This window comes from Oncorhynchus mykiss, chromosome 8, assembly GCF_057628025.1.
Source record: "Oncorhynchus mykiss isolate SJ-2025 chromosome 8, ASM5762802v1, whole genome shotgun sequence".
Taxonomy (NCBI): Eukaryota; Metazoa; Chordata; class Actinopteri; order Salmoniformes; family Salmonidae; genus Oncorhynchus; species Oncorhynchus mykiss.
Window position 1 is genome coordinate 20,627,208 of NC_143029.1, and position 72,089 is coordinate 20,699,296.

General features: G+C 43.1%; 3 protein-coding genes and 1 long non-coding RNA gene across 9 annotated transcripts in view; 1 reads left to right on the forward strand and 3 right to left on the reverse strand.

The window, feature by feature from the left end:
* The first annotated feature begins 8,328 nt into the window (after positions 1-8,328).
* Positions 8,329-11,884, forward strand: LOC110529562 (uncharacterized). The gene is made up of 2 exons (XR_005052831.2): positions 8,329-8,476; positions 8,570-11,884. It is a non-coding gene; the product is annotated as an uncharacterized LOC110529562 (long non-coding RNA).
* Positions 9,940-32,997, reverse strand: LOC110529561 (tumor protein D53 homolog). Of its 6 annotated transcripts, none has more exons than XM_021611845.3 (8): positions 32,438-32,997; positions 21,918-22,033; positions 21,144-21,292; positions 14,359-14,460; positions 13,002-13,016; positions 12,078-12,116; positions 11,524-11,584; positions 9,940-10,845 (listed from the first exon to the last, which is right to left on the reverse strand). In XM_021611845.3, the coding sequence occupies exons 1-8, from the start codon at positions 32,454-32,456 to the stop codon at positions 10,717-10,719; spliced, it is 630 nt and encodes a 209-aa protein (XP_021467520.3). In that variant the 5' UTR covers positions 32,457-32,997; the 3' UTR covers positions 9,940-10,716. The 6 variants fall into 6 exon arrangements, with proteins under 6 accessions (XP_021467520.3, XP_021467519.3, XP_036840872.2 ...); XM_021611844.3 differs by having other exon boundaries at positions 9,940-10,848; XM_036984977.2 differs by lacking the exon at positions 12,078-12,116.
* Positions 32,998-43,820: 10,823 nt separating this feature from the next.
* On the reverse strand, positions 43,821-51,706 carry LOC110529563 (E3 ubiquitin-protein ligase RNF217; the record flags this gene model as incomplete). The annotated part of the gene is made up of 5 exons (XM_090183039.1): positions 43,821-48,203; positions 48,757-48,828; positions 49,967-50,168; positions 51,000-51,164; positions 51,428-51,706. Coding segments are annotated over 5 exons (795 nt in total), but the record flags the coding sequence as incomplete, so codon positions are not given.
* An 18,798-nt stretch (positions 51,707-70,504) lies between these two features.
* LOC110529564 (sodium/potassium-transporting ATPase subunit beta-1-interacting protein 2) overlaps positions 70,505-72,089 on the reverse strand; it is a 155,778-nt gene continuing 154,193 nt past the window's right edge. Inside the window, exon 7 of the mRNA XM_021611850.3 lies at positions 70,505-72,089. This exon is cut by the window's right edge and continues 1,307 nt beyond it. The gene's annotated coding sequence lies outside the window, so the exon portion shown is untranslated.

Below are 72,089 nucleotides of genomic sequence, written 5' to 3' on the forward strand. Positions count from 1 at the left end.
GAGGAAACAGTGTAGGCAGGAAGTGTGGTGGCACAGGTGGATGAGGCTGACATCCTCCAACGAGACTGTCCCTGTCTCCCTGACAGGACACAGACCCTGGGTATAGCATTACAACCCAAGAGGGAGGAAGAGACCCATATCCTTTGCCATCATCATGACGAAATATGGGCTCATAGCTGCTTGGTTGTAAAGACACCGAGAGACAAAGACGACACAACTCAGTTGGGGATAGGCCTATTTCTAGAAATAAACATGTTGGAGGGTATTCTATGTCCAAGTATCATGGGTGGACGATTTAGCAACAATTTAGAACACAAAAGTCCAGTAGCGGTGTGTGGGTAAAATCCCCGGGGAAGCCAATTCAAGAAAAATAAATGCCATATTACAACCTATGTGTTATGATAATTGCATTATTTGCTCTATAACCTGTTTGTTCATATGCCTTGTGACCGTGATATATAGGTATAAGGCTGAGACAATAAGCCGACACAGTGGCAGAATAAATTCAACCACACCTTTGTTTCATCACAAGACTGACGTCCACAAAACATATTGCATGTAACAAACAGTTACATGGCCTCAGCATGGTCAAGCAAGATATTGTTTTCGATATTTACAGAATACTAAACAACTATTGATTTAGAACCACAGAGAGTTACTGCAAGTCGCAAAGAATACAGGAGTTGCCTCCAACTATTCCAGCACCATTTCAACTTCAATATTTCAACATCATCAAATCACCTAAAACTATTTAGTGCAATCAACATAAGCTAAATGTGTGTGTGTGTGTGTGTGTGTGTGTGTGTGTGTGTGTGTGTGTGTGTGTAAAGTAGAAAAAAACAAAACATGTTGAAACGCCAATGCCATCCTGTTTTCTTTCATGACTCTATCATATAGTACACGCGTTTCGTTTTTTAGCGTCTTAGTCTACCTGGCTAAAATGATTGCTCGCTATCCTTTCCTTTCATTGGAAACAATGCAGCAGGCCGGGCTAGTTAACATTAGCCTACTACATCTAGCTTCATATTGAACTTCCATCCTCTCAGGCCAGGGGCACAATGTATGAATTTATGGTTAGATCAGAATCGTCTTTATAATCATTGGCCAGTGCGGAGAATTAAGTAAAACCACAAGGCCAAGTCCCTAGCTCCATCCATGGCTAGCTTAGGAACGAAAACATTTCAGCTAGTTAGCTAGCCACTGGAGGACGACGACACAACGAGATGCAACAAAAACATTTTTTTATGTAAATAACGTTTGGCTTGTGATTGGTGTGATGCCAAATCCAAACCGTCTTTTTTGGTGTGCCAGGACCATTCACAGTTGAACTCACTCAACACTGATGGGCTATTATTTAATTTAAAAAATGATCAAGGGAAGCCAAATGCTCAATGGCTTCCCTTGCATTCAATGCTTTTTTTTTACCAGACAGCATCAGATAGATGGCCTGCACATACTGAGACAGATGGGTGCTGTTTCGCTCGCTCTGATGCTTTCTCCGGTGAGATACATTCAGCCTCTAGGGAATTGAAGGAAAATGATGAAACACAGAGAGACGAAAGTGTCAGGTGCGTGAATGAGGACCCAAAAGCGAATTAACAAACAGAGTTTCTTTAATGATGAACACACGTGGGCTCAGATGGACAGGTAGATTCCGACAGGACAGGACAAGGTTGCAGCAAACACGATGATAGTCTGGTTCAGGCATGAGACACACAAACAAGAATCCGACAAAGACAGGAGCAGAAACAGAGAGAGATATAGGGACCTAATCAGAGGGAAAAAGGGAACAGGTGGGAAAAGGGGTGAATGAGGTAGTCAGAGAAGACAAGGAACAGCTGGGGGAAAGAGGGACAGAAACGGTAACCTAGTACGACCAGCAGAGGGAGACAGGGTGAAAGGAAAGGACAGAAACAAGACACAACATGACAGTACATGACAGTACCCCCCCACTCACCGAGCGCCTCCTGGCGCACTCGAGGAGGAAGCCTGGCGGCAACGGAGGAAATCATCGATCAGCGCACGGTCCAGCACGTCCCGAGAGGGAACCCAACTCCTCTCCTCAGGACCGTACCCCTCCCAATCTACGAGGTACTGGTGACCACGGCCCCGAGGACGCATGTCCAAAATCCTACGGACCCTGTAGATGGGTGCGCCCTCGACAAGGATGGGGGGGGGGGGGGGAAGACGAGCGGGGGCGCGAAGAACGGGCTTGATACAGGAGACATGGAAGACCGGGTGGACGCGACGAAGGTATCGCGGAAGAAGAAGTCGAACTGCGACAGGATTAATGACCCGAGAAATACGGAACGGACCAATGAACCGCGGGGTCAACTTGCGAGAAGCCGTCTTAAGGGGAAGGTTCTGAGTGGAGAGCCAAACTCTCTGACCGCGACAATATCTAGGACTCTTAGTTCTACGCTTATTAGCAGCCCTCACAGTCTGCGTCCTATAACGGCAAAGTGCAGACCTGACCCTCTTCCAGGTGCGCTCGCAACGTTGGACAAAAGCCTGAGCGGAGGGGACGCTGGACTCGGCGAACTGAGATGAGAACAGCGGAGGCTGGTACCCGAGGCTACTCTGAAAAGGAGATAGCCCGGTCGCAGACGAAGGAAGCGAGTTGTGGGCGTATTCTGCCCAGGGGAGCTGTTCTGACCAAGACGCAGGGTTGCGAAAAGAAAGACTGCGTAAGATGCGACCAATAGTCTGATTGGCCCGTTCTGCTTGACCGTTAGACTGGGGGTGAAAGCCGGAAGAGAGACTGACGGAAGCCCCAATCAGACGGCAAAACTCCCTCCAAAATTGAGACGTGAATTGCGGACCTCTGTCCGAAACGACGTCTGACGGAAGGCCATGAATTCTGAAAACATTCTCGATGATGATTTGTGCCGTCTCTTTAGCAGAAGGAAGCTTAGCAAGGGGAATGAAATGAGCCGCCTTAGAGAACCTATCGACAACCGTAAGAATAACAGTCTTCCCCGCTGACGAAGGCAGTCCGGTGACAAAATCTAAGGCGATGTGAGACCACGGTCGAGAGGGAATGGGAAGCGGCCTGAGATGGCCGGCAGGAGGAGAGTTACCGGACTTAGTCTGCGCGCAGACCGAACAAGCAGCCACGAAACGACGCGTGTCATGCTCCCGGGTGGGCCACCAAAAACGCTGGCGAATGGAAGCAAGCGTACCCCGAACGCCAGGGTGGCCGGCTAACTTGGCAGAGTGAGCCCACTGAAGAACGGCCAGACGAGTAGGAACGGGAACGAAAAGAAGGTTCCTAGGACAAGCGCGCGGCGACGGAGTGTGAGTGAGCGCTTGCTTTACCTGCCTCTCAATTCCCCAGACAGTCAACCCGACAACACGCCCCTCAGGGAGAATCCCCTCGGGGTCAGTGGAGGCTACTGAAGAACTGAAGAGACGAGATAAAGCATCAGGCTTGGTGTTCTTAGAGCCCGGGCGATAAGAAATCACGAACTCGAAACGAGCGAAAAACAGCGCCCAACGCGCCTGACGCGCATTAAGTCGTTTGGCAGAACGGATGTACTCAAGGTTCCTATGGTCAGTCCAAACGACAAAAGGAACGGTCGCCCCCTCCAACCACTGTCGCCATTCGCCTAGGGCTAACCGGATGGCGAGCAGTTCGCGGTTTCCCACATCATAGTTACGTTCCGACGGCGACAGGCGATGAGAAAAATACGCGCATGGGTGGACCTTGTCGTCAGAGAGGGAGCGCTGAGAAAGAATGGCTCCCACGCCCACCTCTGACGCGTCAACCTCGACAACGAACTGTCTAGTGACGTCAGGTGTAACAAGGATAGGTGCGGATGTAAAACGATTCTTGAGGAGATCAAAAGCTCCCTGGGCGGAAACGGACCACTTAAAGCACGTCTTGACAGAAGTAAGGGCTGTGAGAGGAGCTGCCACCTGACCGAAATTGCGGATGAAACGACGATAGAAGTTCGCGAAGCCGAGAAAGCGCTGCAGCTCGACGCGTGACTTAGGGGCGGGCCAATCAATGACAGCTTGGACCTTAGCGGGATCCATCTTAATGCCTTCAGCGGAAATAACAGAACCGAGAAATGTGACGGAGGAGGCATGAAAAGAGCACTTCTCAGCCTTCACAAAAAGACAATGGTACCGGCGGCAAGAGCTACAGACAAATAATCTTCGAGAGCCTTACGTTCGGGAGCCGACAGAGAGTATAGTCTACCCCGGGGGGGAGTGGTTCCCGGAAGGAGATCAATACTACAATCATACGACCGGTGTGGAGGAAGAGAGGTGGCCCTGGACCGACTGAACACCGTGCGCAGATCGTGATATTCCTCCGGCACCCCTGTCAAATCACCAGGCTCCTCCTGTGAAGAAGAGACAGAGGAAACAGGAGGGATAGCAGACATTAAACATTTCACATGACAAGAGACGTTCCAGGAGAGGATAGAATTACTAGACCAATTAATGGAAGGATTATGACAAACTAGCCAGGGATGGCCCAAAACAACAGGTGTAAAAGGTGAACGAAAAATTAAAAAAGAAATGGTTTCGCTATGATTACCAGAAACAGTGAGGGTTAAAGGTAGCGTCTCACGCTGAATCCTGGGGAGAGGACTACCATCCAGGGCGAACAAGGCCGTGGACTCCCTTAACTGTCTGAGAGGAATGTCATGTTCCCGAGCCCAGGTCTCGTCCATAAAACAGCCCTCCGCCCCAGAGTCTATTAAGGCACTGCAGGAAGCTGACGAACCGGTCCAGCGTAGATGGACCGACAAGGTAGTGCAGGATCTTGAAGGAGAGACAGGAGTAGTAGCGCTCACCAGTAGCCCTCCGCTTACTGATGAGCTCTGGCTTTTACTGGACATGAAGTGACAAAATGACCAGCAGAACCGCAATAGAGACAGAGGCGGTTGGTGATTCTCCGTTCCCTCTCCTTAGTCGAGATGCGGATACCTCCCAGCTGCATAGGCTCAGCACCCGAGCCGGCAGAGGAAGATGGTAGTGATGCGGAGAGGGGGGCAACGGAGAACGCGAGCTCCTTTCCACGAGCTCGGTGACGAAGATCAACCCGTCGCTCAATGCGAATAGCGAGTTCAATCAAGGAATCCACGCTGGAAGGAACCTCCCGGGAGAGAATCTCATCCTTTACCTCTGCGCGGAGACCCTCCAGAAAACGAGCGAGCAAAGCCGGCTCGTTCCAGCCACTGGAGGCAGCAAGAGTGCGAAACTCAATAGAGTAGTCTGTTATGGATCGATTACCTTGACATAGGGAAGACAGGGCCCTGGAAGCCTCCTCCCCAAAAACAGATCGATCAAAAACCCGTATCATCTCCTCCTTAAAGTCCTGATACTGGTTAGTACACTCAGCCCTTGCCTCCCAGATTGCCGTGCCCCACTCACGAGCCCGTCCAGTAAGGAGAGATATGACGTAGGCGACACGAGCAGTGCTCCTGGCGTAAGTGTTGGGCTGGAGAGAAAACACAATATCACACTGGGTGAGGAACGAGCGGCATTCAGTGGGCTCCCCAGAGTAACACGGCGGGTTATTGATTCTGGGCTCCGGAGATTCGAAAGCCCTGGAAGTGGCCGGTGGATCGAGGCGGAGATGGTGAACCTGTTCTGTGAGGTTGGAGACTTGGGTGGCCAGGGTCTCAACGGCATGTCGAGCAGCAGACAATTCCTGCTTGTTTCTGCCTAGCATCGCTCCCTGGATCTCGACGGCTGAGTGGAGAGGATCCGAAGTCGCTGGGTCCATTCTTGGTCGGATTCTTCTGTCAGGTGCGTGAATGAGGACCCAAAAGCGAATTAACAAACAGAGTTTCTTTAATGATGAACACACGTGGGCTCAGATGGACAGGTAGATTCCGACAGGACAGGACAAGGTTGCAGCAAACACGATGATAGTCTGGTTCAGGCATGAGACACACAAACAAGAATCCGACAAAGACAGGAGCAGAAACAGAGAGAGATATAGGGACCTAATCAGAGGGAAAAAGGGAACAGGTGGGAAAAGGGGTGAATGAGGTAGTCAGAGAAGACAAGGAACAGCTGGGGGAAAGAGGGACAGAAACGGTAACCTAGTACGACCAGCAGAGGGAGACAGGGTGAAAGGAAAGGACAGAAACAAGACACAACATGACAGTACATGACAGAAAGATCAATTATTAGATTTTTTCTTGGTACATTGTTTTGGGAAGCATCAATCAATACACTCCACAGCTAAAGTCACAATATTTCACCAGATATCTCAGCTACCTCACCCCCTATCTCTCTTAACCCTCCTGCTGTGTTCTTGTCGAATTGGACCGATTTACAAGTTTTATCTCTGAAAAATGTAGTTCATTTAATCTGATTGTCATATGGTTCCATGACTTTGTCCACACAGGGGATCTGAACACACAAAATAAATGTTGATGATTTTCATAAAATGTTAGGTGTTTTATTTAACTCTTGTACACCTGTGGTGTTCCCGGTCATTAGAAATAAATGGGTGAGACTACAATTAGTGTATAAAATGTAGTTCAGGTACATGCCCATTCATCAGATGGACACACTTCCTCTCCCAGACCCCCACATGCATGTGTGTTGGCTTGGCTTCCATGGCAACCCCCACAGGAACATTTCCCCAATAGAATATTTCCCCCACCACGGGAACCACACCTGTTGGCATTCTCACAAACAATCGCAACATTGTTTCAATAATAAATAGAACTTTTCTCGCAGCTCTGGTATGTAAAGCTTTTTCGAGGCCTTGCTCACAATTCGTTCTGTGGGAGCAGGATGACCAAACGATATACTGTATGTGAGGCTCTTGATCATATCTTTGATCATGACACTGGTGAGGAGGATAGAGGCCAGGAAACTGACAGTGAAGATGCATTAGAGGAGAAAGTACTCTGTGATAAATAGCACAATATGTTTCATCTGAGTATTTGTTATAGTCAAAATAATCCATACATTATGCTTTTTGTTACTCAAAAACGAGTTGTATGAATTCAGGTCAATGAGGCCCACAGGCCATAAATAGCAAATAGATGTTCAAAATGTGTAATGTTCACAAGAACACAAGTTGATTAAAAGACCTAACACAACATTAGGTGATAATATATGTATTATTATGGATTTATAATCAGTTATAATGGGGCGGTCATTTTGGACCAGGAAGATAATTAATTAACATGAAACTAATAAAACAGGAGGGTTTATAAGCTCTTTGACATGTAATGTGTTGATGTTTGGTTTAGAGTCATCTCTCGTGGACAGACTACGTAAACATAAATCTGAACAATTACGCCAGACTTTAGTTGGGTTAACTGAGATTAGGTTTGGAGTAAGATGCCAGTGATGGAATGTGAGTGGAATCCTAATGTTCCTGTAACAGACACATTGTATGCCTTGTCAGACGTGCCAAGGCCACTACTTCTAAAGACACAGGGGAAACATATTTAACAGCAACAGAAGGAGAAAGGCGTCTAAATACTCACTTTGTAAATACTTGGAGATTATGAACACACAATCAGTCATTTCCACAACATGTATCTGACTATCAAACAGATTCCTTTAGAAACTTTGTTTCTCATGCACTTTGTTTTCACACACTTTGGGAAACTACGTGAATAGGTCGGACGTCATAATGCCAAGTTAAAGGCATTTTTCGAATATAAGAGAGATTCCTGGTATAATGATTAGGAGACTAATTTCCTGGGCATTAGGCCAAACTTAATTTACCAGACAGCTTCAAAGGGAGTCCAATTGTAATGTGTATCATTTTGGGCGGCATTCTATTGCTCATAAAAATTCTATTGCTCATAAAAAACAAACATGTTATTATATATTTTATGTGTTAGAATTGAAATACAATTTCAAAGAAACAATCTGTACATACATTGTCAACTAGTTGGCTGCATTTAGACAGGCACGCGCAATTCTTTCTTCCACTAATTGGTATTTTCGGGCAATAACATCAGATCTTTTCCAGAGCTGATCTGATTATTCAAAATACCAATTTGTGAAGAAAAAAACACAGAATTGAGCTGGTTGTCTAAACACAGCCGTAGAGTAGTAGGCCTGAAACAACTGTTCTGACAGTGCTGAGCTTATGGTTTGTGCATTGCCTTGTTTATGATGCCATCTATTGGCTCTATTTGAGCGTTACACACATTTCTGGCCAGGCTTTTATTTACTACCAGTTCGCCTAAACACCAATGTCTGCCCACATAAACTCAGAGGACTTTAAAAACATGTTGAAATGTATTAAACTCATTGGGCAACTGAAAGTTTATTTTGTATTTTTTTTAAATAAGCTCCAGCTTAATTGAATCACTGCTCACACTCCTCCCACACTGTGTCCCCAGGAGTACGAGAGCCAGTCGAGCGCTGAGGCTAAACTTGTGAGAGTTTGACCCGCTAGAGAGGATTCTGCCGGCCCATGAGTACAAGGATCTGGAGGAGAAACCAGGCAGGCTACAATAATTATTTGATTTCACACAAGGTAGGTACTATCTCTCCTTTAACTTGGTAATGAGGGCTGATAATCGGTTCTATGGACTATGTTAAGGTGGTGTAAAATGTTTGTTTCTTTCAGTCTCTCCCTCCACGGGCCGATTCCACCACCCGGAGGTTGTCCGGTTTATGAAGAGTCTGAACGAAGAGAGCTGGCCACATGGAAGCTGGAGGTGATGGGTTGTCTAGATCAGAGACCAAGAAACCAAGAACAGGCTCCTCCTTGTGACTTCAACATTTTCACTGAATGATGCTACACTCAGCATGTGTCCATAATGTTGTGGTAGCCACTGTTCCTCACAGGAAAATGCAGGATTTCTGGTTCGGGAGCTGTGGAATAATGAAGCAAATGCTGGGCTATCGTTGAAAACAAAACGTGCGCCCTGTTTTACTCCTAAAGTGCTCATTTTATTCTACATAGAAATTGGGAAAGATTTTGAGTCATTTGTTTTTAATGAACGTTTCTGAATGTGCACATATTTCACCTGTATGATTCACGTGACGTATCAGAAGATGCACGTTTGTATTTCTTTTTAGTTCGTTTTACCTCTTAAACTGTGAGTCTTTAGTAAAACCACTGGTTATGAGTTCGAAAACATTTTTTTGGAATGAATTCGAATAGGCCTACTCGTTCCAATCAAATGCAAACACCTCGTGACATGTTCTCTAGAAAGGCATTAGCGTAAATGCTTGAGGAAATGGGAAGCTGTTTGTCAATTACAGCACATTTTAATACAATGTATGTCTGCTTGAGTGTTTTATTAGAGTAGTACCACATCATTTAACATATAGTATATATTTCAATGTAATACCATGTTTTAAGACACTGGACCTTTAGGTTGGTTTGCAGAAAAATATTTTATAATGATACTGCAGTAAACACAGTATATTCACATAGCAGTTTTTTCGGCAGTGTTTGATGTGGAACTGTGTTAGAACGGTCAAATCCACAGGCGACTCCTGGCATTATAACTACAGTGGACATGCATGGCGTCGCTTTAAGAGAGAACCCATGCAGCCTTGTTTACAAATTCAAACACGGGAATGTGAGATGTTATCTACAGTACATCTCAATTAGGTTGATAAAAGTCCTCTATTTTGTTTGAATGATTTTCAATTTGAGCGACTTTATTTCTATATAGCCTGCACTTTCTAATTCTGAAATTCAAACGCGAGTGGGACAGATTTGTCTTTGTGACACCACCAAAACACCAGTCTATGCGCGTGTCAGCTATCGCAGGTTAACACTTGGATCTGATTGAATCTAGGCCTAAAATCAGTAAATGTCTGAAAACATCTATCACCTGAATGTCTGATAAACGTCACAGTTATGTTAAACAATTTGAACAATAAACACAAGGAGATAATGTGCTAATTATGCAAATAGAAAGAAAAAAAACAGCTGTATGGTTCATTATTGTAGATGAGCAGTAATAACCAGAAATAAACACATTTAAAAATAAACGTTTAATCCCACAGGGTGTCAAAGCATCTACACTGCTTGACAGCTGTGATCGGTTGGAATAAAGGAGATATTAATATGATTCGAAAGGTGTGATTCAGTAGATTCCAGCACAAGGCCTTATCTTGGTCCCCATTAACAGTATTGGCCCACAAACCCAGCACATGCAATTTCAAGTATCAAATACAACTCCCTCCCCCCAATAGTGTTATATGACTGTCCACTCTTGGAAAGTAGGGGCTCTATTCGATGTGTATTGCTGAAGCCGTACAGATTGCACAATAGAAAAGGTACATTTCCGATTGAGCATTTACCGTGAATGCAGGAACATTGCCTTTAAAATGTATCACGCTATAACACTGGACTTCCACAATATGGATTGAATAGAGCCCTAATGATAATAACATTTTTAAAAAGTCAGTCATTTTAGTATTGGGAAGCAATGTGTCACTATTTTTTGTTTTTCAAATACACTTGATATAAACAAGACATTAATTTTAATACAAAAAGCTAATAGTTGTAATCATAGAAATATCAAGGACAGGAGTACTTTACAGTATCACAATCTTTCTTTTTGATGTTGTATGGAAACGCATATAAAGCTAAGTAGCAGGTAGATAATATACATTTGTGTTGGTACTGATGGGTCTTTGGGTAGATAGGCCTATGTCATGCACTCCGCATCAGGTAATGTGGCCTGTGGGCCAGTGAGGGGCAGTAGAGTGCTAATCCTGGTCTGGGGAGGTAGTTGAGTGGTTCAGACTGGTCTAGCAGGTCCTCTCATGATCACTGCTCTCGGACATGTTGTTGCTGGGGGTTTCTTGGGCACTGGCGTGAGCGGCTGAAGACAACACCTCCTCAAAACTCCCTCCGCCCCCTTGGCTTCCCACCTTGGTCTGCTCCAAAAACAAAAATGCAGAGGCACACACACAAAAGCAAACAAAAATGTTAAAACCAATAAGAATCTGTGAAATTTCTTTGGTGTTCTAACAACCCTTCTGATGACAACATTGGGCTCTAAATGCTCACATTCAAAGTGGAGCGATTGTTCTCCAGACAGTAGTGTTAAACTTCAATTAGTTGAGCTGTAAAAATAGACAGGATTTAAAAAAAAAAAAAGTTTATTTAACTAGGCAAGTCAGTTAAGAACAAATTCTTATTTACAATGCTGGTCTACACCGGCCAAACCTGGACCAATTGTGCGCCGCCCTATGGAATACCTAAACTAGAGGAAGTGAAGCTTTGAAAGAAAGGAGTCAACAAGAAAGACCCGAATACTGTTGAGACACATAATGTTTACTCACTTATGTTGACTTTACTTAGGCCGGGATTCAATCCGATTGTGCTTTGTTCGCAATGCACATTTTAAAGGCAACGTTCCCGCATTCGGAAGGGACACATTCTTAAAAAACGCTGCATATCTCAAATTGAAAAATGTCCTTTAAAAATGGGGCACTGTCCAAATCCGCAATCGTACTGAATCCCGGCCTAATTTACTTCAACATTACGTAAATAAATCTCTCATAGCTCTCAGTCATTGCTCTGACAGCAACATGTGTAATGTTTCACATTACCTTTATGTTGGAAACGGTGCATTCAACCTTCTCCTCAAAGGACTTGAAACTGGGCGAGTTCCTAATGGGATGATTAGTCAGATCAGTTTTCCACATTACTATAATTTTACTATACAACATGTATCTGAGTCACCATAAAGCAGAACTGCACAACGGTTGAAGCCAGCCACCATACTGTACCTTTACTGTTGTGTACAGTTTAACTAAAGCTGCCTGCACTTACAGTCCTCTATCAACACAACACTGTGAGAAGACCTGTATGCTCAGTATAATTGAAAGGTTGCTTTTTCTAGTGTTAGGATTTCTATGATTGCTGTATTTTCACACATTTATCTTTTAATAAACAGGTCAGATAAATACATTTCTAGCTATCTTGTCCTGATGACTGCTGCAGTAAATAGACCAAGATTACATTATACCTGTAAATTCTGAAACAATACCAATTCCCCTCATAATAATGCTTACAAACATTCAGCCTTAAGACAACAAGAATGACTGGGTGGCTAAGGATGGGGATCTAACGGAGTACTAACCCTATCACTACACACGATTACCTCATAGCAGGCATGCTCATTGAGTGGTGGATAGAGTAGCTGTCCCCAGAGAGCATGACCCAGATAAGAGAGGAGTTCAATCATTAACATGGATTTACAGAAAGCAGAAATCACAGAGCACACACACACTCTAGTCAGTACGGAAACTTTTCTATAATAGAGATTTACCCATCATCCGATTGCCCAAAAGAAACATACAGTTTTTAGATGTAAGTATTATAGAGGAATATAATAGCTTATAGTGTAATATGATATATGTTCTTAGACAGTGTTGGGAAAGCCAAGTATTGCCTACTTCACCCATATTTTAGCCGAAAAAGTAGTGTAGTTCCAGTAGTTACTTACACCGCTACATGGTAAAAAACATTTACTACTGAAAACACTATTTGAATTCAGTTAAACTACCACAAACCTACTGCAAAACATTTGTAGTTAAATGACTAGTTGAACTACATGTAGTTCCCTACTCAACAGTGTTCTTAGACGACTTAGTCATGCAGTATCATCTAAAGTGATGACTTATACATATTTATATGAGTAACAACTTCTAGAGAACTAGTAATGGTAATTGTACAAAATAAAAATAAAACGCAACTGTAACCATATTGGTCTACCCTCAAATAAAACATACTATGGTCAACAACACTAAGTCATGCATGCCTACTGGTCAGTTTGCTACAGATCTGAGGAGCTGGCGTATTCAGTATTATGTGACTGCACCGGAATTGTCTCAATCAAATCCTGGAAATGATCCCATTCAGTTGATAGTCATCGTCCTAATTACGCTCATATTTAAGTAAGTAAATGGCCACCATCTTAGTTGGTCTTTTGACTAGTTTCAGTGCAGTCATAGCAAAGACATACAGAATATCAGACTCCAAATCAGAAGTAGACTACTGAGATAACACAAACACAATATCTTACCCAAGTGAATTTGATCTTTTGATGCGTAGAAAGAGATGAAAACAAACATATTTCAAGACATTTGAATGACAGTATCAAGTGCCCCACTTATACTGTACATTGTGACTTAATTTCAGAAATACAGCAAAGAGTTGAATGAATCTTCTTTTCAAGAAAAGCCACATAAAGATCCAGTCCACACACACGTCAAACACACAGTTAACCAATCAATCATCCAAGCTATGGCAATGCCATACTGCATGCTGTACTGTAGGCCGACATTATGAAATAGAATGCAAATGTTTGGGTTGCAACTATTTAAATATAAATCTGCAGTCTGTAGTGCCGAGTAAAGCCAGCAGCAAGTATCACCACAGGCAACATACCTTGCTCTGTCTTGTACCTCCTAGCTAAATAATACTTTGAGCATATTTCAAACCCAATGCAAGTGGGCCAGGGCACTTTTTCATTTCACTGGGCAACATAGTGAAAATAATGTGTTGTACTGTATATGCAATTCACACGAAAAATCCACAGGAACTCATTTGCATGCACACACAAACACACACATACACACACACACACACACAAACTAGGGGGCATACCTTCTGAGATACATTAACTCAAGGCCAAACATGCTGGAATACATGAAAGAATGTCCATTCGTCTCTAGATTAATGTTAAACATGATTTCAAACAAAATTGGTTGATAAATACACTATTCCAAGTATTTTGTTACGTGCCATTATCATGCAATAATGACAACGATATTAAAAGAACAAAACAAAGACTGACACCTCGATAACACACACTACATGGACAGGTATGACAGTAAATCACAGTTTTCCTTTGTCATGACTCGTCTGAGTATTGCATTACCAGTGACAGCTGTCTATGATACGATAGCTCCCCAGTGGCAGAGTGTAGAGCCAGAATACTGGCCAGCCATGGAGCTCTATTGTGCCACCATGCCTTGTTAGAGCTCCAGTCCTTCAGGGCTGATCGTGGTCAGTCACTGCGGGCTAGCTCACAGCTCTCCCAGCCCTGATCACAGCTCTCCAAGCTCTGATCCAAACCCACCCCAGCCTGCATCCAATCTGGCCTGCAGAAAGCCGCTTACTCTGGGTTTACGCAATGCAAACATGTCCCCTGTAACAGATTGTCTGGGTCAACCCCAGCAACAGTGAGGATTGGGCACATGACAAGGCAGACTGGGTGCAGAGAAGCAGAGACGAGGGGGGAGCGTGGTCATTCTGACTGGAGGGCCCCTGTATTCTGTTTCAATAGCTGTAGGCTTAAAGATGTAGCATAAGGATTTAGTTGATAGGATACTCAATATTTTGATGTGTGGTTGCCATAGGCACCAGTGACACTGTACCTCATATCCCCAAACTTCCTGCTGATGGCTGTTCCCAGTGTGGTGAACGCTGCTGACGTTTTCTGACCTGCCGTGCTCAACGTCTCCGATGTCTTTTTGTACCTGGCCAAAAGAAAAGACGGTGATGATCAAAACAGAAAAAGAACAGGACAGCCACTCCTGTGCTCTTCCCATCCCTGTCCAGAACACTATTCACTACACACACACAGATTAGTTTCATAGTCAGAGTTGGAGCCAGGGTGTAACTGATTCTCCAGCACAGCATCATATCTATACAAATATGCCCGATGGGAATATCCTTTACCTGTGGACAGCAGATTTGATTCATTTTTATTCATTGCATATAGTATACATACAGTGCCTTTGGAAAGTATTCAGAATCTTGGACTTTTTCCACATTTTGTTACGATACAGCCTTATTCTAAAATGGATTAAATACAACATTTTCCACAGCAATCTACACACAATACGCCATAATGACAAAGTTAAAATAGGTTGTATTACATTTTAGCTAATAAAAAACAGAGACTCAAAATTGAGCTCAGGTGCATCCTGTTTCCATTGATCATCCTTGAGATGTTTCTACAACTTGATTGGAGACCACCTGTAGTAAATTCAATTGATTGGACATGATTTGGGATTCACACACCTATCTATCAGGTCCCACAGTTGACAGTGCATGTCAGCGCAAAAACCAAGCTGTGACGTTGAAGGAATTGTCCATAGAGCTCTGAGACAGGACTGTGTCCAAGCATAGATCTGGGGAAGGGTACCAAAACATTTCTGCAGTATTAAAGGTCCCCAAGAACACAATGGCCTCCATCATTCTTAAATGGAAAAAGTTAGGAACTACCAATTCCAAGCGTCAAGTTGGGAGGAAACCTGGCACCATCCCTACGGTGAAACATGGTGGTGGCAGCATTATGCTGTGGGGATGGGAGACTAGTCAGGATCGAGGCAAAGATTAACAGAGAAAAGTACAGAGAAATCATTGATGAAAACCTGCTCCAGAACACTCAGTACCTCAGACTGGGGGCGAAGGTTCACCTTCCAACGGGACACCGACCCTAAGCACAATGCCAAGACAACACATGAATGGCTTCGAGACATGTCTCTGAATGGCCTAGCCAGAGCCCGGACTTGAACCCCATCAAACATCTCTGGAGAGACCTGAAAATAGCGACATTCCCCATCCAACCTGCCAGAGCTTGAGAGGATCTGCAGAGAAGAATGGGAGAAACTCCAAATACAGGTGTGCCAAGCTTGTAGCTTCATACCCAAGAAGACTCAATGCTGTTATTGCTGCCCAAGGTGCTTCAACAAAGTACTGACTAAAGGGTCTGAATATTTGTATAAATGTGATATTTCAGGTAATAAATTAGCAAGAAAGGAAAAAACAATTGAATCAATTTTAGAATAAGGCTGTAACATAACAAATGTGGAAAAAGTCAAGGGGTCTGAATACTTTCCGAAGGCAATGCACCCTGAGCAAGGCATAGGTGAGAAAGACTTTTCCCTATTGATGCTGCAGAATCGATGGGACACACAGGAGAGCATCACTTTGATCATTTGTACAGCTTAAATACCACTGTTAGGGCTCTGGCCTATAAAGGGAAGCAATTGATTTTCCTCTTTGTTTTCTAGGTCTAACAGCCTGCTAGTCTGAAGCCAAACCTGGTCTCAGAGCATTTCGTATTTTTCTATATGTAAATTCCGAGACACTACATTTAGTTACGTTTCGTATGGTATGTAATCATTTGTGGATGTCCATCACCCAACTTTACATTATACACTACTCAAAAAAATAAAGGGAACACTAAAATAACACATCCTAGATCTGAATGAATGAAATATTCTTATTAAATACTTTTTTCTTTACATAGTTGGATGTGCTGACAACAAAATCACACAAAAATGATCAATGGAAATCAAATTTATCAACCCATGGAGGTCTGGATTTGGAGTCACACTCAAGATTAAAGTGGAAAACCACACTACAGGCTGATCCAACTTTGATGTAATGTCCTTAAAACAAGTCAAAATGAGGCTCAGTAGTGTGTGTGGCCTCCATGTGCCTGTATGACCTCCCTACAACGACTGGGCATGCTCCTGATGAAGTGGCGGATGGTCTCCTGAGGGATCTCCTCCCAGACCTGGACTAAAGCATCCGCCAACTCCTGGACAGTCTGTGGTGCAACGTGGCATTGGTGGATAGAGCGAGACATGATGTCCCAGATGTGCTCAATTTGATTCAGGTCTGGAGAACGGGCGGGCCAGTCCATAGCATCAATGCCTTCCTCTTGCAGGAACTGCTGACACACTCCAGCCACATGAGGTTTAGCATTGTCTTGCATTAGGAGGAACCCAGGGCCAACCACACCAGCATATGGTCTCACAAGGGGTCTGAGGATCTCATCTCGGTACCTAATGGCAGTCAGGCTACCTCTGGCGAGCACATGGAGGGCTGTGCGGCCCCCCAAAGAAATGCCACCCCACACCATGACTGACCCACCGCCAAACTGGTCATGCTGGAGGATGTTGCAGGCAGCAGGACGTTCTCCACGGCGTCTCCAGACTCTGTCACGTCTGTCACATGTGCTCAGTGTGAACTTGCTTTATCTGTGAAGAGCACAGGGCGCCAGTGGCGAATTTGCCAATCTTGGTGTTCTCTGGCAAATGCCAAACGTCCTGCACAGTGTTGGGCTGTAAGCACCTGTGGACGTCGGGCCCTCATACCACCCTCATGGAGTCTGTTTCTGACCGTTTGAGCAGACACATGCACATTTGTGGCCTGCTGGAGGTCATTTTGCAGGGCTCTGGCAGTGCTCCTCCTGCTTCTCCTTGCACAAAGGCAGAGGTAGCGGTCCTGCTGCTGGGTTGTTGCCCTCTTACGGCCTCCTCCACATCTCCTGATGTACTGGCCTGTCTCCTGGTAGCGCCTCCATGCTCTGGACACTACGCTGACAGACACAGCAAACCTTCTTGCCACAGCTCGCATTGATGTGCCATCCTGGATGAGCTGCACTACCTGAGCCACTTGTGTGGGTTGTAGACTCCGTCTCATGCTACCACTAGAGTGAAAGCACCGCCAGCATTCAAAAGTGACCAAAACATCAGCCAGGAAGCATAGGACCTGAGAAGTGGTCTGTGGTCATCACCTGTAGAACCACTCCTTTATTGGGGGTGTCTTGCTAATTGCCTATAATTTCCACCTGTTGTCTATTCCATTTGCACAACAGCATGTGAAATTTATTGTTAATCAGTGTTGCTTCCTAAGTGGACAGTTTGATTTCACAGAAGTGTGATTGACTTGGAGTTAAATTGTGTTGTTTAAGTGTTCCCTTTATTTTTTTGAGCAGTGTATGTTACGAATTTGCAAAACGTACATTATGTTATGAATTTGCAAAATGTACATTATGTTAGTACATTTTGCAAATTTATATGTTACAAATTTGCTAAAATGTATGACATGTTACGAATTCTAGCTAGGTGGCAACTTTAGCTAACTGGCTAACGTTAGCTAGGCTAGGGGTTAGCGGTTAAGTTTAGGTGTTAGGTTAAAGGGTTAGAGTTAGGGAAAGGATTAGCTAAAGGGATTAGGGGAAGGGTTAATGTTAGGGAAGGGTTAGCCAACATGCTAAGTAGTTGCAAATTATCTCAAAAGTAGTAAGTAGTTGAAAAGTTGCTAATTAGCTAAAATTGTCCGTGATGAGATTCAAACTCGCAACCTTTGGGTTGCTAGACAGTCGAGTTATACGCCTACCCATTAACCGACCAACCACCCTTTCCCCAGGCACCGAAGACGTGGATGTCGATTAAGGCAGCCCCCCGCACCTCTCTGATTCAGAGGGGTTGGGTTAAATGTGGAAGATACATTTCAGTTGAATGCATTAGGTATCCCCCCCTTTCCCTTACTTTTATTTTTGCCATAAGTAACCATATGTCTTATATAACCATACCAAAAGTAACATATCATACTAATTTGAGTGTCCCGGATTTACTATGTTACGTCTATTCTATGAGACCAGGATGTGCTGCCTGCCTGGCTTCCAACCTCTCAGAGCCCCAGGCCCTAGAGCCTGATTACCGCTCAGTGCATTAGACACAGACTGCATGGAAATCTGAGGTCCGCATCTGGCCGTCACAGACACACCTATGCCTGCTAACGGTTCCATCTGAAAAGGATCACTACGCCTCCATAAGAATATCATGTTCATGTTGCTGTCCGAATAGTCTCTTGCATTTATCTCAACTCGCACATTACTTGTCCTTGCTTCCAGCCTAAAATTTAGTTTGGTACAGCGGGGGTTAATATATGCCTGGCAGTCTGTCTGTCCGACCTCGGAAACAACAAAGTTTCCCTTTTGAGTTTCGATCTCTGTAGTATCATAGAGTGAATGGTGTCCAGACTTACAGTCCATGGTCTGCATCTGACCCATGGATTGTGCAATGTGCTTTTATAACACAGGAGGTTGGTGGCACCTTAAATGGGGAGGACGGGCTCATAGTAATGGCTGGAATGGAATGAAACCGAACTCAAACACATGGTTTCCATGTAGACGAGACAACTTTTCTGAGCCAGTCGAAATCATGCACCAACCCCATTATCCATTTAAATGCCAATCGAAAAAAGTTTAAAAAACGAAAATGCAGCTAGTGTAGTGCCATTCCAGGTTCAATATTTGATGTGACTGAATTAGCTGAAGTTAGCTAGCAAGTGACAAGAAGTTAGAGGCTGCATAGCAACCATTTTCTTTAGAACAGACAAGCCTTTTGCATAGCAACTACACAAAAATAATTAAATGACTGGAGCAACATGACCAAGATTTTTGTCCGGACAATATCTTCTGGTGGAAGAATTAAATTGTATGAATGAACTCAAAATAACTGTTTAAATGAAAACATGTAATTCATTGTTATTGTAATACGATAGTAAGCGTTTTATAAAGCAATAATGCATGCGAAGCAGTGATATATCATGAATACGGTCACAGGTAAATGGGTTGACCAACAACACCATTCACCTGTGACTGTATTAATGATACAGCACTGCCTCGTGCCTTATTGCTTAATTAAACTGTTGCATTGTTGAATACTAATTTCTGATTGGCTTGAAGAGCATTCTAGAGCGTCCATTATTTCCCTATAGCGCACGGCATATCAGCACGGTAGAATTCAATGGCTCTAGTTAATTCTTACATGTTCTATGTTTTAGCTGCTTTTGAAAGCAAAAGTTAAATTGAAAACATTATTGGCATTGTGGAATTCGATTTTCATAATAGCAAGCTAGGACTGATGGTTTGGTTAGCTAAACTAGCAAGTCTGTTTGGTTACCCGGGTAACTACTGTAGCTATCTAGTAAACAACGGACGCCAACAACAAACCACACTGACAATAGATACAGCTCAGGCGTTGATGGAGTTGTTTACCTCCTTCACACTTGTCCCTGTTTTGCGTTGGTTTTGAGACTGGAGATTAAGGAGATATGTTGTGGCATTTACACAGTGGAGGCCCCCTAATCTCCTTTCCTCTCCCGTCCAGCCAACGATCCCTCAGCACCACCGGATCTGCTTGGCCCTGGTTACTTGCGGTTCCCCCTCACCATGGTAACAGTGATTTGAGAGGGGCACTGCTCATTTGCGCACCTAGTTAAAGTGTGACTCTGGTAACTGAATAACCAGGGAGACAGGAAATGTAGGCCGACTGTATGGCTGTTCACACAAAATGGCTATAAATATAGAACTGACCTACACTGAGTGAACACTTGGTCTTTCCATGATATAGACTAACCAGGTGAAAGCTATGATCCCTTATTGATGTCATCTGTTAAATCGACTTCAATCTGTGTAGATGAAGGGAAGGAGACAGGTTAAATATGGATTTTCAAGCCTTGAGACAGTTGTGACATGTATTGTGTATGTCTGCCATTCAGAGGGTGAATGGGTAAGACAAAATATTTAAGTGTCTTTGAATGGGTTATGTTAGTAGGTGCCAGGCGCACCGGTTTGAGTGTGTCAAGAACTGCAACGCTGCTGGGTTTTCCCCAGAATGGTCCACCACCCAAAGGACATTCAGCCAACTTGACACATCTGTGGGAAGCATTTGAGTCAACATGCGCCAGCATCCCTGTGGAACACTTTCAACACCTTGTAGAGTCTATGCCCCGACGAATGGAGGCTGTTCTGAGGGCAAAAGAGCGTGCAACGCAATATTAGGAAGGTGTTCCTAATGTTTTATTCCGCTCAGTGTATATGAGCTCTACAAAACAAATCAGCGGTCCACTTAACATATCTTTCAGGGTTTGTCCTGCACACATTGTTTTGATGTTGATCAGTGTCTCAGAGAGAGCCTAAAGCTGCTGTTTGTTTTCACTGGCTGCTCCCGTGAGAAGATGTGTCCTGGGCCAGGCAGCACTGTGCTGCTGTAGATGTAACAGCACTAATAGGCTGCTTGCTCCCTGTCAATGTCTGCCTCACTGAGCCTGAACAGACCCAGATCCATACATACATCACTCTGTGATGCCCATAAAGGCAATCTCTGGTGTCAGGAGCAAAACACCTTAAGGGCCCGAGTGCCATTTTCCTATTTTCTTCTCCAAATGCTAAGCTTATGCACTTACTCTGAGACAGTCTTTAAATGGCAACAATAAATGGCAACTGTAGGAGTCTAATTTAGACCCCCCCCCCCTCCCCATCCCTCTGGCTCCATGCACATTGGAATGTATTGTAACAACATATTTGACACATAAAGCATAATACACACACTGAAATATGTTGGGTACTTACGCAGTGGAAGTCTGCATGTCATACCAGCTCCTGTTGAAGTTCTGTTTTAACTCAATGAGTGGTGTTATACCCAGTTTGGCTTTGAGCTCTGAGTGGTGTTTCTCTTTGGAGGCCAACACTTGCCTCAGGGTGGAGATGTCTTCCTCTAACTAGAGGGATAAACAAAGAAAAAACAGAGAAAAAAGAGAATTAGCGAAATGAAGTAAGAGAGGGATACTAATTTCCCCTTGGGCTCAAGTATCCATATGTGACCTTGTTTGCTTTATAGAGCATTCATTTTGAATGCTCAAAAAGTGCAATATTTTTTGGGATGAAGCCTAATACCCTACATAGATGTTGGTTATAGAGCTGTAATAAACTGAGGGAACTGAAGTACAGAACAATGGCTCTCCCTTATAACACAGTACAGTGTATTTGGCCTGAGCCCAGTTGGCCTGAGGTCAACACCAGAGGAAACAACAGTGACTGGCAGTAACAACTGTAACCCAAATACCAATTATGCTGAATCATAATATGAAAAGAGTTCTGCCGATAGAGCTGCCAGGATTTACATAACTCATAATGCCCTCTACTTCCTGTCCTATTTTCCTGATAATATATCTCTCCCATTGTCCAACACTGTCTGCCCATGTGAGATAGGTGTACTAACCTTTTAGCAGACTTTTGCTTATTTGGATGGACAGAATGAAGGTAGAGATTTCTTGAATCCAACTCAACATACCAGGCTAAACATTGAAAAACAGATCAGTGAAAAGTGCTGATGAGAGGGACTACCTTTGTGAGTTCACTCAATATTTCCTCCCTCTCTTCATCAGTCAGAGTGTTGTTGAGGTCCACATCTGACACCATCTCTTCATCTACTTCAGTTACAGGCTCTGGGTCCAACAGACCTGGGGATAGATAAGGATGGAGGCTTAAAAACGAAACCAACTCGCCAAAGGTTAGGAAACTACAAATTTGCATATGGTGGACATTAACAATCACATACAGAAGCATTTCAAGGTCCTGGAGTGGCCTAGCCAGTCTCCAGATCTCAATCTCATAGAAAATATTTGGAGGGAGTTGAAAGTCCGTGTTGCCCAGCAACAGCCCCAAAAGATCACTGCTCTAGAGGAGATCTGCATGGAGGAATGGGCCAAAATACCAGCAACAGTGTGTGAAAACCTTGTGAAGACTTACAGAAAACATTTGACCTCTGTCATTGTTATATACCCTTTGTTGGCAAAGTATTGAGACAAACTTTTGTTATTGACCAAATACTTATTTTCCACCATCATTTGCAAATTCATTTAAAATCCTACAAATGTGATTTTCTGGATTTTTTTCCTTCTCATTTTGTCTGTCATAGTTGAAGTGTACCTATGATGACAATTACAGGCCTCTTTCATCTTTAAGTGGGAGAACTTGCAAAATTGGTGGCTGACTAAATACTTTTCCCCCCACTGTATATAACGAGTGCTGACATGCAATTACACATAGACAAAAAAAACACATACCCACCCTCATCACACCCTGACCTGACCAAAATAATACATAAAACATAGAAAACTAAGGTCAGGGCGTGACATAGACATTATCTCCCATTTATTTTAGACTAGCATTTGGTTTTCAATATTGAAATTTGATCTCCAGCTGTCCCATAGTAATGAACGTGTCGTGAGTCAAGATGAGACAAGACAGGCAGTCAGCTTTTCTCAGCCAGTCGAAATCATGAATCAGCTGGCATCATTTTTATAGATATATACAAAGAAATGTCAATAGAAAACAGGTAAAACGAAATGCAGCTAGTTTGTAGTCTTCTATCTTCAGTTTGAAGTGATTGTGTTACCTGTGGTGTTGCCTAGCTCCTGCTCTGAACAAAAGTGTCTTGATGAAAGAGTACATTTTCTATGCCAGGCAAAATCGCGTATCATTAACTCATTGTTATGGATGCATCCAAAAAGTGATAATGCCATTGAAGCCGGTGTTGAGGATATATTAGCACAGTTTGCCGGCCTTATACGAACAGCAATATATCCTCCCAACACCAGTATCTCTGGCATTATCACTTAATTAACCGTCTTAGATGTTATTTCTTATCTAGTTCCACTAAAACTAAAAAAAAGGTCAATAGGTCTGAGTCTGAACAGTGTCTAATTAAATAGGAGCACAAATCTATTGTTTATTGCAATTGTTTCTGGAATCTAATAGTGATCTAATTACATGAGTAATATAAGTGTGTGTGTGTGTGTGTGTGTGTGCGTGCATGCATGCATCTGTGCGTTTACAGTCACAATATAAGCAAAACCAGACAAACAACTTAACACTTCCTGGTACGTGAAGCACTGAGTGTCTGGTCAATATCTGCAGCCCTGCTCTAAACGACTGACGCACAGACCGATGAAGTAATGGCCAAAGCCCTGACGTGGTGTTCCCTCTGCAGATTAGATCAGTCATTAATTGTCCCGACTACCAATAGTCTCTTATAACTGCATAAGAAGTACAGTAAAGAGACTGTGGCTGTACATTCTATACAAGCCTACAGTAATACACCTGACAATGTAAACTGAATAGAAATCCCAACCTACACTAATCCCAAGGTTGAAAAGCTCTGAGCCAGGACATAACTACGACATCTAAACTTAAGGGATGTTATTGAGCAGCGACAAGCTAGCTAGCGGATGTTTTTGTCCAGACATAGACGACAACTAACAAACATGCATCACGTCTTTGAGGCCTGGCTTCTCATTACATCTGCAGATGAATGGTGGCATGGCACAGAGCTCGTGATGCAGTTTGGCCACATAACCCAATAACAGAAAGGAAGGCTGTGCTGGGGAACGGAGTCCAATACTTTCTCATCAGAAGCCTTTGGAGCCGTTCCCTTTATTTGGAGCCTTTTCATGTAGCCTTCCACATTATGAACTGCAGCTCTCCTTGTGAATCACTCTACAGCTCTGTCATTTTGCCTTGCTTCAGTGCTTGTAATAGTCAATATATTTCAGACCACAATATAACCAAACTCAGCATTGTATGGTCATTCGATTTACCTCATTCGTTTTCTACTGACACTTTGCTCATCACAAATGGGAAAGGATTCAGTTTACTTTGAACAGCGGTTTCTATCTTTTCACTGTGAAAGGGTAGGCCCCGGTAGGGATATGTTGCTTAGCAACTTGCCACGTAGATGTGCAAACCTAATCATATTCATTGAATCATTTTGTTGTCATCAAGACATGTCAATCTGTCAACAATAGGCTCATTCAATTTAAATCTGACAATTTAGAGGTCTTGTGTTTGTGTTGCCAGTGTGAGGTTCTGCGTCCATTAGCATTGTTCCTGAGGCCCTGAATGAGGTCCCTGCTGTAGATACATTAACATTTTCTCATGTTCCTTAAATAATCAATATGGAAATAAATATGAAAGAGCACAAAAACAACAGGAAACCATGCAGCCAGAATGTCATTGGAGTCGATGGACTGACTTTCCTCTTGACTCCCTGGCAGCCTGTCATCTGAAAATCACATTGCTGTTTCACCACACAGCTCTAAACCTCACCCCATCCCTGCCTGTCTGATTTAACAGAGCACCACAGTCACTGCCAAAATTATTGGCACCCTTGATAGCGATGAACAAAGACTATAAAATAAATAATTAAAATACTCAGCTATATTGTATGAAGAAAAATTATAGTCTCTTATTCAAATACAATTACTCAGAGAAAGAGATTTTATCAAGTAATCATTTATTTTTCTACAAAAGAATGGTTGTCAAAATTATTGGCACCCTTGTTTTCAATACTTTGTGCACCCTCCCCTTGCTAGGACAACGGCACTGAGATTGGAAAACACATTTGAGGAATAGACCATTAGACCATTCCTCCATACAGAATCTTTCCAGATCCTTTGTGCTAAGTTGTTTAGAGATGCATCCTGGCAGCTAAATTGTTTAGAGATGCATCCTGGCAGCTAAAATGTTTAGAGATGCGTCCTGGCAGCTAAATTGTTTAGAGATGCATCCTGGCAGCTAAATTGTTTAGAGATGCATCCTGGCAGCTAAATTGTTTAGAGATGCATCCTGGCAGCTAAATTGTTTAGAGATGCGTCCTGGCAGCTAAATTGTTTAGAGATGCATCCTGGCAGCTAAATTGTTTAGAGATGCGTCCTGGCAGCTAAATTGTTTAGAGATGCGTCCTGGCAGCTAAATTGTTTAGAGATGCGTCCTGGCAGCTAAATTGTTTAGAGATGCGTCCTGGCAGCTAAATTGTTTAGAGATGCGTCCTGGCAGCTAAATTGTTTAGAGATGCGTCCTGGCAGCTAAATTGTTTAGAGATGCGTCCTGGCAGCTAAATTGTTTAGAGATGCGTCCTGGCAGCTAAATTGTTTAGAGATGCGTCCTGGCAGCTAAATTGTTTAGAGATGCGTCCTGGCAGCTAAATTGTTTAGAGATGCGTCCTGGCAGCTAAATTGTTTAGAGATGCGTCCTGGCAGCTAAATTGTTTAGAGATGCGTCCTGGCAGCTAAATTGTTTAGAGATGCGTCCTGGCAGCTAAATTGTTTAGAGATGCGTCCTGGCAGCTAAATTGTTTAGAGATGCGTCCTGGCAGCTAAATTGTTTAGAGATGCGTCCTGGCAGCTAAATTGTTTAGAGATGCGTCCTGGCAGCTAAATTGTTTAGAGATGCGTCCTGGCAGCTAAATTGTTTAGAGATGCGTCCTGGCAGCTAAATTGTTTAGAGATGCGTCCTGGCAGCTAAGTTGTTTAGAGATGCGTCCTGGCAGCTAAGTTGTTTAGAGATGGTCCTGGCAGCTAAGTTGTTTAGAGATGGTCCTGGCAGCTAAGTTGTTTAGAGATGGTCCTGGCAGCTAAAAAAAAAGAATAATCCATATAAAAAAGGAAAATGACAAAAAAATACTAGTTTCATAAGCATCCGTGGTCATAAATCATGACGTTACGTTGGACCCATTTGCATTGAACAGATGTTCTTTTATATTCTCAAACTAACAGCAGTGCCTATATGATGTCCTTCCATACAGGTGTGACATGCGTGAGTGATGCTTTTATGCAAATGTTGTTGATCAGTAGGGCAATATAGAAGGCAAACGGACTGTTTGTCATCTGTAGCACCATAGATGCCACAGATCAGCCAAAATCTACTTTTAAATATACTCAAGTATCAAAAGTAAAAGTATAAATAACTTCAAATTCCTTATATTAAGCAAATCAGATGGCACTATTGTCTTGTTTATTTATTTAAGGATAGCAAGGGGCACACGCCAACACAGACAATTTACAAACTAAGCATGTGTGTTTGGTGAGTCTGCCAGCTCAGAGGAAGAAGGGCCAGGGATGTTCTCCTGATAAGTGTGTGAATTGGAACATTTTCCTGTCCTGCTAAGCATTTAAAATGTAACGAGTACTTTTGGGTGTCAGGGAAATTGTATGGAGTAAAGTGTACATTATTTTTGGTAGCACTTTACTTAACCTATCATAATAACACGTTATGACATGGTTATAACCATGTCATATGTCACAACAGCTGACAACTTCTCATAACCTGTCATAATATGGTCATAACACTCATGTACCTGTTGTAACATATATTGCGTTATTTTATGACTGGTTATGACAATGTCAAAACCCACATTTATTCAAACATGTTTTTTCCCTGCAAAGAAGTTTCCTTTCATTTGAAAGTTTGTTTCTTAATTTCTTTATTTTTTGTAATGAATTATTTACAGTCATGTTTTTTTTCTCCGTCACATTTTAAATAACCTGTAGAAAATAAATGTTGGCAGCCATGAAGTGCTTTGAAAGGCTGGTCATGCCATCTTAACCCAATTTATCAAGAGAATTACCATTCAAATCAAATTACAGTGCATTCGGAAAGTATTCAGACCCCTTGACTATTTCCACATTTTGTTACGTTACAGTCTTGTTCTAAAATTTATTAAATCGATTTTTCCCTTTATCAATTTACACACAATACCCCATAATTACAAAAGCAAAAACTTTGTGCAAACTCTAAGCGGGCTGTCATGTGCCTTTTACTGAGGAGTGGTTTCCATCTGGCCACTCTACCATAAAGGCCTGATTGGTAGAGTACTGCAGAGATGGTTGTCCACAGAGGAACTCTGGAGCTCTGTCAGAGTGACCATTGGGTTCTTGGTCACCTCCCTGACCAAGGCCCTTCTTATCCGACTGCTCAGTTTGGTCGGGCGGCCAGCTCTAGGAAGAGTCTTGGTGGTCCAAAACTTCTTCCATTTAAGAATGATGGAGACCAATGTGTTCTTGGGGACCTTCAATGCTGCAGACATTTTTTGGTACCCTTCCCCAGATATGTGCCTCAACACAATCTTTGGAGCATTACAGACAATTCCTTCAACCTCATGGCTTTGTTTCTGCTCTGACATGCACTGTCAAATGTGGAACCTTATCTAGACAGGTGTGTGCCTTTCCAAATCCTGTCCATTCAATTGAATTTAGCACAGGTGGACTCCAATCAAGTCGTAGAAACATCTCAAGGATGATCAATGAAAACAGAATGCACCTGAGCTCAATTTCAAGTCTCATCCATTTTTTAAATGTTTTTATAAATTTGTGCAAATGTATAAAACCTGTTTTCGCATTGTCATTATGGGGTATTGTTTGTAGATTGATTTTTCATCAATGTAAGCAAATGTAGAGTAAGGCTGTATCGTAACAAAATGTGGAAAAAGTCAAGGGGTCTGAATATATTCCGATTTTTTCTATTTAACTTTATTTATTTTTCCTATTTAACTACATATCAACAAAGTCAAATGTATTGTTTTACTTTAAAAAATGTATGCATTAATGCATACATGGCTGTCTAATGATATTGTATATCGGCCTAAAATATTGGTTTCGGCCCTAAAAAAAATCCATATCGGTCGTTCTCTAGTCTGAGTGTGTCAAGAACTGCAACGCTGCTGGGTTTTTCACGTCCAACAGTTTCCCGTGTGTATCAAGAATGGTCCACCACACAAAGGACTTCAAGCCAACTTGACAACTTTGGAAAGCACTGGAGTCATCATGGGCAGCGTCCCTGTGGAACTCAAACAAACACACACACACACACCTTGCAGAGTACATGCCCGAACGAATTGAGGCTGTTCCGAGGGTAAAAGGGAATGCAAGTCAATATTAGGAAGGTCAGGTGTTCCTAATGTTTTGTACTCTGTGTGTAGGCCTAGACTACTTTGACCATTGACTATGGATATAACATGTTAATAACCAGAGTAAAAAATGCTGTATAACAAACATCTGAACATTTTTGACACATACATAGATTACATAGGTGTTTCATTGTTGGCCTGATGAAGTTGACGCTGGTTAGGCAATTCACGTACAGATACTTTTAGGCTGTATACGTACCGAGAGAATATTTAGACATTTTAATTAGCTCAAACATAACATGCTAGAGAACTTTAGTATTCCAAAAGTGAAATCTTGCTATCTACAGTTGAAGTTGGATGTTTACATAGACTTAGGTTGGAGTCATTAAAACTCGTTTTTCAACCACTCCACAAATTTCTTGTTGAACAATAGTTTTGGCAAGTCGGTTAGGACATGACACAAGTCATTTCCCCCATACGTTTCTCTTTACATAGTTGAATGTGCTGACAACAAAATCACACAAAAATGATCAATGGAAATCAAATTTATCAACCCATGGAGGTCTGGATTTGGAGCCACACTCAAAATTAAAGTGGAAAACCACACTACAGGCTGATCCAACTTTGATGTAATGTCCTTAAAACAAGTCAAAATAAGGCTCAGTATTGTGTGTGGCTTCCACGTGCCTGTATGACCTCCCTACAACGCCTGGGCATGCTCCTGATGAGGTGGCAGATAGTCTCCTGAGGGATGTCCTCCCAGACCTTGACTAAAGCATCTGCCAACTCCTGGACAGTCTGTGGTGCAACGTGGCGTTGGTGGATGGAGCGAGACATGATGTCCCAGATGTGCTCAATTGGATTCAGTTCTGGGGAACGGGCGGGCCAGTCCATAGCATCAATGCCTTCCTCTTGCAGGAACTGCTGACACACTCCAGCCACATGAGGTCTAGCATTGTCTTGCATTAGGAGGAACCCAGGGCCAGGCTACCTCTGGTGAGCACATGGAGGGCTGTTGAGAAGGAGATGGTCTCACAAGGGGTCTGAGGATCTCATCTCGGTACCTAATGGCAGTCAGGCTACCTCTGGTGAGCACATGGAGGTGTGCGGGCCCCCAAGGAAATGCCACCCCACACCATGACTGACCCACCGCCAAACCGGTCATGCTGGAGGATGTTGCAGGCAGCAGAACGTTCTCCACGGCGTCTCCAGACTCTGTTACATGTGCTCAGTGTGAACCTGCTTTCATCTGTGAAGAGCACAGGGCGCCAGTGGCGAATTTGCCAAACTTGGTGTTCTCTGGCAAATGCCAAACGTCCTGCACGGTGTTGGGCTGTAAGCACAACCCCCACCTGTGGACGTCGGGCCCTCATACCACCCTCATGGAGTCTGTTTCTGACCGTTTGAGCAGACACATGCACATTTGTGGCCTGCTGGAGGTCATTTTGCAGGGCTCTGGCAGTGCTCCTCCTGCTCCTCCTTGCACAAAGGCGGAGGTAGCGGTCCTGCTGCTGGGTTGTTGCCCTCCTCCACGTCTCTTGATGTACTGGCCTGTCTCCTGGTAGCGCCTCCATGCTCTGGATACTACGCTGACAGACACAGCAAACCTTCTTGCCACAGCTCGCATTGATGTGCCATCCTGGATGAGCTGCACTACCTGAGCCACTTGTGTGGGTTGTAGACTCCGTCTCATGCTACCACTAGAGTGAAAGCACCGCCAGCATTCAAAAGTGACCAAAACATCAGCCAGGAAGCATAGGAACTGAGAAGTGGTCTGTGGTCACCACATGCAGAACCACTCCTTTATTGGGGGTGTCTTGCTAATTGCCTATAATTTCCACCTGTTGTCTATTCCATTTGCACAACAGCATGTGAAATTTATTGTCAATCAGTGTTGCTTCCTAAGTGGACAGTTTTATTTCACAGAAGCGTGATTGACTTGGAGTTACATTGTGTTGTTTAAGTGTTCCCTTTATTTATTTGAGCAGTGTATATTTGGTTAAGGTGTATGTAAACTTCTGACTTCAACTGTATTTACATAATAGGGCAAGCAAGCATATCAAGAACACATAGGCCCATTTTCTGGTTTAATTGTGCAGAATCATCAAGACAGATCAGTGGATCTAAATCCAATTATTTATCACCACATGCTATTACAATTCACAGTAGCCAATACAACATATACAATTGATGTTGCACAGGTTTACTGTTCAACAGTGGGCCCATGATGACACACTCAAATTACTGTAACTACTGTAATACTACCAATAACCGGGAAGGAGGGACTGAACAAAGGCATGTCACCTTCAGGTTGCATCTCAAACCTGCTGGGCATAACCCACTCATCAGACTACAAGGTCTTACCCCATACCCCTGCACCATCACTCAGTACACTCGAGTACAGATCTGATGATGATGCATTTGATGTTCATAGGCCAATGAATGGGGTGCAAGACAAAAGAGTAGGTTACACACACACACACAGGCACACACACACACACACACACCCTATTGGTGTACAATGTAGGTTACAGTGTCCATTAAAGCAGGGGTCTTCAACGTTTTTGGCTCAGGAACCCGCTCCCAGGCAAACTGGCGACCCACGGACCCCCATCATACATTAACCCCCCCCAAAAATGTCACATCTTGTCAAGTAATCAATGCTTTGTACAGCAGTGATGAATGTATAAGGCCGAAAGGTATGCTCTTTGTTAACTTTCTTTGCACCTTGCACTGTCACCCTTTGTATTTTTTTGAGCATTCATTAAATTAAGTATATTATTTTTACATCTCGGCCTCCTTGGGTTATTCCTATTCATGGTTTGAGTGCTAGTCCTTTTAGAACTTACTTTATATATTTTTTTATCTTACGCACAGGCCACCTTTCTTTTTAGCCTGAGTGCAAACCCTCATACTGGCTTACAACATTTTAAAATGAATATGTGGTAAATAGTTTTTCATTATTTTGACCTCCTCACATTATAATTGGAAGAGGAAGTGTAAACTCTAATATAGCTTATTTTCTCTAAGAACAGCTGTTCAGCTGATTAAACAAAGGTTAGCTGTGGGTTGGCAAAATGAGAGTCCAAGTCAGTCAAGAAAGCTTACTAGCAGCCATTGGCACTTGACAAGCCTGGTAATCTATTCATGGGTGCTTTTTCTAAGCTTGTGTCAGATACTCCAGTGAGTGTAATTAGCTCCACTTAGTGTAATTTGCTCAATATTTGGAGTTGAGAATTAACATGGACATCATTAGAAATAAGATATTCTCTTTTCTACTGTACTGTAGGTATGTAGTCAAAAAAATAATATTCTGTTGTTGCTAGTGATTTCAATAAAAACATTGGGGGGGGGGACACTTTTCTTTCTTTATATATGTTTGCACACATCCTGCAGTACCTCCACGGACCGCGGACCTCCGGTTGAAAACCCTTGCATTACAGACTGACTGTAACTTGATAACCAGAGGTTGATAAAAACCAATGCCTGGACCTTGTTTGAACCAGAAAGTTGATTATAATATCCAGTATTCAACTGGTAACCTAATCTAGTGTGAACAAGATATGACAGCCATCTTGCTATTTGGAAGATCGGGCCAACTACAAAGAAACCCTCTCCAAACCAAATACCAATCACAAGGTTTCAATTATTTGGTCAGATGGTCATGTGGGGAGGGAAAATAGTGGCCTTGCCCTTGAGCCAGTCATATGGTTTGCAAAATGAATTTTAACCTAACAGAGGGACAGAGCAATATTACATCCACATGAACTTGATATTTTGTTACCATGTTGCAACATGATGTTGCACACCAGACAGAAATGGAAAAATTAACCACGTGCTCCATTAGGCAGGCTAGATGCGTCATGTGATAACTGGCTACTCTGTTGATAAAATGTGTCTTTTGAGGAAGAATTTGTTAAACGTTATGACGCACCTATCAAGACCATCATCCCATATACAAGGTCAACTGCTTATTACGGTTACTAATATATGCATTAAGGTTAACTAAGTCTATATCAAATATGAATACACTAACAATAGTTTTCGTTCATCTCTGATAATTGTAAGTAACAAACAATTGGCTAAATACTAGTTACCCAGTTGAATAAATGCAACAACAGAAATCCACTATGTGGAACATATTATTCTATAATTTTAGAGAGTTGGAATTCTCACTCACCCTGTTGTCTGGTCTCCATTCGAAACAATCTGAAGCAGTTGGCTACTTCAAGTAAATATAAATAGTTCTAGCAAACAACACTTTGGACGTAGCTATAGTAGCTTACTGCTGCGCTGTCACATGCCAGTCTTTACACGATTTCCTTCATTCTCAGTTATTACGCTACCGCCACCATGGGCGGAGCGTCCAACACGCACCAATGGTTGTGTACCCAATGACTCATAAAAAAAGGTTAGCGCTATCTGGACTCATTGGGACGTCCTTACCCTAAACCCTAACATTAACCCATACCCTTAGTTAACCCTAACCATTTAACCAGTGTAGAGCAGCTGGTAGCCTGGCGGTTAGCAACATTGAGCTAGTAAAAGAAAGGTCACTGGTTCAAATCGCCAAGCCGACTAGAATAAACTTCTGTCGATGTGTCGTTCAACGCACGTAACAATAATTGCTCCTGTAAATTGCTTTTTGATAACACTGTCTGCTAAAATGTAAAAATGTGTTAAACTTCAATTGGGTGACGTTAGAGTTGGGACGACCCAAGGATTGCATCCAACTAGACTGACTGCCCTTTATTCACAAAGGAATCTGAAACAAAGTTGTGATGCGCGTCATGCTTATCAATCCATGATCTAATACAGTCAGAAAATTGAGAAAATGTTATGAAATAACACATATGGAATCATGTAGTAACCAAAAAACTGTTAAACAAATAAATAAAATAAAAAAATATATATTATTTTAGGTGTGATGGTGTAGGGGTGCTCTGCTGGTGACACTCCACAAACACCTGACCTCAACCCAATTGAGATGGTTAAGGATGAGTTGGACAGCAGCGTGAAGGAAAAGAAGCCAACAAGTGTTCAGCATATGTGGGAACCCCTTTAAGACTATTGGAAAAGCATTCCAGATTAAGCTGGTTGAGAGAATGCCAAGAGTGTGCAAAGCTGTCATCAAGGCAAAGGGTAGCTACTTTGAAGAATCTTTGGTTACTACATGATTCCATATGTGTTATTTTATAGTCTTGATTTAGTCTTGATTTCATAGTCTTGATGGCTTCACTATTATTCTACAATGTAGAAAATAGAAAATGTTACGGTGCGTGAATGAGGACCCAAAAGCGAATTAACAAAACAGAGTATCTTTAATTACAAAACAAAACGTAGGCTCAGACGGACAGGCAGATTCCGACAGGACAGGACAAGGTTACAGGAACACGACGATGGTCTGGTTCAGGCATGAATGACACAAACAAACAAACAAGAATCCGACAAGGACAGGAGCAGAAACAGAGAGAGATATAGGGACCTAATCAGAGGGAAAAAGGGAACAGGTGGGGAACGGGGTGAATGGGTAGTTAGAGGAGACAAGGGACAGCTGGGGGAAAGCGGGGGAGAAAAGGTAACCTGACACGACCAGCAGAGGGAGACAGGGTGAAGGGAAAGGACAGAGACAAGACAACATGACAGTACATGACAGTACCCCCCCACTCACCGAGCGCCTCCTGGCGCACTCGAGGAGGAAACCTGGCGGCAACGGAGGAAATCCTCGATCAGCGCACGGTCCAGCACGTCTCGAGAGGGAACCCAACTCCTCTCCTCCGGACCGTACCCCTCCCAATCAACAAGGTACTGGTGACCACGGCCCCGAGGACGCATGTCCAAAATCCTGCGGACCCTGTAGATGGGTGCGCCCTCGACAAGGATGGGGGGGGGGGGGGGAAGACGAGCGGGGGCGCGAAGAACGGGCTTAACACAAGAGACATGGAAGACCGGGTGGACGCGACGAAGGTATCGCGGAAGAAGAAGTCGAACTGCGACAGGATTAATGACCCGAGAAATACGGAACGGACCAATGAACCGCGGGGTCAACTTGCGAGACGCCGTCTTAAGGGGAAGGTTCTGAGTGGAGAGCCAAACTCTCTGACCGCGACAATATCTAGGACTCTTAGTTCTACGCTTATTAGCAGCCCTCACAGTCTGCGTCCTATAACGGCAAAGTGCAGACCTGACCCTCTTCCAGGTGCGCTCGCAACGTTGGACAAAAGCCTGAGCGGAGGGGACGCTGGACTCGGCGAACTGAGATGAGAACAGCGGAGGCTGGTACCCGAGGCTACTCTGAAAAGGAGATAGCCCGGTTGCAGACGAAGGAAGCGAGTTGTGGGCGTATTCTGCCCAGGGGAGCTGTTCTGACCAAGACGCAGGGTTGCGAAAAGAAAGACTGCGTAAGATGCGACCAATAGTCTGATTGGCCCGTTCTGCTTGACCGTTAGACTGGGGGTGAAAGCCGGAAGAGAGACTGACGGAAGCCCCAATCAAACGGCAAAACTCCCTCCAAAATTGAGACGTGAATTGCGGACCTCTGTCCGAAACGACGTCTGACGGAAGGCCATGAATTCTGAAAACATTCTCGATGATGATTTGTGCCGTCTCTTTAGCAGAAGGAAGCTTAGCAAGGGGAATGAAATGAGCCGCCTTAGAGAACCTATCGACAACCGTAAGAATAACAGTCTTCCCCGCTGACGAAGGCAGTCCGGTGACAAAATCTAAGGCGATGTGAGACCACGGTCGAGAGGGAATGGGAAGCGGCCTGAGACGGCCGGCAGGAGGGGAGTTACCGGACTTAGTCTGCGCGCAGACCGAACAAGCAGCCACGAAACGACGCGTGTCATGCTCCCGGGTGGGCCACCAAAAACGCTGGCGAATGGAAGCAAGCGTACCCCGAACGCCAGGGTGGCCGGCTAACTTGGCAGAGTGAGCCCACTGAAGAACGGCCAGACGAGTAGGAACGGGAACGAAAAGAAGGTTCCTAGGACAAGCGCGCGGCGACGGAGTGTGAGTGAGCGCTTGCTTTACCTGCCTCTCAATTCCCCAGACAGTCAACCCGACAACACGCCCCTCAGGGAGAATCCCCTCGGGGTCAGTGGAGGCTACTGAAGAACTGAAGAGACGAGATAAAGCATCAGGCTTGGTGTTCTTAGAGCCCGGACGATAAGAAATCACGAACTCGAAACGAGCGAAAAACAGCGCCCAACGCGCCTGACGCGCATTAAGTCGTTTGGCAGAACGGATGTACTCAAGGTTCCTATGGTCAGTCCAAACGACAAAAGGAACGGTCGCCCCCTCCAACCACTGTCGCCATTCGCCTAGGGCTAACCGGATGGCGAGCAGTTCGCGGTTTCCCACATCATAGTTACGTTCCGACGGGGACAGGCGATGAGAAAAATACGCGCATGGGTGGACCTTGTCGTCAGAGAGGGAGCGCTGAGAAAGAATGGCTCCCACGCCCACCTCTGACGCGTCAACCTCGACAACGAACTGTCTAGAGACGTCAGGTGTAACAAGGATAGGAGCGGATGTAAAACGATTCTTGAGGAGATCAAAAGCTCCCTGGGCGGAAACGGACCACTTAAAGCACGTCTTGACAGAAGTAAGGGCTGTGAGAGGAGCTGCCACCTGACCGAAATTTCGGATGAAACGACGATAGAAGTTCGCGAAGCCGAGAAAGCGCTGCAGCTCGACGCGTGACTTAGGAGCGGGCCAATCAATGACAGCTTGGACCTTAGCGGGATCCATCTTAATGCCTTCAGCGGAAATAACAGAACCGAGAAATGTGACGGAGGAGGCATGAAAAGTGCACTTCTCAGCCTTCACAAAAAGACAATTCTCTAAAAGGCGCTGGAGGACACGTCGAACGTGCTGAAGATGAATCTGGAGTGACGGTGAAAAAATCAGGATATCGTCAAGGTAAACGAAAACAAAGATGTTCAGCATGTCTCTCAGGACATCATTGACTAATGCCTGAAAGACAGCTGGAGCGTTAGCGAGGCCGAAAGGAAGAACCCGGTATTCAAAGTGCCCTAACGGAGTGTTAAACGCCGTCTTCCACTCGTCCCCCTCCCTGATGCGCACGAGATGGTAAGCGTTACGAAGGTCCAACTTAGTGAAAAACCTGGCTCCCTGCAGGATCTCGAAGGCTGAAGACATAAGAGGAAGCGGATAACGATTCTTAACTGTTATGTCATTCAGCCCTCGATAATCTATGCAGGGGCGCAGAGACCCGTCCTTCTTCTTGACAAAAAAAAACCCCGCTCCGGCGGGAGAGGAGGAGGGGACTATGGTACCGGCGTCAAGAGCTACAGACAAATAATCCTCGAGAGCCTTACGTTCGGGAGCCGACAGAGAGTATAGTCTACCCCGGGGGGGAGTGGTTCCCGGAAGGAGATCAATACTACAATCATACGACCGGTGTGGAGGAAGAGAGGTGGCCCTGGACCGACTGAACACCGTGCGCAGATCGTGATATTCCTCCGGCACCCCTGTCAAATCACCAGGCTCCTCCTGTGAAGAAGAAACAGAGGAAACAGGAGGGATAGCAGACATTAAACATTTCACATGACAAGAGACGTTCCAGGAGAGGATAGAATTACTAGACCAATTAATGGAAGGATTATGACAAACTAGCCAGGGATGGCCCAAAACAACAGGTGTAAAAGGTGAACGAAAAATCAAAAAAGAAATGGTTTCGCTATGATTACCAGAAACAGTGAGGGTTAAAGGTAGCGTCTCACGCTGAATCCTGGGGAGAGGACTACCATCCAGGGCGAACAAGGCCGTGGACTCCCTTAACTGTCTGAGAGGAATGTCATGTTCCCGAGCCCAGGTCTCGTCCATAAAACAGCCCTCCGCCCCAGAGTCTATTAAGGCACTGCAGGAAGCTGACGAACCGGTCCAGCGTAGATGGACCGACAAGGTAGTGCAGGATCTTGAAGGAGAGACAGGAGTAGTAGCGCTCACCAGTAGCCCTCCGCTTACTGATGAGCTCTGGCTTTTACTGGACATGAAGTGACAAAATGACCAGCAGAACCGCAATAGAGACAGAGGCGGTTGGTGATTCTCCGTTCCCTCTCCTTAGTCGAGATGCGGATACCTCCCAGCTGCATAGGCTCAGCTCCCGAGCCGGCAGAGGAAGATGGTAGTGATGCGGAGAGGGGGGCAACGGAGAACGCGAGCTCCTTTCCACGAGCTCGGTGACGAAGATCAACCCGTCGCTCAATGCGAATAGCGAGTTCAATCAAGGAATCCACGCTGGAAGGAACCTCCCGGGAGAGAATCTCATCCTTTACCTCTGCGCGGAGACCCTCCAGAAGACGAGCGAGCAAAGCCGGCTCGTTCCAGCCACTGGAGGCAGCAAGAGTGCGAAACTCAATAGAGTAGTCTGTTATGGATCGATTGCCTTGACATAGGGAAGACAGGGCCCTGGAAGCCTCCTCCCCAAAAACAGATCGATCAAAAACCCGTATCATCTCCTCCTTAAAGTCCTGATACTGGTTAGTACACTCAGCCCTTGCCTCCCAGATTGCCGTGCCCCACTCACGAGCCCGTCCAGTAAGGAGAGATATGACGTAGGCGACACGAGCAGTGCTCCTGGCGTAAGTGTTGGGCTGGAGAGAAAACACAATATCACACTGGGTGAGGAACGAGCGGCATTCAGTGGGCTCCCCAGAGTAACACGGCGGGTTATTGATTCTGGGCTCCGGAGATTCGAAAGCCCTGGAAGTGGCCGGTGGATCGAGGCGGAGATGGTGAACCTGTTCTGTGAGGTTGGAGACTTGGGTGGCCAGGGTCTCAACGGCATGTCGAGCAGCAGACAATTCCTGCTCGTGTCTGCCTAGCATCGCTCCCTGGATCTCGACGGCTGAGTGGAGAGGATCCGAAGTCGCTGGGTCCATTCTTGGTCGGATTCTTCTGTTACGGTGCGTGAATGAGGACCCAAAAGCGAATTAACAAAACAGAGTATCTTTAATTACAAAACAAAACGTAGGCTCAGACGGACAGGCAGATTCCGACAGGACAGGACAAGGTTACAGGAACACGACGATGGTCTGGTTCAGGCATGAATGACACAAACAAACAAACAAGAATCCGACAAGGACAGGAGCAGAAACAGAGAGAGATATAGGGACCTAATCAGAGGGAAAAAGGGAACAGGTGGGGAACGGGGTGAATGGGTAGTTAGAGGAGACAAGGGACAGCTGGGGGAAAGCGGGGGAGAAAAGGTAACCTGACACGACCAGCAGAGGGAGACAGGGTGAAGGGAAAGGACAGAGACAAGACAACATGACAGTACATGACAGAAAAACCCTTGAATGAGTAGGTGTGTCCAAACTTTTGACTGGTATATATATACAGTGGGGCAAAAAAGTATTTAGTCAGCCACCAATTGTGCAAGTTCTCCCACTTAAAAAGATGAGAGGCCTGTAATTTTCATCATAGGTACACTTCATCTATGACAGACAAAATGAGAACAAAAAATCCAGAAAATCACATTGTAGGATTTTTTATGAATTTATTTGCAAATTATGGTGGAAAATAAGTATTTGGTCAATAACAAAAGTTTGTCTTGTTAGATACCCTTTGTTGGCAATGACAGAGGTCAAATGTTTTCTGTAAGTCTTCACAAGGTTTTCACACACTGTTGCTGGTATTTTGGCCCATTCCTCCATGCAGATCTCCTCTAGAGCAGTGATGTTTTGGGGCTGTTGCTGGGCAACACGGAGTTTCAACTCCCTCCAAAGATTTTCTATGAGGTTGAGATCTGGTTACTGGCTATGCCACTCCAGGACCTTGAAATGCTTCTTACAAAGCCACTCCTTCGTTGCCCGGGCGGTGTGTTTGGGATCATTGTCATGCTGAAAGACCCAGCCACGTTTCATCTTCAATGCCCTTGCATTGAAGGAGGTTTTCACTCAAAATCTCACGATACATGGCCCCATTCATTCTTCCTTTACACAAATCAGTTGTCCTGGTACCTTTGTAGAAAAACAGCCCCAAAGCATGATGTTTCCACCCCCATGCTTCACAGTAGGTATGGTGTTCTTTGGATGCAACTCAGCATTCTTTGTCCTCCAAACACGACAAGTTGAGTTTTTACCAAAAAGTTATATTTTGGTTTCATCTGACCATATGACCTTCTCCCAATCTTCTTCTGGATCATCCAAATGCTCTCTAGCAAACTTCAGACGGGCCTGGACATGTACTGGCTTAAGCAGGGGGACATGTCTGGCACTGCAGGATTTGAGTCCCTGGCGGCGTAGTGTGTTACTGATGGTAGGCTTTGTTACTTTGGTCCCAGCTCTCTGCAGGTCATTCACTAGGTCCCCCCGTGTGGTTCTGGGATTTTTGCTCACCCCTCTTGTGATCATTTTGACCCCACGGGGTGAGATCTTGCGTGGAGCCCCAGATCGAGGGAGATTATCAGTGGTCTTGTATGTCTTCCATTTCCTAATAATTGCTCCCACGGTTGATTTCTTCAAACCAAGCTGCTTACCTATTGCAGATTCAGTCTTCTCAGTCTGGTGCAGGTCTACAATTTTGTTTCTGGTGTCCTTTGACAGCTCTTTGGTCTTGGCCATAGTGGAGTTTGGAGTGTGACTGTTTGAGGTTGTGGACAGGTGTCTTTTATACTGATAACTTGTCTCAGGATAGTAAGATGGTGGTTGAAGATATCCCTCAAGTGGTGTGGGGGCTGTGCTTTGGCAAAGTGGGTGGGGTTATAACCTTCCTGTTTGGCCCTGTCCGGGGTGTCCTCGGATGGGGCCACAGTGTCTCCTATTTAAGTGTGCTCTCTCTAATTATCTCTTTCTCTCTTTCTTTCTCTCTCTCGGAGGACCTGAGCCCTAGGACCATGCCTCAGGACTACCTGACATGATGACTCCTTGCTGTCCCCAGTCCACCTGGCCGTGCTGCTGCTCCAGTTTCAACTGTTCTGCCTTATTATTATTGGACCATGCTGGTCATTTATGAACATTTGAACATCTTGGCCATGTTCTGTTATAATCTCCACCCGGCACAGCCAGAAGAGGACTGGCCACCCCACATAGCCTGGTTCCTCTCTAGGTTTCTTCCTAGGTTTTGGCCTTTCTAGGGAGTTTTTCCTAGCCACCGTGCTTCTACACCTGCATTGCTTGCTGTTTGGGGTTTTAGGCTGGGTTTCTGTACAGCACTTTGAGATATCAGCTGATGTACGAAGGGCTATATAAATAAATTTGATTTGATTTGATTTGATAACTAGTTCAAACAGGTGCCATTAATATAGGTAACGAGTGGAGGACAGAGGAGCCTCTTAAAGAAGAAGTTACAGGTCTGTGAGAGCCAGAAATCTTGCTTGTTTGTAGGTGACCAACTACTTATTTTCCACCAATATTTGAAAATAAATAAATTAAAAATCCTACAATGTGATTTTCTGGATTTTTTTTCTCATTTTCTCTGTCATAGTTGAAGTGTGCCTATGATGAAAATTACAGGCCTCTCTCATCTTTTTAAGTGGGAGAACTTGCACAATTGGTGGCTGACTAAATACTTTTTTCCCCCACTGTATATATAAATGCTATTAGTTTAGTACACTTAAATATTATTGACATTGTTTCAGGTAGAGTGAAAGCGTGACATTCATGTCTGCTGATTCATAAATTGTGATTCTAGTCTTTGAGAATCTACCCTGATCAATGTACAGTACACCCTCATCTGTCAGAGTAGGGTAACTACATCTCTTGTAGTACATTTGTCACAAGATAAATTGAGTAACTTTAACTCCAGATGATTGGGTTATAGTATAATAATAAATAATACTATATCATTTGATTTAACATATACAATCAATCCCTTACTCCATGATATACAGTATTTGCTTACAATTATGGCCAGGCAAACAGATACATTTTATTTAATTTTGAAAATGATGCTAAACGTATTCATTTTATAAGAAGCAAAACACTTGTTAGAAGATAGTTAGACTCTCGAAATATAAGTCTGTCAGATGCAATGATTGGATGATAGCTGTGAGGGTTAATAAATCAAGTTATGTTCAACCTGAACTCTTTTATCATTAATCTTTTTATGGGGTGGCAGGGTAGCCTAGTGGTTAGAGTGTTGGACTAGTAACCGGAAGGTTGCAAGTTCAAATCCCCAAGCTGACAAGGTTTTCAACATAAATAACTTTTAAAATACAGAAATACAGCCGGTATGATACCTTTTGCATCATGTGCTGTCTTCTTGAACTTGTTTGATATGGAGCCTGTGTATTTACACAGCTGTTCACATCATTCTAAATCACACACAATAAATCAGATGATCCTGGTAGGAAGGAAGGAACCAGCTGGGAGCACACAGCATTCTGGTCAAACAAGCATATCTGCGTTTAGGGGCTCGCTCCCTTTGCTGTCGTTCTTCCCCTGAACAAGCACTGTTCCTAGGCTGTCAATGAAAATAAGAATGTGTTCTTAACTGACTTGCATAGTTAAATAAAGGTTAAAAAAAAGCATCCAGCAACACTTCTTGTATGCAGCAGTTGCTCTTTTGACCCATGAGGTGTTTTGCATTTTAAAAGAGAAGTTCACTATTTTACAACTTGATGTTAGATAGTTCCTCACCCTGAAAATAGTATATTGGCCAGTAGAAACTAATCCATGGTTCAGTTTTCTTTAAACAGCCATTATAACATTAGCTAACTTTAGCCATTACTAGCTAAAAATATAAGGAAGTTATGGGGGCATGATGTGAGCATGTAAAAAAGATGTATGTCCAAATCACCTGAAATGTAATACATATTTGGTTTGATTTTACTTAAAGGTGATTTGGCCATAACATGCTCACATGCCCATCAATTCCATAGATATTTTTCTATCAGTGGCTAAAGTTAGCTGAAGTTAGAGTTTCTCCTGGCCCATAGACTATTTTCAGAACCATCTAACATCAAGTTGTAAAATTGTGAAATTCTCTTTTAAGACGTAATCTTTCCATTAATATAATTTCAAATTAATTTGAAAGATTACGTATTTGTTTTGTCTTATCAAGACACCATATGAAATACTGTAATTCACTGGGTGTTTTTCCATATCCCACGCTGGCATGCTAAACCAGGGACCAGTGTGGTAGTACTGGTAGCCGAGTTCCTCAATCTGCAGCTCTGCCAAGCCGTATCCTGTCATTAGTAGCAGAGGAGCTCTGTCAACAGGATGTCTGTTTCAGCCAGTACAAAGAGAGAGGAGCACGGCCCCACACTAGGAGGAAACAGTCCCCCAGACAGACAGCAACTCCACTTCACAGAGTGAAACAGGAGGAGGCAGGATATTCAACTGATGGGTGGAATTTTCATTATGATGAACAATTATTCAGATCAGACTCAGAGCTACAATATGTCTGGTACAGATTGGTTTCTTATTGTGGTATGAAGCCTTTGCATTGGCCAGAACAGCAACAAGAGTCTATATTACTATGTAATACTGCTGATGAATATCCACTAACTACAGGCAATTCTCATTAATTGTGTTGTATATTTCATAGCTTTGTCAGCTCTGCTGAGCCTCTTGATAATGCCCTGTTAAAGAAAAACTCCACCCCAAAACAATGTTTTGGTGTTTGTTTCATTAGTCCATTGTTGATATACTATCAGAAATGTTTTGCATGTCAGCATTCAAGTTTTCAACATAAATAACTTTTAAAATACAGAAATACAGCCGGTATGATACCTTTTGCATCATGTGCTGTCTTCTTGAACTTGTTTGATATGGAGCCTGTGTATTTACACAGCTGTTCACATCATTCTAAATCACACACGATAAATCAGATGATCCTGGTAGGAAGGAAGGAACCAGCTGGGAGCACACAGCATTCTGGTCAAACAAGCATATCTGCGTTCAGGGGCTCGCTCCCTGTGCTGGCTCATAGGAGCGTATCTGAGTCCACAGTACTTGGTTGTTTGAAGGCCCTATTGTAACTACTTTCACATCCCCAGGAGGACTCCACTGGACCTGTGGGTCCATAACCAGCTGGACTCACTTTCTCAGTGGCCATCACAGCCGCAAGGTCAGGTGATCTCAGAGCAATGTACAGAGGAGTAAGCGCAGGCCCCAGTTAGATCACATGATGTTGGGAAGCAGTGAGCTGTGTTTGCTTCCCAAATGCCCCCATATTCCCTATATAGTGCACTATTTTGACCAGAGCATATTGGGCCCTGGTTAAAAGTAGTGCACTATAAAGGGAAGAGAGTGCCATTTGGGACACATCCTGTGTCTGTCCACCCAGGGAGGATAGAGTGGACACTGGACAGGATAGATAACATAACAGTTGGCCCTGCTGATGTGGTGTAGGCCACCCTCCTGGGCTATTCTCAGAGGGGGCAAGCACTAATGGAAATGAAGGTGATAACGTTTCCGTAAAAACAACTTCTGAACAGGACATCCTCGTGGATGGAGGGAATGGGGTTCACAAGGGGAAGGGGCAGTGTTCTTTGAAAAACTATACATCAAAGCAAGTGCAAGACAGTGTTTTTTGTTGAGCCATCAATTTGTTTTCCTTGGCTGAATAGTACAGGGAGAAGAGATACGTTTTTGGCATTTCAACCATCACTGTTTAATAACTCTACAATTCCATCTGATAAAAACATACATTAGTTTTCTACAAAACATGAATTACAACAACTGAGAAGATAGTGGTGCAGCAGCATCGAAGACCCACAAACAAAAGTAGAACACAAATCTGTGCATTTGATTTTCATAAACCAACCAATACATGAAATACTACTATCTGTGTTGTTGTAGCTTTAGTTTAAACTACTAGATAATGTATATCTAGATCAGGAGAAATTGACCATTTCAGTTGTGCAAGCTACAGACCTTTTTTGGAGCAGAGATGAGATTCTCTTTAAAGTCAGGAATAACATGGAGATCAAGCATACATCAATAATCTTTGTAAAGGCACCAGGTAATCTTTATGGTAACAACACCTCAATGGCTTTAATAGGGACTTCAGCCAGCCGATAAGCCCCTGGGCAAGTTCAGACATCAGAGGTGAATCACCCACCTGCCCAGACGTCAATTCAATGTGTCAGGTTAAAAGGTAACATGTATACACTAAAAGTGTCATCAAACAATGGCATTTTAATATATTATATCCAGGTGATTACTTGATGAGAACAATGGTGATATCATACCTGGTATCTGGCAAACTCTATCTTTAAAATCATTAAAAAACAAAAACAAACCATTTGTGTGTCAGGCTTTGATCATGTAGCACAGTTGGAGCTAAAGGGGCATGCAGGGAAAGACAGCAGTGGAGAACGTGAACACAATGCTCCCTGAGAACAATTACAAAAGCCTCATAGATTTCAAATTCTGTTCATGACCTTTGACATTGTGGTAACTGAAGTCGTCACAGTAACTAGAGTGAAGTAGTAACCAAGCTTTCATCCATCTCCATCATCATCCTCACCATATTATGTGTTATTAATAACACATGAATCAATGCAGTGTCTGAATGTCTGATGAATACAGTGGCCACGGTGAGAAGATTGGGTAGATAGGGGGAGGTGGACAGGCCCACTGTTGCCAAGTTACAACCTTTAAAGCTGCAGAGAATCCACTATTCACTGGCACAGATCCAGGTCCATTGTGTGCCTTTCAAAAGGGTACTTAAATCAAAGGCCACTGGAAAAAAGTCTAAGAGACATTTGATTATCAGCTGTGATACAAACAATTACACATTTTTTTTTTACTGATGTTGTGCCCAAATTGAATTTGAGAGAAAGCTTAACTAAACATGCCCTATTGTAATCAGTGTTTCAAATTCAAATTGAGAATGGACTATGGTTTATTATTAATGATATCAAGACACCGGGCTTATACATTTGATGTGAACAGAAACTCCTGACATGACTAATATGAACTTCATAGACACATTCATAAACATATAGCATGTACTGTATGACAATTCCAACTAGATTTAAATAATGGACGACTATGGGAAGGTGATTGTTTCATGCATCTAGTTGAGCTTGAAAGTGAGTTCCTTAAATAGGCTCCTCAAAGTAAATAACAAAACCATGACTTCTCTATCATGGATCTTACTGTACATCTCTCTGTCTGTCCTCCATATATATCTATGTTTAAATTTAATGGGTTTTTAGATATATTCTCACAGCAGACATCTGATATTGACCATTGAAGGAGGCAGAAAATTTGTCAAATGTACATTTTCAAAACAAACACATATCATTACTGGGCATGAAACAGCAGTTATTTCAACAGTGCTGTCCCCATTGGATTGTTTCCAACATGGAAAAAACAAATGTATTTTGTTGACGATGCAAATACCAGTCTGTATGGGCACAGCACTCTGGGGTTGGCAGGGATGGACGTGGCTGAACGTGTGTATGTGTATGGAATGGAACCTTGAATCTCACTAAAACACAAGCACCACTTACAGGGCAGTTTGGGATTGGTCATAAAAAATGTACAAATCAATTGCTTGTTGTGTGTAACTATCTACAGGTAACTGCCGAAATAAAGGAACCGCCAACATAGAGTCTGAATAGGGCGTTGGGCGACACCATTTTTCCACAATAAATTCCATAATTTGGTGGAAAACGCTGTCTCAGGTGTCGCTTCAAAATGTCCCATAAGTGTTCAATAAGGTTGAGATCTGGTGACTGACTGACACACACACACACACACACACCCTTTAAACCCCCTATGCTCCTTAAAGAGCCTCTTTCAAGGTCACAAAGATCTCTTCTTCTAGCCATGGTAGCCAAAATATTGTGCACTGGGCTTTTTTTTTACCCTAAGCATGAAGGGATGTTAATTGCTTAATTAACTCAGGAACCACACTTGTGTTAGTTCTGGGCGATTAGCTGACATTTCTGTTTATTTTCGTTTTTTAGACAACTAATTGACCGAAAATCGGTTCAATTATTTGAATTTCATTTAGTTTTTTTTTCTTTCTGCAAGCTCAATGCGCAAATCAAGCATGAACTCTGGGACGTTATAGACAGGTGTAGTTTTCCACAGGTCAAAATTCATCATTTTTAAGTGCAGAAAGCATGCTAATGAACTATAATGACCAGAATCTTTATACACAACAACTGAAATATTGTATTATAGTAATGTGAATAAAGGATGGTCGAATAAAGGTTGTGTTACTGCATTCAACCCTCACAAAACCCACACAAATCTAAATAGAAAACAGTGATTATTTTTCAAAAACCGAACAGAAACCAAACCAACTTCAAAAAGCTCTAATTTGTTCAGCACAAACCTGTGTGGAAGCACCTGGTTTCTATATACAGTGCATTCAGAAGGTATTCAGGCCCCTGACTTTTTCAACATTTAGTTATGTTACGTTATAGATTAAATAGTATTTTCCACCTCATCAATCTACACACAATACCCCATAAGGACAGCAAAAAGAGGTATGAAATGTGCCATGAAATATCACATTTACATAAGTATTCAGACCCTTTACTCAGTACTTTGTTGAAGCATCTTTGGCAGCGATTGAGTGTTCTTGGGTATGACGCTACAAGCTTGGCACACCTGTATTTGGGGAGTTTCTCCCATTCTTCTCTGCAGATCCTCTCAAGCTCTGTAAGGTTGGATCGGGAGCATCGCTGCACAGCTATTTTCAGGCTGGGCCACTCAAGGACATTCAGAGACTTGTCCCAAAGCCACTCCTGCAATTGTCTTGGCTGTGTGCTTAGGGTTGTTGTCCTGTTGGAAGGTGAACCTTCGCCCCAGTCTGAGGTCCTGAGCGCTCTGGAGCAGGTTTTCATCAAGGATCTCTCTGTACTTTGCTCGATTCATATTTCTCTCAATCCTGACTAGTCTCCCAGTCCCTGACGCTGAAAAACATCCCCACAGCATGATGCTGCCACCACCATGCTTCATCATAGGTATGATGCCAGGTTTCTTCCAGAAATGCCAGGTCAAATAGTTCCATCTTGGTTTTATCAGACCAGAGAATGTTGTTTCTCATGGTCTGAAAGTCCTTTAGGTGGCTTTTGGCAAACTCCAAGCGGGCTGTCACGTGCCTTTTACTGAGGAGTGGCTTCCGTCTGGCCACTTTTCCGTAAAGGCCTGATTGGTGGAGTGCTGCAGAAGGTTCTTCTTCTAGAAGGTTCTCCCATCTCCACAGACGAACACTGGAGCTCTGTCAGAGTGACCACCGGGTGATCAATGGAAACAGGATGCATCTGAGCTCAATTTTGAGTCTCAGAGCAAAGGGTCTGAATACTTATGTAAATAACGTATACGTTGTTATTTATTTATACATTTGCAAGCATTTTGCTGTGTCATTATGGGGTATTGTGTGTAGATTGATGGGGAAAAAATACAATAAGGCTGTAACGTAACAAAACATTGGAAAAGGGCGTCTGAAAACTTTCTGAATGCACTGCACTTTGTATCCCACATTTACTCAAGTTTTTCCTTCATTTTGGTAGTTACCTGTATGTACGCACCACAATAAAATCCCTGATAATGTCATAAATATGCAGGTGCTCAGGGTCCGCAAAAGAATGGTGATAGACTCACCCACACGTCTTCAGTAACTCTTTCCCATTCTACCCAATGTGTTTCTGTTTCACTAGCCATGCTATAGGAGCCCAGACACTGTGGAGGTAAGTTGGGCGGAACAGGAGTAGACTGCTCTGTGAGCCGTTAGATCCACAGGCTGGAGGAGGAGCCACATACAGTGTTGTGGTAAACATGCAGTAGAGAGAGAAGGCCACTGGAAAGCATTGCTCTTCTCAGGCTGTGAATGGAGACCAACCCTCCCACCTCCCCCCAAATCCATGTGTCCCCTCCCTGGGCTTCGTATCTGGAGCAGGGTCCTGACCACACTGCCATGGTCCTCAGCTCAGTGCCAACGGCCAGTACCCTGGGTGCGCTGCCGTCTCTTCTTACAGATGTAGAAGATAGGAAAAGCCACGAGTCCTGAGGAGAGAGCAGAGTAGGAGAGAACAGGCAGGTTAATATGGAATGGGATCTAAGCTCAGGGAAATGACTGAAGTGACACCTCTCGCAAGGAAGTGTTCACAGTATTGGTGATCGATCAAGGAAATACTTTAATAATCTCAATACTGTTCTGTTGTTCGCACTAGTAACACATTACCTTTGTAATACGGATACACAACAGTAAAGATCAGTTGTGAGCGGGATTATCAAGTGTCTGTCAACAGCTTTATACCAGTGTGTCATCCTCCCATCGCCCAGTGTAGCAGTGCTATCTGAAGTGGACAAGCAGACACTTAGCTGCTTCTATCAATTCACACCAAAACACAGATGGCCCTCTCCAGCAGACCACAGCCACTGAACAAGCGGAGTCACACTACATACCTGAACCAAGGGAAAGTAACACATTTCAGATTCTCTAAAGCACCAGTGGTTATGTAATGTTTCATGTTGTTATCTAGGGATTAAAAGAGCAGGATTAAAACAGTAGGTAATAGTAGCCGTTTAATGTTAAAAAGGATGTAACAATGCTTACCTATGACCATGGATACTGCTCCGACAACCACCACCAGGACTATGACAACAGGGGCCACCACCACTTTACTCACTGGAATGGGAGGGAGACAGAAGAGACAACACAGATATGGATAAGGAGTCAGGACAATTACATGCATGAAAATGCATGGGGAGGACAGGGCAGTTTGGAATAGCACCTTGGCACATTCACATTTTCAACAGTTTATCAGAGGTCCTGCGGAATTACAGTACACCCAACCTAAATCAAAACAGCCAGTAGCGAGTTATGGGACTACGGTTTAGATAATTCTCATGTTTGTTTTCATTGGCAAGGCTGTTAAAACATGAGAATGGGAGCAGGCAGTGGAGTGTTTTAATGGGAGGTAGAGGGGGTTTTGTAGACCCTTTGAGGGACACATTATCCCACCGTCAGTGTGTGTCAGATGTTTCCATTGGCACCATGCTGGTATCTGACTAACTTTAGCTAACCCCACTCGGGGAGCAACAGCTGAGGCCCTGCATGTCACTACACAAGGCCCTGAGGGAACAACAGATACAGAGCTGCAGTCAGAGCACCTATCGGAGAACTACTGAACCTCTCAGTTGAGCTGTTCACTATTCACACACCGCAGGCAGGGTCACAAAGACATGGGTCATCTCAGATAAGGAAGTTCTGCTGATAAGGGGCATGCAAATCATCCACTGTGTTGGCAGCTACAGTTTACCGTTATAGTTCTGACTTCAGAGCTGTGAGAAATTACAATGCACTGCAATGCACAATGCAATTTTTAGCATAGGCACTAGACGTATTGTGAAAATGGGTTGTGAACAAGTCATGTCTGCAGCATCAAGCTAGTATATGCTGTTTTGATCATCTTCATTATTGTGTGAACTGATTAAGAAGATGAAAGGCCACCCACATGGTAATTGAAGTTTATTCGTCGCCCCCGCGTATGTATCTTTCTGAGTCTGACCACAGAGACCAAATAGGAAAGTCATGGGCAGTGTAACGACTGAATTAAAAGGGAGGCAGAAGGACTGTAAAACTACAGCTGCTAATCAGAGCATCTTTTTAAATCAGGCCTTAAGGGCCTAGTCTAAACATAGTTGTCATATTGTCAGAGGGTACTGATTGCTTGCTTGTCTAATAATATTAACCATGAAATGTAATCGGAATCCCAAAATGTTTAAGGGCCTCTGGGTCACGGGCTGAGGCTGGGCAGACTCACCACACACGGACCCCCGGACCAGCCGGCGGAGGTGGGGCTTCTCAGGAAGGTAGCGGTACTTGCAGCCGAACACGCTGAGGTTGGATGTGTGATCCCCGAAGAATCGCAGGTGGCGGTACTTCTCCCCACAGCGGTAGCAGAAGTTGGTGCTGCACTGGGTGCAGTTCATGTGATCGCAGCCCTCCGTCCTCTGAATGTGGATCTGGAGAGAGCGACATGACATCATGGATGCTCTATAAAGCTTTTATAAGTCGCTGTTCATTTAAAGAGGGACCCTAATTTCTGAACAAATTATTAACTATATGTATCAATTACTAGATTATCAGTCAGCTCAGCGCAGGTATTTCCAGAATAGAAAGTATTTTGGTTTGGTTCCAAATCAAGGGAAAAGAATGGAACATTTTGTCCTGATATCTGAGCATCACTCAACTCCTCTACCTGACTCATGCTGACTGACATTGCATTGAGAGGAGAGTGCTGCCATGGACAGACAGCCAGCTAGCAGCCAACACCTCAGTGAAAGTTCCTTCCAATACCAAAACGAATTAGCAGTACTGTGCTTGTTGCTGTTGCTTTCTAAAAGGCCTCTCACTGTGTATGAAACAAAGAGCTGACGTGGCATACTAAATCTAATTTGGTATTGACTTTCTGCCCAGGACTCAGTCTTATGACTTCATAGAATGCTTCATTTCCAGCCATTGTTACAAGTGGACTAGGGGGGGAAAAGACCTCTGACACTCTCTTTCTCTCTCTCTCTCCTCTTAGAGAAAAACACACAGAGGACACTGTCATGGCTGTAGAACTACTGAAAAGCACATCTTTTTCATCTTATGTTGTTGACATACAACGCTGGAGAGAACAGACGGCCCTGTCTCCACCTGCCTAATCAAGCAAACACCCTTTAGGACCATGTGAGAAGGCCTCCTATATCATCGTTTTGGCTGCAGAACTGTCAACCACAATCTTCTTCCAGTAGCTATGTTAACTAGCAAGGTTTGCTATTTTTCTCCACTCTCCTGGCTCTGTCACCCACCTTGCAGTGGGGGCACTTCTGGGCGTTCCTCTGGCCGTGCTCGATGATGCTGGCCCAATGACGCAGCAGCTTGTCCCCTTTCCTGTAGTCCCGGCACTTCAGGCCCTCGTGCCAGGGGGCGTGGCATTTGAAGCACCACACAAACTGGCACTTTGTGCACTGGATCTGCAGAGGCATAGACATGTGATTGGCTAGATAGAGGCATGGCGTATAAGAGGCATAGATTTGGTGAGAAGAACTGAAGTGCCTGCATGGACTAAAACCTCCCTCATTAATGATACATGAAAAAGCACTTTGTCCATGATTCAAGAAACCTAAACATTTTCCCAAGAATTACAAACAGCAGAGGCCCTGTACTCACCTTGTACTTGTCCTCAGTCATGCTGTATAATATCTGATCTCAGAACAGTACAGGCCCTCTCTCTCACCTTGTATTTGTGCTCTGCCCTGCTGGGGGTGTGTCCTTTCAGCGAGGTGAACTGGCTGCACTGGGGACAGGGTTTGGTGCTAGAGTCAATCTGGCTCAGCTCCAGGAAGTATTTGTATTTGGCCACTTCCTCACTGCCCAGGTGGGACACCACCAGGCTCTCCTCCAGGTAACCACTGCACTCTGTGATGGGGCACACGATGTCCGCTCTGCCCACCCTGACCTGGGGGACACATAGACATGACACAGGGATCAATTGAGAGAGATGTGAATGCTTTATGACAAATTAGGATAAACAAATAATAAGACAGTGGTCGTAAGTTGCATACAAACACAATGCCATTGGCCCTAGATCCGGTAATAAAATATTGTCGATACATTTCGCTACTGGATTGCATGTGTGTTATGTAGGTGAAGGGTAAACAGAATACACAAGCAAATACTACAGTGTACAGTACATACAGTACGGAACATACATTTCCCGGGTGGTACTGTACAAGGAAAAGTTATTTACCAGAAGTTGAGCGGTACGATCTGTTGTTACCCTAATCCCCCTATAAGAGATAACTGTGGTGTGTGAGAGAATGTGCCTTGGAAGGCTTCCATGAACCACGAGTGACTTCGCTAGTCATTTTAGTCATTTTGCAGACGCCCGTATCTAGAGCAACTTGCAGGAGCTATTAGGGTTAAGTGCCTTGCTCAAGGGCACATCAACAGATTTTTTTCACCTAGCCGACTCACGGATTCAAACCAGCAACACTTCAGTTCCTGGCCCAACACTGTTAACCGCTAAGCTATCTGCCACCCCATAGTCATAACACTACGACAACAGTGGATAACTACAGAGGAAAAAGAGCCCAGTACACCTCAGTGGGAGTCTTAGCATTAGCCTCATGAGTACACCCCACCATCACTTCTCCCCCTCCCATGTAGAGCTCCAGGACACCCTTGCTCCAGGCACAGTGGGTCCCCTCCAGGGTGCTCCTCACAGGGCATGGTGCAGACAGACGGGTAGGCCCCGGATTAGCACATTGCTGCTGATCTGAGCTGAGTAATCCCCTCCTGGCTGGGCCTGTAGTACATGTCCATGCAGTAGACTAGAGAGTGATGCAGCACAGCTCTGGGGTAATGCCCAGCAGACTCTTTTCACTATGACAGCCTGCCCCCCGGCCCTATGGACCCTGTTCCTGCACTATAAAACATTAGAGTTGTTTTGACAGTATTATATAATAAAACTAACAGTAAAGTACCATATTAAATATTTACAGAAAATTGACGTAAATGACAATGCAGTCTGAATGATCTTAGGCGTAAATGTTAAATCATACCGTAAATGGTTGCATGGTACTGTTGTTTCTGGCTCATTAACATAATTTGAGGTGTGCCGTGTTAAGAGACTACATTTGTGCCACACTTTAGATAGAATGCTGCACTAATTTAACTGATATGTGGTAGTTGTGCCCTAACAATTAAATGTGTATAGGGAACAGATTGGAGTGGCAGCAAGTCTCAAACCTTTAATGGTTGAGTATTTGCATTGTCCTTTGGTCTGTTTTGCCCTTTAGTCACTTCCAGCTTGGATGCCTTTGTTAAGGCCTCAAGAAGTGCCAGTGATAGGAAACACAACATTAGGTATTTTAAATCACTTTCACTTCTAGAGGCCTTAACAAAGGCTCCCAAAGTGGTATTCATATGTAAACACAATAACTAGCAGCCAACCTGATTGCACCACTGCCATGCAATTACGGTAAAATACTGTACAATACAAACCCCATCACTCTTCAATTAATTTTGTATTAATTTATCCATTCATTAATTCATTTTGTTACAATTGCCATAATAAGATTACAGTTGTTTTACAATAACTTACGGGCAGCCAGTTGCCTGTAAGTTACCATAAAAACAAAGGCAAAAAAGATTCCAGTAACACTATTGGATACCATACAATACATAATATAATGTACCTTTTTTTTACCTTTTTTACAGTAACCTGTAAAAACAACACAAAATGGTTTACAGTGTACTCTCCTCAGGCCCAGGCTGTGCACTCTGTTCTGCTCTCGGGGTTGCTCAACACAGCACAACAGCAGCTCAGCTATTGTTGTCCAATGAGCTCACATATGTTATCGCATCAGAGGTTGGTGATCAGAAGTACGTAGGCCTAAAGTGACAACAAGCAGAATGTTTTTTTGAGGTAGCTGATTGAAGACTTTTCTAGAAAGAGCAGTCCCAGTGCAAGTAAGATATCAATAACACACATTGTTCTTTCTCAGAACCATGACATCAGCCAACTCAACCAACCTCCATTTCAGTCATTTAGCAGACCCTCTTATCCAGAGCAACTTACAGATGTGAGTGCATACATTTTTGAACTGGTCCCCCATGGGAATCGAACCCACAACCCTGGCATTGCAAGCACCATGCCCTACCAACTGAGCCACACAAGACCAATTAACTAGACAAAAGAACCCATATTAACTAAACATGGGACATGTTCTTCTAATAATATGTCTAGTCCATTATACTGTGTGTGGGCACCAGCATGATATATCTACTGTGTGTGTAAATAAAAGGAAGTGAATGTAAGGACAGTTTTTGTTGTGACTTGCACTGGGAAGTCTTCTAAAGCTGCACAGACAAGCTCACAGGCTTAGAACTATCTCAGCTGTGACACTGATGAGACGGTCAGTAAGAGAGTTGCCACCTGTGTAGTGCCCAGTGATGAGGGTGTGAAGGAGTCCCATAGGAAAACCCTGAGCCCACCTCTACACCCATCAACCAGGCCAAAGGACAGTGGCCCTGACAGCCAACACAGCAGGGACACTGGAGCTGTGGCACGATGTGAAAAATATATACACTAACATCTCCCTTCCCTTCTGCCCTCCAAGAGCAGTGCCCCTGGATTACACCAGGGCATAACATCTGTGGTCAAGTGGTGTGTGTATGTGTACACCTAGTATAACTGTCCTGCTGCTTCAGAGCCAGAACCAAACAGAGGAGAAACTGTAGTCCACCACAGCCTCACAGAGAAATGAATGAGCGTTCTCCAGGAGTGTGTTCTCATCCCTTTATTAGGTCTAATTTTAGTTCTGATTTCACTGATGATCAGAGGTGCAGACTAACTTCATCAGGCAGAACGCTTCTGTCCTCAGACTACAACGTTGGTCCTGAGGTAGAGCTCTCTTTCGTGCGCGGACGCACAAATGCACACACACGTTACGTTATATTATCCCATTTCCCCTAACTCTAACCCAAACCCATACCATAACCCAAATTGGAACCCCTTACCCTAATTGTAACCCCTAAGCTTAAAATAAACTTAAGGACATTTGGGGATTTTAGGTCCCCACAAGGATAGAACCAACAAATCATGGGGACCTAAAATTAATTTATATTTAAAATCCTATTTTCCCTAACCCGTAACCCTAACTATAATCCTAACCCTTAAACTTAAAATAACCTTTGTCCTCATGGGGACGTGGGAAATGTCCCCACACAGGATCATTTTCTTTGTTTTACTATCCTTATGGGGACAGTTGGGGATTTTAGGTGCCCACAAGGTTAGAAGAACCAACACACACACACCTGCCCTTAGCGTTCAGCCTGAGCCGGTGGAACCAACTTTAGTAGAGGAGCTACACATGATAAGGCTGGTAACACCACAATGGGCAGCAAGAAGCAACACAATGGATACTACCTGTGGTGGTGCCATCCACAACTCCTTATGTTATGTCACACTTGATCTATGCTCATGAAATGTTGTGATCCTGACTGGAAGCTACAGATACAACAGAAGATCAGTGTCGGGTTGATACCTTTTTGGGGGTAAATCAGGCACCTGTCCTACCAGTGTTAGTCAGTGTGATAGTCATATCATCCTATTATGACTAACACATACTAAGGGATTACTATTCTGTATCCATGCAAAAGCCAAGTGAATAACAATGTGCCTGGCAACACCTGCAATACAGTGAGCTGTACTGAGAGGAAAGTCTTCATATTCTCTGACAGAGCTGACAAGCCAGTGGTACATCATCAAGCTCTGGACAGGTCAGACCATATCAAACAAAGCGTGTATGAGTCAGTGCGAGGGACAAAGACATGCATCACACCAGATCTAGAATGTAGGATAACATGCTTCCTGAATTCTGGCCTATCAAAGGGTCAGAACATTGCAATCATGCCAAGACTGACTGGCAGACAACAACTTACCAGCCTCTCATGAGATGTATTGAGGCCTCTCTACTGAACACAGTTAGACTAAGGCGTTCCCTCTACAGCATAAAAACAGGGACACAGATATAGCGAGTCCCTTAATCAAAGAAAATAGGAAGTAATGATATGTTGTCATCAACCAATAGGAAACATGTCCCTGAGTTAGAAGTATATCCTGCCTGTTTGGCCCTGTCCGGGGGTATCGTCGGGCAGGGCCACAGTGTCTCCCGACCCTTCCTGTCTCAGCCTCCAGAATTGATGCTGCAATAGTTGATGTGTCGAGGGGGCTAGGGTCAGTCTGTTATATCTGGAGTATTTCTCCTGTCTTATCCGGTGTCCTGTGTGAATTTAAGTATGCTCTCTCTAATTTGCTCTCTCTTTTTTTCTTTCTCTCTCCCGGAGGACCTGAGCCCTAGGACCATGCCTCAGGTCTACCTGGCCTGATGACTCCTTGCTGTCCCCAGTCCACCAGGTCGTGCTGCTGCTCCAGTTTCAACTGTTCTGCCTCCGGCTATGGAACCCTGACCTGTTCACTGCACGTACTACCTGTCCCAGACCTGCTGTTATCAACTCTCTAGAGACAGCAGGAGCGGTAGAGATTCTCTGAATGATCGGCTATGAAAAGCCAACTGACATTTACTCCTGAGGTGCTGACCTGTTTCACCCTCCACAACCACTGTGATTATTATTTGACCCTGCTGGTCATCTATGAACATTTGAACATCTTGGCCATGTTCTGTTATAATCTCCACCCGGCACAGCCAGTAGAGAACTGGCCACCCCTCATAGCCTGGTCCCTCTCTAGGTCTCTTCCTAGGTTCTGGCCTTTCTAGGGAGTTTTTTTCTAGCCACTGTACTTCTACATGTGCATTGCTTGCTGTTTGGGGTTTTAGACTGGGTTTCTCTACAGCACTTTGTGACATCAGCTGATGTAAGAAGGGCTTTATAAATACATTTGATTTTGATTGAAGTAGACAATACATGGCTCAACAATGATAGTGCTCATCAGTCTAGTTAGGGACCACACATGTTGTGTTAAATGTGCCAACACAGTGATTGTGTTAAAAGTAAAACAATGTGTTGTTCCTAACTAGACACATGGATGTGTAAAAAAAACGACACAACACACGAACATTCAGAAAGCAATGATAAGGACAGCCATGTGAATAATTAGCCATTTAAAGTAGGCTTTTTAAAATAGTGTATTTTTTGCACTCAAGACATGGTGAGGGATTGAACTGGAGTGATAGTCATAATTCCATCCCTCTGCAGACAGCATCACATCAATGAAGACAAGAGCACACAGCCTATTCATGAGACTGGAAGACATGCAGGCGTTTGTAATCATAATGACATTAAGACTTTAAAAACAATGAGTTTGAATCATTACAGGCAAACCAGCTATGAGAAGTCCTCAAAAAAAGAGGGAAAGAATAGATACTGTAGGACAGGACTGAGGAGCTAGTAGGTATTCTTCAACCCCACATCGGTTGAGACAGAACACTTACACCAGGGTTATTCAACCAGGGGTCCCTGGCCCCTTAGGGGTCCGCTGAAGTCCTGCAGGGAAGGGGAGAATGGATTTATATGTTTTATTATTTCAATGGTTTTATGACTATCACTAAAAACAACCAAATAAATAAATATTGAATGATATACGTTCCGACAGTAAGAGTAGAATCTCTTCTTTCTAATGATGTCAACTTTATTTTTCAACTCCCAATATTGAGCCAATTACACACATTGTAGCCAGTTACACTCACTAGAGTATCTGACATAGGCTTTGATTAAGCACCGGCGAATGGGCTACCAGCGAGGCAAGTGCCGCTGGCAGCAGGTAAGCTTTTTTGACTTGGACATACATTTTTGCTAACTATTCTTTGTTTAACCAGCTAAACAGCTGCTCTTAGTGAAAATATGTTTGGAGTTACCTTTCTAGCTATCATTCACTTGGTGATAAGACAGGAAATGTTTTGCTAACATATGATGTGGGTCCATGGGTTGCCGGTTTGCCTGGGAGGGGGCCCCTGGGCAAGAAAAGGTTGAAGACCCGTGACATAGATCAATAACTGGACAAGTTTTGGTAGAGTAACTAGGCTTATTTTCCCACTGTTTCAGTGTTCATTAGATCCTTAGAACATAAAGCATGGAAGGCCTGCAACTCCTTGAGTTGTATAATGTTTTTAGATCACTGGAAAAGCTTAGAAACCAGAACACCAGAAGTGTTAGAGCATTTGAGGCCAAAAGAGCCAACAGCAAATGCTTTAAAACAGGTTTAATACCTGAAATGCATTTGGCATGACAGACACGTGAACATGGAGGAAACTGGAGCCGTAACAGTCCCTATCCTGACCCCGAGACAGATGAGTCAGCGACTCAATTGGATTTGAAAGCCAAGGAACAGTCTGCAATCTGATGCTACCTGATGACAATAACAAGATCCCTCTAGGTCAGGGGTCTTAAACAGGTCGATCTCGAGCTACCAGTAGCTCGCAGCTACATACACTACATGACCAACAGTATGTGGACACCTGCTCGTCGAACATCTCATTCTAAAATCATGGGCCTTAATATGGAGAAAGTCCCCCTTTGCTGCTATAACAGCCTCCACTCTTCTAGGAAGTCTTTCCACTACATGTAGGAACATTGCTCCATTCAGCCACAAGAGCATTAGTGAGGTCGGGCACTGATGTTGGGTGATTAGGCCTGCCTCGCAGTCTGCGTTCCAATTCATCCCAGAGGTGTTCGATGTGGTGGAGGTCAGGGATCTGTGCAGGCCAGTCAAGTTCTTCCACAATGATCTCAACCAACCATTTCTGTATTTTTGTCCATTGGACTGCCAGATTGCGAAGCGCGATTCATCACTCCAGAGAGCGTGTTTCCACTGCTCAGACTCCAATGGCAGCAAGTTTTATACCACTTCTGCCGACGCTTGGCATTGCGCATGGTGATCTTAGGCTTGTGTGCCACTGCTCGGCCATGGAAACCCATTTTAAAAAGCTCCCGATTAACAGTTATTGTGCTGACGTTGGTTCCAGAGGCAGTATGGAACTTGGTAGTGAGTGTTGCAACCAAGAACAGATCATTTTTATGCGCTACTCGCTTCTGCAGTCCAGTTCTGTGAGCTTGTGTGACCTAACACTTCGCGGCTGAGCTGTTGTTGCTCCTAGACGTTTCCACTTCACAATAAGAGCACTTACAGTTGACCGGGGCAACTCTAGCAGGGCAGAAATTTGATGAACTGTCTCGTTGGAAAGGTGGCATCCTATGACAGTGCCACATTGAATGTCACTGAGCTCTTCAGTAAGACCATTCTACTGCAAATGTTTGTGTATGGAGATTGTATGGTTGTATGCTAAAATGTATACACCTGTCAGCAACGGGTGTGGCTAAAATAGCCAAATCCACTAATTTGAAGTTGTGTCCACTTTCTTTTGAATATATAATGTATGAGTAGCTCACCAAACAATTCAGAAAGTACATAACATTTATGTTTTCCACAGCAAACTGTCAAACACATCTCACAAGTATCAGACACCACAATCTCCCAACTACTGCCACTATTGGCTTAAAAAGCCAAACCTAACACAATTAATTTCCAGCAATATTGCCCCGGTTTTTATATAATTCCGTGCGTAGGCAGTAGATGTGATAACCGTCTTGTGGGTCGACAGAAATACATTTCCCAAAACCATTCCTCACTTGCTAGATGCACAATTAAAGCGTTAGATGCGCATTTAAGTCCAAATTACAGTCCAAAAAATCTTCCAGATCTAAAAAACATTTTCTTCTGATGTGATTTAAGCAGACATGGACTCAGAACATCCAATTCCGTTTTTTCTCTATGAACAATTGTAATTTTGCGAGTATTTAAAAATAATAATAAAACCAGGAAAATAAAAAGAGAAAACATAATTTGGGAAAATATAAAAACGATTTTATAGAGCTCCCCCTTAGACTTGTTTATTACCATTATTTGACCAGGTATATTGACAGAAAACATACTGTACAAGAGAAAGTAGTGCACCAAGGACCCAGGGAAGAGTTGCAGGAGAGTAGAGAAGAAAAGAATGAGCTAAAAAAAAATATGCTTGCAACATGTTACATTATTTAAAAGTAGCTCTCATGCTAGAACATGTTGGAGACCCCTGGTCTAGGTGGACAACTGATGTTGTCTTCAGAGATAACACACCGCAGCACGCAGCCTCCAGAGGTAGAGAAGTGTGATTTCACCAGGTTCTACAGAGACAGAGCTCTGTGATTAAGCTATCAATTAAAGCCACACACAACCTGTCCCCACCCCTCCCTCCGCTGCTGCCATCAGCCGCAAGGAAAGACAGCGCTCAGCACACCCACCTCCCTCAGCCAACAAATTCATTCTACAGGCAGTCAGTGCCTTCCCTGATGTCGCAATTTATTTTGTCACCCTGCATTTGTTTTTATAATTTACAGACTCCCTTTCTGTGTAAACCAACCACAGACACCACACACTGGTTATCTGTGTTAGACATCCATAGAAACTGTATTAAGTCATTCCACACCGAATTAAAGGATAGACAGAGACACTGTCTGATACATTCTCTGGGAAAAGCCTTGCATATCCTTTCACTTTACACTCAGTTGCACCGAGTTAGGCCTCGTCATCCTGTTGAATTCCACAGCGCAGCACAGTTGCAGATTGTTCCTTGTGAGATGAGTCAGTTGGCTCAGAAAGCAGGAAGCACATGACTTCCCTAAACAAGGATAACAATGGCCGAGGCAGTACTGTTACAACACAATGGGCTATCCCTTCCATCCCTTCTCTCCAAGCAGCCCAGCAAAATACTGACATTTAGGCCCAACACTAAGATGGGAAAGTGTTCAACCTGTTTTTTTCATCACTATACTAGCCTACATCCCAATTACTTGGCACTCCTCCAGGCTGTAGCAGGAGACAGACCATCTGACTGGGTGTTCCTCAGGTAGCTGAGCACATGGTGCACAGTGTAATACTAGATCCCAGTGCTCTCCCTGCAGGTGTTCCTCTTAGTGGTAACTGAGCACATGGACCAGGGCTCCCATTGGGTTCATTCAGAAGGACACAGCAAGCCAGCTGTCGACAGACCACAACATCTGCACCCAGATACACTATTAACATGCCAAATGAGCTGGAGAGGATCTTAAATTAACACAAAGCAATCCAATAGGTGTAAACGTACATTTGTGTTGGGAAAACAAAAATGTATCAAAACAGGTGGGCCTACAAGTGCCATAAATGTATGTTATATATATATATATATATATATATATATATATATATATATATATATATATATATATATAGGCCCAATCTTGTTTTGTGTCAGCGTGTTTATTGAGCACACACCCACCCACCAAGAAGGCTTGATAACATAGACAATTGGGATACCAGGCCTTTACCTGTGAAATGATGTATATTTTCAGGCATTCCTCACAGACAGCCTTCTTGCAACAAAGTAACGGCTTTATGTGTGTGTCGTCCAGACAGATGCGACATGCCAAAACAACTGATTCATTGTAAACCCCGTTGTAAAAGTTGCTCAGAGTTCTAGGATCAACCAGGTTCGGTAGGGTATATGGATCGGAAACGGTGTGGTGGCCCATTTCCAGATTGCTCTGCTGCCGCAAATCTGTGGATGGCTTTGTAATGACGTTTGATGTTGACGGAGTTATCGCCCCATTATATTGGTGTTCTCCTGTATTGTCAGCCGGTTTCCTGTAGTTATCGTTTGCAATACAGTATACAGTACAGTAAACATGTTCCTTTAACTGTACGACATCGTCGTCAGCCCTGCTACTTTCACAAATATCGTCAGAATATGTTACATCAATTTCATTCAAATCGGATGACGTTAATCCCTCTGTGTGATCTGCGATTTGCTCTTTTACATTCGTTTCACGGCCACTTGACTTTTCAAGGTCCACATGATCAATTCGTTCATTTAAAACTATTTCTACCATGGCATCCTCTGGGTGTTTTTGGTCATCTGCTGAATTGTTTTTGAAATTCGTAGGGGATCTCGTCGTCCCGAAATTCCTCCTCAAAATACCCACTGCAGTCGGTTTCCTGAAACTGTATCCCTCAACATTTTCTTTACTACCCGTTCTCGTAACCCTGTGTGTGTGCGTCTCCAAAATCCCGTCACCGTCTGGTGTTTGGATCTTTGTTTCCCTGACATCTTGAATAAAATCTGTGCCTGATGTCTCAACTTTATCAAGCATTTCTGAAGGATTGCAGACTGTCTCTTCGTCATATCTGCTGACAAAACTCGGCATTTTACACGTATACACATTCAGAGAAATGTGTTCATCTTCCATTCCCAAGGTGCAACTCCCCATGCACGCGCTACCTCTTCTCCAACTCCAGATACTAACAAACAAAACAAAACAAAACCCAAGTGAGGTGTATTTCTGCTTCCGGGGCTGCGTGTGGGAGAAAATAAATCCGTAACGTTGTAGCTGTTTGACTTGCAACCTGTACGCGCGCCAGCTCGTTGGCTGTGAAATAACAACGCATTTGTTGATAAAAAAAAAGCAAGGTAAGAGTCAGATGCATTTCCATCTATTACTGTTAAGCAACGTTAATAGTGTAGTCTCTGGGGATCCTTGGACGCTTGCTTGCCCAGCAACAGGCTACCACCAACCAAGGTAGTATCAATCTAGGACTGTATGACCTGTAATTTACGTCCATTGCCCACAAAGGGCGCATCAAATCTATGGACGCAACTCATACAAGTCATGAGGGTAACCTTTTTATTCCACAAAGTGAGAAACACCTTACGTCAAGCATTTAGGAAAAAATACACTATACAAATTATAATATCCATATTTGGAGAGATTATAATACATTCTACCATTACAGTTTCCAATGTCAATAGTCTGGCTGAAAGACATTATCAATAAAACAATGAAAATTCAAAATCAGAAAGTAATGGCATTTAATTTCACAACTGACTATATTTTTTCAATGCATTTATTTGCCATGGGGGTTTAACCTTCAGCCAATAATTGTTTAGATATGAATCTACAGTATTCTCAGCAAAACACTGAAATATCATCATAAATGTTTTTGGGGTCCAGTGCAACAACAACAGTCAACAGTAGAGGGTAGTAGAGTCTAACACAACAACACAACATGGGCATTTGCATTTAGGATTTGGAACTGCAAAAGAAGAAACGTAAAAAAGTAAGACAAGCATATGCGCTGACTGTGCAGTTTTCTTCGGAGGGCTTTCAGGCTAAACTACCTTAATAACAGGCCACCAAGGGCTAATGGGCACGTGCTGAATCAACACTGTGCTCGAATTAGTTGATTTTTCCCAAGCTAAGTGGACCCTTGGGGTTCTGTGATATATGCATGCTTTACCATACAGAGAGAGAGGAATTCAGCAAAGACAAGCAACTTTCACACACTGTGTGATGAAGCTAATATTCTATTTAAGAAGTCAACTGCATGTGGGTATGTTTGGCTGGTGAGAAAATGACTAATACCATAATGATATTCAAACAGGGTTCATAAAGATAGCCTCTTGATATGTAGTATCATGAATATGTACAATTTAAATGGTGAATTGTCTATTAAACTGTTTATAAGCATATTTTATTTTACTTTCAAAATACAGCAGACATGCTGACTTAGACTCTGAATTCCTCAGTCATCCAGCATTTTGCATCATCATGATGCTGTGGCCAGTAACACTTTGCTTCTTAAAATAACAATATCTTGACAACTTGAATGTGGAAATACAAAACATTTTGGGACTGTATCAACAAAATTACCAAAAGATTTTTGAGTGGATTTTCCTTTAAATTGGCATTGAGAGTGGCAGCTAATATATGAATAAGTGGCATTGAAGGTAGTACAGTTATATGGCTCATCAGTCATACCTCAGTCTGAGGCTTCCCAACATCATACATCATATATACAGTACCAGTCAAAAGTTTGGACACACCTACTCATGCAAGGATTTTTCTTTATTTTACTATTTACTACATTGTAGAATAATAATGAAGACATCAAAACTGTGAAATAACACATATGGAATCATGTAGTAACCAAAAAAGTGTTAAACAAATCAAAATATATTTTATATTTGAGATTCTTCAAAGTAGCCACACTTTGCCTTGATGACAGCTTTGCACACTCTTGGCATTCTCTCAACCAGCTTCACCTGGAATGCTTTTCCAACAGTCTTGAAGGAGTTCCCACATATGCTCGGCACTTGTTGAGCACTGCCTGGAGGTGGGTTGGGTCATTATCCTTTTGAAAACAAATGACAGTCCCACTAAGTGCAAACCAGATGGGATGGCGTATCGCTGCAGAATGCTGTGGTAGCCATGCTGGTTAAGTGTGCCTTGAATTCTAAATAAATCAATGACAGTGTCACCAGCAAAGCACCATCACACCTCCTCCTCCAAGCTTCACGGTGGGAACCACACATGAGGAGATCGTCCACTGCTCGTGTTTCTTGGCCCAAGCAAGTCTCTTCTTATTATTGGTGTCCTTTAGTAGTGGTGTCTTTGCAGCAACCATCAAGGCCTGACTCACACAGTCTCCTCTGAACATTTGATGTTGAGATGTGTCTGTTACTGGAACTCTGTGAAACATTTATTTGGGCTGCAATTTCTGAGGCTGGAAACTCTAATGAACTTATCCTCTGCAGCAGAGGTAACTCTGTGTTCTTTCCTTCTTGTGGCGGCCCTTATGAGAGCCAGTTTCATCATAGCGCTTTAAGGTTTTTGTGACTGCACTTTAAGAATCTTTCAAAGTTCTTGAAATGTTCTGTATTGACTGACCTTTATGTCTTAAAGTAATGATGGACTGTCATTTCTCTTTACTTATTTGAGTTGTTCTTGCCATAATATGGACTTGGTCGTTTACCAAATAGGGCTACTGTATACCACCCCTACATTGTCACAACACAACAGATTGGCTCAAAGGCATTAAGAAGGAAAGAAATTCCACAATTTAACTTTTAACAAGGCACACCTGTTAATTGAAATGCATTCCTGGTGACTACCTCATGAAGCTGGTTGAGAGAATGCCAAGTGTGTGCAATGCTGTCATCAAGGTAAAGAGTGGCTAAATATAACATATATTTTTATTTGTTTAACACTGTTTTGGTCACTACATGATTCGATATGTGTTATTTCATAGTGTTGATGTCTTCACTATTATTCTACAATGTAAGAAATAAAGGAAAACCCTAGAATTAGTAGGTGTGTCCAAACTTTTGACTGGTACTGTACATTACACTACATGTGGTTCCTGTGTCAGGAGGTCCAGACAGAATGTTTGATGGAGGTAAAGAGGAGACAGACACTAATGGCTAGGAATGCCGAAAGATTGCTGGTTTGAATCCCGCCAACTATGTGAAAAATATGTCAATGTGCCCTTGAGCAAGGCACTTAATCATAATTGCTCCTGTAAATCGCTCTGATAAGAGTGTCTGCTAAATGACTAAAATGTAAATGTCATCACATACGGAGCTCTAAGATGTCACTGATGTTCTCAGCATTAGCATAGGAGCCTATATGCTTTTATTCCTGTTCATCATTGTCTAACACCGAAGGGTCTCCCAGGACTCTCTTACAACGATCTGTCACATGATGGCACCTCTTTGGTCAGCTTGGAGCCAGGCTGCAGTTTTACTCTGCTGGAGCTTTTAAAAGAGAATACTCTGCATATTCTCTTGAACAGATGGCTGTGCATATTGGTGAGTCCTTGACATTTAATTTCGAGGGAGATTGAGCATTCAGTGAACTTCCAGTCAGCTCTGTATGTTGGGGCCATTGCTCTGTGAACATTACCTCTGTGGTTTCCAAGTAAAGACAGCGTCCTCGCCATAATTGGTGTATATTTAGAGAGACACACGCAAAGATCAGATTAAAAAAAGCAAGTGTCAAGCATTGATTTCTTCCCCCCTGAGCACAGCTCAACTCCAGTATTATATAAGAAATGTTTGTCTGTTTCCAAATGCCTTATTGGGTAATGATCCAGTTTCCAGTGTGGAAGCAGAGTATGTCCTGTTCTACCAGATGGCAAGCTTCGTTTACTATAGAAAGCTGTATAGGTCTCAGGGTCTCAAGTAACAATGTGCTTCACACCTTGCTTTCTTTCATAAAGTAATATTTAATAGAAAACCCAGGCAAGTGAAAGGTAAACCTGCAGACATATGTATACGAGATAAAAATCTTTATATCCACAGGTTTCCGCATGTGCTTGATGCGAGGGATGTAATCAATAGCCTCCTGCCAGAGCATTATACTTGGTACAGGGCAAGTACATGGGTCTTTTAAACAACCTACACTAGAGTGGAGCGTTTAGCAAAATAGAGGCAAAATGATATATGACAGCATCAGGTTAGCTTCACACCCTCGCATGTGGACTTTTACTCAGGAACTTGTATACACGTTTATTTGTATTACCTGGCCTTTATTGTTATTTTATTGTAGCTTATGTACTGTAGCTTAGGCCTATTTGTGATTAGCTTGCAACCTCATAGGCCTATTATTTTAGATCGGAGTCTTAGAAAACTTTTAATGGTTATTTCTCAAACGAACATGTTACTTTTACTATTTTTGCTATTGTCTACCCTTGAATCTGTCACACCCTGATCTGTTTCACCTGTCTTTGTGCCTGTCTCCACCCCCTCCAGGTGTCGCCCATCTGCCCCATTATCCCCTGTGTATTTATACCTGTGTTCTCTGTTTGTTTGTTGCCAGTTCGTCTTGTCAAGCCTACCAGCGTTTTTCCCGTACTCCTGTTTTCGCTCTAGTCCCTGTTTTCTAGTTTTGACCATTCTGCCTGTCCTGACCCTGAGCCTGCCTGCCATTCTGTACCTTTCAGACTCTGCTCTGGATTACTGACCTCTGCCTGCCCTTGTCCTTTCGTTTTCCTGCCCAATGTTTTTGTAATAAACTTTTGTTACTTCGAACTGTCTGCATCTGGGTCTTATCCTGAGGTCTAATAGAATCTTACACTGAGGATGATGCATTTGGGGCCCAATGCCTCTTAAATGTGGTGAATGTTTGGTGTTTTTCTAATTTTTAATCCTGGGAAAAACCATACCTTTTCCCCGTTTTTGCACTGTAGAACTCTACACATTTTTTCCCATTCGACATGGGAGAAACCGCACGGTTGCATTTACATGTCTGGATTGTTCTTTCGGTACTTAACCATGTCTTTGGACTATAATAACCTTTTGAAATACGTTGTTTTAAAGACTGGTTCCTCTGCACTATGGTTCTAGTACCGACTGTGAATCCAAATGTTGTAAAATACAATCTTGACTTGCCATTATTTTTGCTTCTTCTACTGTCAGGAAATGTGCAATCTAACCCAGGTCATAACATTTCTACTTCATCTGAATTGAAAAGTCAAAATGGTCTGAAGTTTCTACACATAAATGCTGTGGCTAACCCCCCTGTTTTGAGCCCAACCTGTTTAGCTATAATAATAATAAATATATATATATATATATATATATATATATATATATATATAGTGCCTTGCGAAAGTATTCAGCCCCCTTGAACTTTGCGACCTTTTGCCACATTTCAGGCTTCAAACATAAAGATATAAAACTATTTTTTTGTGAAGAATCAACAACAAGTGGGACACAATCATGAAGTGGAACGACATTTATTGGATATTTCAAACTTTTTTAACAAATCAAAAACTGAAAAATTGGGCGTGCAAAATTATTCAACCCCCTTAAGTTAATACTTTGTAGGGCCACCTTTTGCTGCGATTACAGCTGTAAGTCGCTTGGGGTATGTCTCTATCAGTTTTGCACATCGAGAGACTGAAATGTTTTCCCATTCCTCCTTGCAAAACAGCTCGAGCTCAGTGAGGTTGGATGGAGAGCATTTGTGAACAGCAGTTTTCAGTTCTTTCCACAGATTCTCAATTGGATTCAGGTCTGGACTTTGACTTGGCCATTCTAACACCTGGATATGTTTATTTTTGAACCATTCCATTGTAGATTTTGCTTTATGTTTTGGATCATTGTCTTGTTGGAAGACAAATCTCCGTCCCAGTTTCAAGTCTTTTGCAGACTCCATCAGGTTTTCTTCCAGAATGGTCCTGTATTTGGCTCCATCCATCTTCCCATCAATTTTAACCATCTTCCCTGTCCCTGCTGAAGAAAAGCAGGCCCAAACCATGATGCTGCCACCACCATGTTTGACAGTGGGGATGGTGTGTTCAGCTGTGTTGTTTTTACGCCAAACATAATGTTTTGCATTGTTGCCAAAAAGTTCCATTTTGGTTTCATCTGACCAGAGCACCTTCTTCCACATGTTTGGTGTGTCTCTTGGCTGCATCTCTGATCATTCTTCTCCTTGTAAGAGCTGAAAGTTTAGAGGGACGGCCAGGTCTTGGTAGATTTGCAGTGGTCTGATACTCCTTCCATTTCAATATTATCGCTTGCACAGTGCTCCTTGGGATGTTTAAAGCTTGGGAAATATTTTTGTATCCAAATCCGGCTTTAAACTTCTTCACAACAGTATCTCGGACCTGCCTGGTGTGTTCCTTGTTCTTCATGATGCTCTCTGCGCTTTTAACGGACCTCTGAGACTATCACAGTGCAGGTGCATTTATACGGAGACTTGATTACACACAGGTGGATTGTATTTATCATCATTAGTCATTTAGGTCAACATTGGATCATTCAGAGATCCTCACTGAACTTCTGGAGAGAGTTTGCTGCACTGAAAGTAAAGGGGCTGAATAATTTTGCACGCCCAATTTTTCAGTTTTTGATTTGTTAAAAAAGTTTGAAATATCCAATAAATGTCGTTCCACTTCATGATTGTGTCCCACTTGTTGTTGATTCTTCACAAAAAAATACAGTTTTATATCTTTATGTTTGAAGCCTGAAGGGTGGCAAAAGGTCGCAAAGTTCAAGGGGGCGAATACTTTCGCAAGGCACTGTATATATATATATATATATATATATATATATATATATAATCTAGTTTCGCCATGATTGGCTCAATGTTCTGTCACTCATGGGGACACTATGTCACTGCAAAATCTACAGCGAGAGCTAGAAAGGTCAAGCCCCTTGGGTGCTGCCATAGATTTACATTAGAAGTGCCCATACAAGAAGACTCAAGGTCATTGTCTGCTTATAAGGTTCTGACTTGGTGTACAGGGAGAATACTGTAAGAACGGCCCATTTTCTGAATTCTGTCCCTGTACAGTTCAAAAGTCCTGAAAAAATAGTTGTATTGACTACGTTCATCTTAGCTCACTCATTAATGTCTTAATCGAAATTATGGATTGCCTCTCATCCACTCATCGTTCCCTTATGCCATAGTTTGTACATCTCAATTGTCAGTAGAAACCACATTTGTTTAAGCAAGTCAGCCATATCAGCTATGTTTTTAAAAAAGGCAGTAAATGAGGCTGAATGAACTGTCTCGCTGCCAGACAAGGCTCAGCTGATAGCCAGGTGTGGCTGTGGTAAGAATTCAGTACAGGGTACAGAAAAGAAAGCTCTGCTGTTGGGACAACATTATGTAGGCCCTAGCAGTTTGTTGTCACCATTTGTCAGGTTATAGTGCAATTAATGTATTATTGTGTTGTGTTGTTTAGCGGCTTTGCTGGCATGAAAGGAGGTGATCCCACTACACTGAATAACTATCGGCCCATATGAAAATGGTCTGTTTTGGCAAAAGTATTAGAGTCCCTAGTCAATAAGCAGTTTAAGGCCTACCTCCAGGAAAACAATATTTCGAGTGGTATACAGTCAGGTTTCAGGTCAAGCCACAGCACTATTGCAGCAACATTGAACGTTTTTTATGATCTAGATCAACAACATTGGGAGATATTGAGACAAAATATGTACATTTTTATGATGATGACACTGTTCTCCATTCAAGTGGCAGCAGTTTGACTTTGGCTTTTGAAAATGCTCAAACAGCTTTTAACATCATTCAACAGAATCTGTACGATTTGAAGCTTGTTCGAATTCCTCTAAAACAAAATACATTGTATTTTCCAACACTAAACACTCTGAAAACCATGTCATTACTAGCTTGGAAGGAAGTTCTATAGTTTGGGTGGATGAGAAGCTGAGCTTCACTAATCATGTTGAGAACCTGGTAAAGAAGATCATTTTGAAATAAGGCTTGTTTTTCTTTGGAGGCCAGAAAAGAGACAGGAATGCACACCGTACCTTCTTAGACTACAGTGATGTAATTTATATGCAGACCTCAAGCACTACCCTGAAGGCACTTGATTCCGTGTATCATGCAGCTCTTTGGTTTATTACCAACCAAACACGTCTGAAACACCACTGTGATCTCTATAGTGCTATTGGCTGGTCTTCGTTGACTCTACATAGGCTTAAACATTGGTGATATACTATGACCATTTCGGTCATAGTCTACTGTTCTTCTTTGATAAGTTCAGAAAATAAATACCAGCTACAGTCTCACTCCTACATACTTTTGCTTTTAACATTTAAAAAAATATATATCTATGACGCTTGTATGTTTCCGTAATTGAAATGTGTGTCTACAACAAAACTTTTTTTTTTTATGGTGTGTCTATGTCTGTAAGTTGTTACAGTATGTCTGATATTTGTTTCAAACATTGTTCCCCATGCTGCTGTCTTGGTTGGATGACCAGGTGAGGCTGGCAACAGTTTGCCTCACATACCGTAGGAAATTGTAATGAATGATACCTTCAGGCGGTAAAGGCTGTTGCTAGGCATAGCTAACTATTATTGTATCAATACATATTGCTGTTCAGATGAGACTAGAAAGTGTGACGTCAGTGATTACATCAGACGTTGCAGGAAGTGAGTCCTCAGAAAACAAATGAGAAAAAGGATTGGCCTTTTCCACAGTTTGATTTTATTATATTTACAGTCATTTTGAAAAGTAACATAAATAGAAAATTGCTAAATCTATTGAGAAGTAGAAGTCAGCGCTGAACCCAAACAAAACAACCAATGGAGTATTCAGGAATGTACTACAATGAGCAATTGAGTACCTGCAACAGTATTATACACAGCTCCCTTTGAATGTAGAGGAACTTATAATACTGTAATGCCATATACAATCAAATAATTTTATTTTTAATTCAGATCTTACATAACATATTGTCAAAAACTTTATCTGGGTCGAAAATGTTATGCTATATTTACAACGTTGAATCCTCTCTGTGAATGAAGGGGTCATGTAAGATTGCAGCAGTAAGTTATGTTGGTCTTCAACATTTCAGACTGGGTTATCTGGCACAGGGTGACAGTAACCGGTGTATACATCCACTATCCCCCAGAGGATGCTGGTGGGAGGAGCTATAGGACAGCAGGCTCATTGTAATGGATGGAATTGAATTAATGGTACTGATGATTTCTGTATGTGTGATGTGTTTGATACCATTCCAATATTCCATTCCAGCAACTACAATGAGCCCGTCCTCCTATGGCTCCTCCCACCAGCCTCCTCTGCCAGCCACTCACATTAGAACAATTCACTGATAAAACACAACTGACTCTTCAATAGGTGTAATCTTGGATTTACTATGCAAGGAAGCATACTAGCGATCATATAGCTTTTACACAGTTGAATACCAATATACTGTCCCAGACACAAATGTTATGAAAAGGATAATGCTTAGGAATCAGAGTGCGCTCTTGGCGTTGTCAGATTGTACGTTCGTAAATTAAGAGAGGTACGCTCTTGGAGCGGTCAGAGAGTACACTGGACGCTCTGGCCGATGAGTAGGTTTGATCCGAGTGTTCTGACCTCAGAATGTCAGTCAATCACCCAAGCGAACTAGACTAATGTTGGCTAGCTTGCTAGCTACTTCCAGACAAATAAGATAACACCTCACTCTGACAATTTTACTCCCCCTAGCAAAGCTGGTTATGCTGTTTTCATGTTATCTAGAGCGTTGGTGACTGTAACTGTGCTGCTGCTTGCCAAAGTTCACTGACACCGGACATATTCAACTGGTGCTGAGTGTTCGTAAATTCATCAGTTTTTCTGCGCTCTGCCACACTCAGACGAGAGTGCTCTGAACTCGGAAGGTAGATAGCCAGATCGAATTTACGGAACGCACCCTTTATGTCTTCAGATGTTCTACGTGCTGTTACCATGGTGATGTTTAAACACGATTAGTAAGTGTATAGTAATGTTGCAAGGAAAACTTGCCTGAGTTTAGAAGAGCATTTTATGCATCTCGAGGTTCCATTTGAATATTCTAGATCTTGGAAGGCCTGTTAGCATTACAATAATTTACAAAAGAGCCAACAGATTCACACCACTGAAATTGAAAACATAGAGAGGTCCTATGATATGGAGTTCTGGTCTACAAAGCTGAAGGATTTAGCGGGGAGATATACAAAAAAATGCTCACAGGGCTACCATTCAGTAGAAGAGTTACAGTATGACGATGCTATGACGATGAT

Coding starts and splice junctions, on each gene's coding strand:
- LOC110529561 (XM_021611844.3), bottom strand. Junction 14,461..21,143: donor GACATGCAGACTTCCACTGC/GTAAGTACCCAA, acceptor TCTTTTGGCCAG/GTACAAAAAGACATCGGAGA. Junction 11,585..12,077: donor ATGAGCATGCCTGCTATGAG/GTAATCGTGTGT, acceptor TCATCCCATTAG/GAACTCGCCCAGTTTCAAGT.